The 72,089-nt window shown below is 37.9% G+C and overlaps 1 protein-coding gene across 2 annotated transcripts; it reads left to right on the top strand.

The window, feature by feature from the left end:
- The first annotated feature begins 12,946 nt into the window (after positions 1-12,946).
- Wdr11 (WD repeat domain 11) lies at positions 12,947-66,248 on the top strand. Of its 2 annotated transcripts, XM_027930276.2 has the most exons (29): positions 12,947-13,145; positions 14,123-14,234; positions 19,479-19,632; positions 20,665-20,838; positions 23,092-23,278; positions 25,563-25,728; positions 26,298-26,412; positions 27,629-27,824; positions 28,121-28,224; positions 31,498-31,674; positions 34,217-34,301; positions 39,956-40,062; positions 42,303-42,378; positions 46,020-46,128; positions 48,010-48,134; positions 48,843-48,990; positions 52,620-52,726; positions 53,123-53,237; positions 53,613-53,784; positions 56,587-56,695; positions 57,594-57,656; positions 58,969-59,034; positions 59,934-60,111; positions 60,828-60,923; positions 61,414-61,579; positions 62,409-62,506; positions 62,935-63,080; positions 63,956-64,035; positions 65,284-66,248. In XM_027930276.2, exons 1-29 carry the CDS (start codon positions 13,060-13,062, stop codon positions 65,439-65,441), a joined length of 3,675 nt encoding a protein of 1,224 aa, XP_027786077.2. In that variant the 5' UTR covers positions 12,947-13,059; the 3' UTR covers positions 65,442-66,248. The 2 variants fall into 2 exon arrangements, with proteins under 2 accessions (XP_027786077.2, XP_071466946.1); XM_071610845.1 differs by lacking the exon at positions 65,284-66,248 and having other exon boundaries at positions 25,539-25,728; positions 63,956-65,006.
- Positions 66,249-72,089: the final 5,841 nt, after the last annotated feature.

Raw genomic sequence — 72,089 nt, 5'->3', positions numbered from 1 at the left:
TTGGAACAGGCCTTTTTTTCTAGATTTATGCTTTCTTTCTCTGCCCATCATGCTTTCAACAGCACCAATCTCTGCCATGTACACCATGGCAGCCCACACAACATTACTTCTGTTCCAGAAACTTCCTTCATGTTGAAGTGCCCTGGGTGGAACTGGTCTTAATTAGGAGCCCACTGTGCCATTCACAGTGCTGGGTTTTGCTAGATTAGAGAAGTTGAAGCTGGATGTTGTGTTAGGTTGAACCACAGGAAAATGATATTAAACCATTTTGGTCCATAAAAATGGTACTTTCATATGATCAACCCAGCTCATGACCAAGCACAAGCCCATCAGATGCTTCTGCCTCACGCTGAACCTTGGAGGACTGAGGCAGGCAAAAGGTTTTCTCATGGTAGCAGGTGTGGAGTAGGGTCTTGCAGCAGGAAGGGGATGTCTTTGAGGAGCGCAGTCAGCACCAGCTAAAGTCAAGCCTGGGAGCAGTGGCCCTGCAGCTGTCCTGAAAGCAGATTCCTGCTGCAGTCTTAATAACACTGCACATGTGTGTGGGTGTGTGTGTGCGCGCACACACACACACACACACTCACGCACACATTCACGCACACCCCACTTTCATTCCCATCCAAACCTAGTGTCTTCCCACTGAGCAGATGAGTTTCAAAGGCTCTTGGAATAAACTCCTCTTCTGATTAAGCTAATCAGAGTAAGGTTCTGTTGTTGATATTTCAAAGCATTAATAAATATCCCATCTTTGGCCACTGATTTACAATAGTTTTCAAATAATGTGTTTATCAGTTTCCAGAGAGAACAACAGTTCACCTGTGAAATAACCCAGGCCAGCAGTGGGCGGCAAGGTGGAGGAAGGGCAGATGTCAGATTTTGATTCATTCCACTTAGTTGTTTTTCGGATTTTGAAAAAATTTCTTGTATTTTTTTTTAAATAATTTTGTTTTTCAAATTTATAATATGCAGCTAAGTGTAGTACTATAAATACTTTTAATGTTTCCATTGCAATAATTCCTTTTTTGTCTCTAAATATTATTTGTGGCCTTTCTCATTTTTAAAATATTTGCCAGAGAGTAAAATATTTATAGTTGTTGTTTTCAAAAGAAGTTTTTGATGTATTAATTACACTCTTTTCTTATCTGCAACTTCTCTTTTGCCTTCATTATATTCTTCTAGTATTCTTCTACTTGGCAGGAGGCATTGTTTCTTTACTAACACTCTAAATAAATAAACTCTAAATTTGGTGATTGTCTCTCCTTTTTCATAGCATTAAAATCATTAAGTGAATTGATCTGGTCAAGTTCAACAAGCATGTACTTAAGGGTCTGCTACGTGACAGGTACAGAGCTAGAGAGAGGACGGCCAATATCAATAAGACAGGAACATGTGTCCCAAGAGATCTAGAAAAGGATCAGGCTCATGAAAACATATTTTAAAATAATATAAACATAAAAGTTGTCATTGGGTGGAATTAATAATAATTTTTATCTTTTAATTACTTTTTTTGTATTTACCAATATTTTGGTGATAGATTTTTAAATTTATCAATGTTTCATTTATAAGACTTGCTAGTTATATAATCAGAAGAACTCAGAAAATATAGAAGGAAGTCTGACAATATGAAAAATAGTGGCATTTAACCATGAATATGGAGATTTTAGAAAGCCCTTCCAGAAATTCTTGCTTGGGTTGGAGGAAGAATCAAAGAAAGTTAGAGAATGTTCTAGACAGAGCAAGCAGCATCAACAAAGGCCCAGTGATGGGAGAAAAGAAGCACCATCCTGCCTGAGCATGGGCTCCAGAAGCCTGCTTGCCTCCATGTCTGCCTGCTTCACTGCTGTGCCCTGCCCAGCACCGATGGGCACCTGGACTGCAGGTGAGGCTACAGTGGTACCTGATCCAATAGGTACTCTGCAAACTTATGTGACATGGAATGACGGTGGATGAGGTGAGGGGGAGGAGAGGCACTGTTCTCAGGAAAGATCACCACTTGATCTGGGAGACCCTTGAGAGTCCCTGTGTGGTTATCAGAGATAAAAGAAAACTTGTAGTGGAACTTCCTGTTTTAGAAGAATAGGTACCATTCAGGGGTGGACAATTTCCCCACAGTTTAAAAATTGATGTGGCATAATTATCACTATTTTGAATCACTGAAGTTCATAGTCCATTACCTATTACCTCCTGTTGTAGATTAACGAGCCCTGTTGCAGATCCTGTGGTACCAATATACCGCTGATGTGAACATTTTACCATGTTAAGACTACTCTTATGGGCTAAGTAAACCAGAGGACCAGTGGATTCCTCAATCATAGACTCCATAAATGTCTTTAATAATGGTTGCTCTATTGGCTTGGTCTGTTCTGACTCTCAGTAGTAACTCACATCTTCCACTTCCAGAGCCCCCAGAGAGTGCCCAGGGAGGAAAGTCAAGGCTTAAAATGAGAACATTTTAATATCACTGTCATGTTACTGTGTGGCAAGTTATGGTACCAACTAAAACATTTTATATGTACATATATTGTATTTGTGATTTGTCTTTGTGATTTTAACACACACACATAAAATATACAATATGAATATATAAAATATATGGTATATATAACCATGTATACCATATAAAATTGCAAATATCAATGTGCATTTAATATACTGCTTCTCAATAAATGGCATTGTCATTCAGCTCACTGAGTTTTATAGGACGTCCTTTTCTACAATTATGCAAGAATTCTTGTGGTTTTCCCTTTTAAAAATATAAGTGAAATGTAATCCTGATTCCCACAGGGAATTAATTTTTATAACCACTACATTCTGCCATAAATGAGAAAGATTAATTACTGTTTTCTTCTCTACTTTCTATTGAAACCCTCCATGCTAATGAAGCAAATGTGAGGAACTTGGCACTTGCAGAGTCAGGTATAACTTCCCTGATTAACTCAGCTGGGAACCTCTGGGCACTGCACTTCACCCTCAAAAGAGCATCCTTTAAAGGTTGAAGCCAAACTCTCAGTAATTGACTTGTTGGACAGCCACCTGGCTAGGTATGTCATGAGGCAGATACCTGGGTTTGGTGGCTCTGTGGGGCTGCTTGGACCAGTCACTCTGCTACTGAGCTAAGAGATTGTATCAAGGCACTAGTGAAGGCAAGGTGGGCCTGGGGAGCCCAGGCTTGCTGCAGGGCCCACCATGTTGAACATGGATTCTGCAAGTGAGAGCCCCCTGCAGGGGTGCCTGAGAACAGTCCAGACAGGAACAGCAACAGGAAAGGAAGTAATGTCCCCAGAGCAGAGCAACTGACTCTGCTCCTGGGCCTTCAGGAAGAGTTCTTTTCTTTAGCTTCTGTGACTGATCCTTGGCGTAGAGTCAGATGCACTATCCCAAATATAGAACACTGTGTTGTCAAATTATTGGGAATTCAAGCAATGGAAGACATGCTGAATCAAATGTCAGTGCATTTTTCCATTAAAAATGTGAATTCCTGTATTTCAAAAAATATATATAAAAATAAAAGGCAGATGATAAGAGGAAAACTGCAAATAATTACATCAGATTATTGAAAGAAGACAGTGAAAATATTTCTTTATACTATAATCTCAATTTAATAAAATAATACATATATACATTTTTAAGGAAATCATTTAAAAAAACAATTTTTGTGTATTTATGCTTCTCTGAAATGTCCATGTTTTCACAATAAGTATTTATTGATTCTTTAATTTAGAAAATTTTAATTGTAAAATAGTTATACTCACTTCAGAAAATTATCTTAAGAAAATAATAAAATTAAACCAACTATAAGCATAACATTAGCTACATATATAGCTCTATTTTTATTATTTGAAAAATTGAAAAAAAACCCTTAAATTTTAGTTAATAGCAGAATAGCTAAATATTTCTTGCATAGCTACATCCACTCTACCAAATATTATCAAATATTCCAAAGATAACTGTGATGACTGCACAAAAATTATAAATATGATTATGAAAGAATGTTGAAACAATTAACAAGGTATGTGCATATTATACAGCCATGTAAAAATATCTTATTTTTGATAAGAACTGGGAAAATATATGTAAATTTAACAATAAAATATTAACAAATGAAGATTATGGATACATTTTTCTCTTTTAAATACATTATTGGGGGCTGGGGCTGGGGCTCAGTGGTAGAGCTCTTGCCCAGTATGTGTGAGGCACTGGGTTTGATCCTCAGCACCACATTAAAATAAATAAGTAAAATAAAGGTATTGTGTCCATCTACAACTAAAAGTAAAAAAAAAAAAATCATTGGGGTTGGGGATGTAGCTCAGGGGTAGAGTACTTGCCTAGCATGTGCAGGGCCCCCTGGGTTGAATCCCCAGCACCATGTGTATGTGCGCTAATGCACACATGTACACACACACACACACACACACAAAGTTATGTTATTCTTCATGTTTGAAGAGTGAGATGAGATCGTCAGCATAGGTCAGGGTATCCTGAGTCCCAGCAGTGTCCAGTGCTGGCCTTAAGGACCCTTCCTTCAATCTGCCCATACTCAAGACTGATGATGGGGCAGACGTTGAATGATAAAAATTAGTCTCACCTTGAGTAGACACACAAGGTGCTCAAGATTCAAAGAAGCAGAGTAAATTCCCATTTTTTTCTCATCATCACAATTGGAGGAGCCCGTGAAAGACCAGACAACGCTATGAAATCCTTTCACCCGTTACAGAGTCTCACAGCTTATTTCTACCGAGGCTCAGCTTGGTAAGAAGGAGAAATCAATAGAACTACTTCTGCCCCAGAAATCATGAGCATACACTAAACACAGCCTTGTTAGTTTAATATAATGTATGAAATGTTATTCCAAGAGCACAATGTTAAGATATTATTTATTTGGATTAATAAAATTGTGATGAAGAAATTAAGTAAGTTCTCTTATTTTCCTTTAAGAACAGCCAATAGCTGGGAAACACATATACTGAAAGGACGTAAGTGGCCCTAGGAATGAGGCATGCGGTATCCTCCCTCAGCCTGAAGGAGCCAGGCTCAATCCTTAGTAGAGGGAGGAGGGCTCAGTCCTTGGAACAGGGAACAGGACTCAGTCCTTGTTACAGGGGTCAGGGATCAGTCCTTGCTCCAGGGAGCAGGCCACAGAAGCATAATGACCTAGAGTTCAGAACTGGGCTCTATCCTCATAACTACAGGAAAAACACAGACGGAGCACTTGCCCCTGTCTATTGCATACATGACCTCCTTCGAACCACTCAACAATTTTACCAGGTGGTTTATGATCAGCCTCATTGCTCAGATGAAAAAACTGAGGCTCAGCAAAGCTATGTTACTTTTCCAACGTCACACAGCAAGTGTGTGCCCCTGGGCCTGGTACCCGAGTCACCTGGCTCCCATCCTGTGTTCTCTCTGACATATATTGGAGATTGAACCCAGGGGTGTTCTATCACTGAGCTACATCCCTAACCCTTTTTATTTTTGAGACAGGGTGTCACTAAGTTGCACCGACTGGTCTTAAACTTGGGATCAGCCTCCCGAATTGCTGGGATTGCAGGTCTGCACCACCATGCATGTGATATTTCTATCCCCTAAACTTGCCCAGAGCCACAGAGTACAAGGTGGCAGGGCCAAGGCAGGCCTGCTGTCTGCCTGCCTGCAGAGTCCCCCCTATCTGTAGAACCACTCAGCTACCTCTGCTGTGCCGGGGGTGCAGGAGGAGCACACCCCTCAGAAGGCCCACTCAGTTCAAGTCCATTTCAACATGACTGCTTCCTGGAAACATTCTTCAGTCTAATAACCCTCAATTACCATGTCACACAGAGGAGTGACTAATCCATTGTTCTGTAATTATTACACATAATATGTAAAGACATAAAAAGAGATGGATAACGAGTGTAGCCAAATAATAAATCAGATTGATGACCGTCTACAATCAAGTGAGGAGTGGGAGGAGGATGTTTAAAGACAAATATGAGGAAAGATAAGTCCGTGCAGATCTGGCTGTGAGTCAGTGCTCCCTTGCCCAGCTGGCTTGGCCTTCCACGTTTACCAGGTGATGTCCCTTTAAAACCTTTTGGCTGTAAATGTGTGTTTTCCACATCCCCATGTCATCCCCCATGAGAACTCTTGTTTACTCCTGAAGCTCACAGGGAAGCAGCTCTCTATCCTAGACAGAGCACTGGCTTTGGCCTGGGGAGGCCTAGCCCAGGTTTGTCTTTGTATCTCGTGGGCGATGTGTAGGCCTGGGCAAGGTGCTGAGACTCCCTAAGGCTCAGTTCCTTCATCTAGACAACAGCATTGGTGACAAAGTAGAGCTGTGTTAAAATCCAAATGCTTTTGCTTGAATAATGAGGAATCGACCCATTGAGAACACAATGTTACAAGGGAATTAATCTGACAAAGTCTATAAAGGCCTTGGAGCATGCCGGGGTTGGAGTCAGGGGAGTGTGAGGCGTCCCACAGCAGGAGAAGGTGCTGAGTGCAGGCAAGGCCTGGAGGGACGCTCAGGGTGCTGGTCGAGCTGACGAATCTCCTTCATGTGCTCATTGGCCATTTGGGTATTTTAGGTAAACACTATCTATTCAGGTCCTTTGCTCATTTTTTAAATTGGCTTATCTGTCCTTTCATCGTGGAGGCACAGTGCTCTTTGTTTTTTCTGAATTTGAGTTCCTTTGAATGTGAGTCAGCATCGGGCTGAAAGGTATACCAGTGGCAACCCCTCTCCTCTCACGTTGTCCCCTACAACCAGCAGCTGGCAGCCCCCAGCAGCATGTGCTGAAGTCAGCAGCATGTGACTGGCAGGGTAACCGTCCCTGCCCATGGCTCTTGTGGGGCACTGTGGCTGACAGCTCACACAGCTTTGTCCTTGTCTGTGTGAGGGCAGCCTGGCCTTTTGGGAAGGGTGAGGTTATTCCCTCTGAGCCAACATCAGCCATGAACTCCCAAATGTACCCAGTGTATTCACTGTTAGGACCTGAGAGCCCCTGGTTTAAAGCGTCCTGCAGTGGTTTCAGCTTCTTGAAGACTCACCAGCAAATTCAATTCCATTTATACCCAAATCCTTATTAATTCTACTCTTACAAGCCACGCCTAACGAGAAAACTTCTTTCTTCAAATTCAAAGTGGTATAGCTTAGAGGGGCCAGTGCTCTCATTGAAAATAGGAGGCCTAGATTTATGCCCCAGTTCTGTCAGTAAACAATAATAAGATACAGTAGGAGACTCTGAGCTGTGGTGAGGTCTTTGATTATACTATCTAACTTCATGGTGTGAATTATCCAGGGATAGTTACTCTCCTGCTATCCCAATATTAGAAGAAGAAAAAGACATAACAAGGTCAAGTAGTCTGCCCTAAGTCACAGTGAATGCCTTTCTATTACAAATGTCATCAACTATGACTCCCCAGAAGATATCTGGACAAGTATGACGTTCACATGAATTTTCACATGTGCAGGCATTGAGCATGGCTAGCAAGGGTGACAGCAATGCAGTCACCCGCCAACCTGTCATTACCAGTAAGACAAATTAAAACAAGAATACAAATAAAAGATACACAAATAGTAAAATGTGATTAAAGAACAAAAATCCACACATTTTCCCTTTGACTTATTCCTGGGAGTGTATATGGTTCTTATATACAAAATCATATTCCTTTTGGCATCCTTAATCAGGTCAAAACCAGACCAGTGCTTCCTTTCTTACTATTGGAAGTAAGACTTTGACCTCTGACTTCATTGGAAATATCTGCTTAGCCATGTGACTCAAAGTCCATGCTGCCACCTACAGAATGGGAACACTTTCTTTGTAAATCAGATATCTGAAAAGGAGCTTAAATCTAGAATATGCAAAGAAATTTTATAACCTTGTAGTGAAAAGAAAGATAAACCACTTTAAAAGGAGCAAAGAACCTGACTAGATATCTTTACAAAAAAGATTTGCAAATGGTCAATAAGCACATTCAACCTCCTCAGACATGGAGAAATGCAAATTGAAGCCACAGAGAGAACCTCTTCACACCCAATAATGTATTAATCAGCTTTCCCTCACAGTGATCAATACTTGACACTGTCAGCATATAAAGGGAAAGGCTTACTTTGGCCTCATTTGGGGGGTTTCATCCTTGACTGCTTGGTGCCTGGCTCCTGGGTGGTGGTGAGGAGCACTTCATGGCTGCAGAGCATAGAAAAGTCTTTCCCTGATGGCTGGAACCAGAGAGAGAGGAAGAGGCCAAGGGCACAGTCCCTGGGGACCTGAAGCCGCCCACTGGGCCCCACCTCCCATAGATAGGTTCCACCACCTCCAACAATGCCACTGGATGGGGACCCAGCCTTACCAGCTGGGCCTTTGAGAGACATTCACACAAAGCAAGGTGTCACTGGAGATGTTCCTAGAGAAGGGTCTAAGGAGTTCCCAGAGGAGAGGGGGAGCTCAGCTTAGGACTCCCCAGGTTCCTGGCACACATGACGGAAAGACTTCCTGCATGAGCCAGACACAGGCATAAATAGAGGTTCACTTAGGAGGTAGAAAAACATTCAAGGGAGCATATGGGCTCCCTTGAGAGTGAGAAACAGCCCTGACTTGGGCTGGGAGTCCAATATTTTTTTTCAAGATTTAAAAAATTTGTTCTGATTACTTATACGTGGCAGTAGAATACACTTGGATACATCATACATAGATAGAGCATAACTTCTCATTCTTGTGGTGTACATGATGTAGAATTACACTGGTCGTTAGTCAGATATCCACATAGGGTAATAATGTCTGATTCATTCTACTCTCCTCCCTACCCCCATACCCCCTCCCCTCCCTTTACTCCTCTCTGCCTAATCCAAAGTATCTCTATTTTTCCCTCACCCCACTCCCTATTGTGAATTAGCATCCGGATATCAGAGAAAACATTCAGTCTTTGATTTTTGGGATTGGCTTTTTTTTTTTTTTTGCTTAGCATGATATTCTCTAGCTCCATCCATTTACTGGCAAATGCCATAATTTCATTTTTCTTTAAGGCTGAGTAGTATTCCACATTTTCTTTATCCAATCATCTGTTGAAGGACTCTTGGGTTGGTTCCATAGCTTGGCTATTGTGAATTGAGTTGCTATAAATATTGATGTGGCTGTGTTACTGTATATGCTGATGTTAAGTCCTTTGGGTGTATGCCAAGAAGTGGGATAACTGGGTCAAATGGTGATTCCAATCTAAGTTTTTTGCGGAATCTCCATACTGGTTTCCAGAGTAGTTGCACCAATTTGCAGTCCCACCAACAATGTATGAGTGTTCCTTTTCCCCCACATCCTCGCCAACATTTACTGTTGCTTTTATTCTTGATAATTGCCATTCTGACTGGAGTGAGATGAAATCTTGGAGTAGTTTTGATTTCTCTAATTGCTAGAGATGTTGAACATTTTTTCATTTATTTGTTTATCAGTTTTATATCTTCTGAGAAGTGTCTGTTCTGTTCCTTAGCCCATTATATTGATTGGGTTATTTTGTTGTTGTTGTTGAGTTTTTTGAGTTCTTTGTATATCCTGGAGATTAATACTCTGTGTGAGGTGCATATGGTAAAGATTTTCTCCCTTTCTGTAGGCTTTCTTTTCACATTACTGATTGTTTCCTTTGCTGAGAAGAATTTTTTTAGTTTGAATCCATGCCATTTATTGATTCTTGATTTTACTTCTTGCGCTTTAGGAGTTTTGTTAAGGAAGTCAGTTCCTAAGCCAACATGATGAAGATTTGGGACTACTTTTTCTTCTATTAGGTGCAGGGTCTCTGTTCTAGTGCCTAAGTCCACTTTGAGTTGAGTTTTGTGCCAGGTGAGAGATAAGGTTTTATTTTCACTTTGTTACATATGGATTTCCAGTTTTCCCAGTGCCATTTTTGAAGAGCCTATCTTTTCTCCAGTGAATGTTTTTGGCACTTTTGTCTACTGTGAGATAACTGTATTTATTTGGGTTTTTCTTTGTGTCTTCTGTTCTGTATCATTGGTCTACAAGTCTGTTTTGGTGCCAGTACTGTGCCGTTTTTGTTACTATAGCTCTGTAGTATAGTTTAAGGCCTGGTATTGTGATGCCTCCTGCTTCACTTTTCTTGCTAAGGATTGCTTTTGATATTATGGGTCTCTTATTTTTCCAAATGACCTTCCTGATTGCTTTTTCTATTTCTATGAAGAATGTCATTGGAATTTTAATAGGAATCTGTATAATGCTTTCCCAATCTTTATAGAAGATCTGTACTGGAGGATGGAGCTGCACAATTTTGAGCCAGTTTTCTCTGCACTTGTATTTTTTCTTCATTTTATAAGGGCATAGGCCAAGGTTGTGTTGCTTAAGATATACAACTGTGCTTTCTGCATCTCAATGTCTCAATGAACCTTTCCTTTAAGATTAAATATTTCTCTCTCTGTATCCTAAATCCCTATCTCAATGGCAACTAAGATAGCTATGATAATAAAAACTGAAAAAAAAACAAGTTTCAGTGAGTATAGGGAGAAACTGGAATCCTCACACATCACTGATAAAAGTGTTAAATGGCAGAGCTTCTTTGGCAAACAGTCTGGCAGTTCCTCAAGAAGTTAAACATAGCATTACTAGACAAACCATCAATGTTACTCTGTATATGCTCAAGAGAAATGAAAACATTGGTTTACAAAAAATGCAAAGACTGTTTGTGGCAATATTGCAGTATTCAGAATAGTCAAAAAGGAGAAAACTTTTTCTTGTGGGGGGGAGGGAGTTCTGGGTACCTGTTGCTCACCTTCATCTGTGAGCTCCTGCCTACTCCTGATTGTCACCTCATGCCTGTTTGACCTAATACTTAATGGGCATTTGGAGCTCCTGAACCATCTAACATTTATAGAGGACCAACTGTATGTCAGGAAGGGTACGAGGCATTGCAAAGGAAAGAAGGTTGGGATTTGGTTCCTTTCTAAAAGAAGTTCTAATTTTACTAGGGTATATTTATTTCCTTATATTATGGTTACCTAAAAATGTGTTGGTCTCCCCTATGAGACAGAAGTTTCTGCAGGTAACAATAGCGTTGGATATAAATACTGAAATAGCATGGAAGAACAACATAGAAAAATGACTTTTCAGAGGTCACTACACACAACTCCACTCACATTACATTGGCCAGAATTGAGTCTCATGGCTTGGTCTAGTTATAAGGGAAGAAGGAAATTGTACTCTATGCACATCTTGGTGGCCCCAAAAGAACCAGTGGAGAAGAATATGGGACAAGGGAAAAAAGGGGAATCAGCAACAGCAACTAGTTGCAAGAGGGAAACTAAGAGCCAAAATGTTCCTACTGCTTTCTTGGAGGTGACCTTCGGGAAAGCTGTTTTTCAAGAGTGATAAGGTGGACATTCAAATTTCTGTTGATGTATTGATGGGAAAAAAGCATCTGAAAATATCATTCCTGGTGTTAAAGAAATATGAAAGTTTTCATAATCAAAATGGAGTCCCCTTGAGTAAAATTAACAGAAAAAAAAGGAAGGAGGGAAGGAGAGAGGAAGAAAGGAAGGAAGGAAACAGAGCTTGATATTTAGGAAGAAAGATTTTTATGTGCAGTTGCCTGATAACAACCATTATAGTGCTCCCCTACTCCACCAAAGAGTCATTAGCTTCTCTAAAGACCCTTAGCAAAATTGTTTTAGCAACAGGATATCAGCAGAAATTTCTGCAGAGTGTTCAACATGGATTGAATCTTCCTCTTTCTTGTAAATGCCAAGTTTGTAAACAAAACACATGAACCTCTGTCTAGCCTACGAATATGGGTCAAAGAGAAATTGTTATGAACCTACCCACTGACAGGTAACCACTCCACTGAGAATAAAATTTAAAGAATTTCCAGACTCTGGGATCCAGAGATTTTTAGGCATTAACCCCTCTTGTCTGCTGCAGCTTAATAAACCTGCTTCCCGAAAATTCCTCGGGTGTCCAGTCTCATCTGTCCTACATTATTGCTATCACAAAAGACTCTGCCAGAATTACAAGTTTGCACAGAGGCATTGCAACCTTTTACAAAAGCACTTCTACAAGGACATCTGCCCAGCAACTGCCTGTTCAATCTCAGACTGAGGCCACCCTTGTTATTAATCATTGTGGCCAAGGATTGTTATTTGACAATACCTGATGTAATCCTCCTCATTTTTGCCTCAACCTCTTTGAATATGCCTGTAGTTTACTATGGCAAGCATATTCCTATTGCATTGGTCTGCTATTCCCAAATAAACACCTGGGAAGACAGAGTCTGTTATTGCTTTTATTTAGGTTTAAAGTGGAAAGAAATCATTTCACTAAGTGTTACTGTAGAGTAAACCAAGTGCTGACTACAGAGAAGGGAAGGATTGGTTATAATTGGAAAAGCAGCAGAGTAGAAAGTGCAAGATGAAAGCCAGCCCAGCAAACAGGCAAGGGGGTCCTTGCACCCCAAGCATAGCACACCCACTTTTCCTCAAGTACAAAGGGAGTATTCCCAAAACTCATATGGAGTGTTCTCTGCATTTGGTAATCATCTGCTTTGGGGGCACTTATTAATTTCACTCTCTCCATCTCATTCAATTAATGGCCATTCGTTTGTTCTCTGTAAACTCCAAGAGAGGGAGGCTGCGTCTTCATCAGCACACCAGACACCTCAAGCGGGGCCAGGCGCCGGTCGTTGTCCTAAACGAACCGACTTAAGGCAGAAAGGCGAATTGGCACATGTGTGTCTTGTTTTTCAGGTTTCTAGCAATGTTTTCCCCAAACCTGGAGGAAACAGATATGACACTTCTTGCAAACACAGCCACAGAAGTTACAAAACCCGGGACCACTGGGGCCGCAGGACTCTGGAGAAGGCGGAACCCAGAGGCGGGGAACCTGAGTTCAGCAGAAACTGGAAGCGGCGGAACCCAGAGGCGGGGAACCTGAGTTCAGCAGAAACTGGAAGCGGCGGAACCTGTAGATGGTGGGACCTTGGGGCCGGCGGAACCTGATGGCGGCGCCGAAGGGCTCCCCGGACTCTTGAACGGAAGGGCAGCCTCGGCCGCTTCCGGGTTGCGGGCCGGCTGGGGAGCCCGGGTTAGCCGCCGCGATGCTGCCCTACACCGTGAACTTCAAGGTGTCGGCGCGCACCCTCACCGGGGCCCTCAACGCCCACAACAAGGCGGCGGTGGACTGGTGAGGGCGGTGGGCTTCCGGGCTGCCGGGAGCGGCCAGAGTCTGAGGGGAAGGGGAGAGAACAGGGGCTTCCCTCCCTGGTGTCGGCCTCGCGCAGAAGGGCGGCCGTCCCACTGCTGCGTTCGATTTTCCTCGAGATGATGAATTTTGTTGTCCCGATGGTGGCAGGTGCCCCATGTGGGGAACCCCTGCAGATGCATTTGCCCTCCTGCCCCGGTGTCCCCGGCCCTGCCTACGCGCTCCGTGCTGGACCCTCCCTTCCCCTTCCTCCCCGGATCCAGGCTTCTCTTCCCCAGCCCGCCGCCCGCCTTCCCTTCCCGGCTCCCGTCCACCTGTCTCGCTCTCTCTCTGTGTCTTCCTTCTCTTGCATTCATTCAACGACGTGCCGGACTCTGCTAGGCACCTGTGCATTCCCTGCCTTTTCGCACCTTTCTCTTTTCTGGTTCAGCTCGCCCCTGTTACCTTTTGTCTTTTCACTGTGAAGTAACAGCAGCTCCGAAACTAATAATAAAACGGATGTGAAGCAAAATTCTGAAGCTGTGGCGCTGGGATTGTTGTCAAAAGGACTGAAACTCCTGACTTGTGTCTTTTTTTATGGGGTTGTAAGATCTAGGACTCGTCGTAGATACATATCCCAGGCACATGGTCGATACTCAACATTGAAAACAGATTTAAAAGAATAAGACAAAGCATAGGCCTACAAAGACACACAAGTTGCTTTATACATGTTCATCGCTGTATAAACGTAGCCTTAGAATCCTTTTTAACCAAATTAAAAATGAATTGCAACAAGCATTTGTAAACTTAGCTAGACCTTTTATTTAAATGGATACTGTTACATACAAGCCTTTGGGTTTAAGTGATAATTTTATTAATGGTGGTACTTGTGTACCTTTATCATTTATTTAGGATTAGCAGCAGAGAAGTTGAATCTTGCTTTGTTGCATACTTGAGTTTTAATGTTGCTCTTTTGCCAGGGGCTGGCAAGGTTTAATTGCTTATGGATGTCATTCGCTGGTGGTAGTGATTGATTCCAGTACTGCCCAAACTCTTCAAGTTTTAGAAAAACATAAAGCCGATGTTGTTAAGGTAAGTCAAATCTCACTTTGACCCCATAACATTCTGTATAGTGTGAAGTTTAATATATCACTAGGTTCTCATTAAATCATAGGTATACATGTTGAATACTCTTAAATATAATGATCTATTTAGGGTAACCCAGCATAATGTCAATCTAGGATGAGTTATTAAAGTACTTAAGTCATTTTAAAGCTATGCGGGAATACCATTTCTGCCATTTATCAGGCCACTCATTCCATTGATTAGTTTTGGGTGCTTTGTGTGCACTGAGGACACACAGAAAGGTCTTAGGCAATTCATTATCTTGTGAGGAGAATTCAGAGCATGGTAGGACTCCCTTAACATGCTGTGGGAAGAAAAAGGAGGAACCGCTCAGCTAGTTGTAGGGGTTTGGGGATGGGTCACAGACGTCTTTCCAGTTGAGGGACTGGTAAAAAGTATTTAGCCAAGTGAGAAGTCTGGGGAGTAGTATTTCAGGGAAAGGAAACACGTGTAGAGCTAACTAGTGTGCTGCAAAGATGGTCAAAAGACTGCTCCACTTATAGAAGTGCTGAAAGAGGAGGCAGCCCAAGAGATTCAACTGTGTGTCTTGAGAATTTTATAATGTTAGGAAGGAGTTTGATTTTTTTTTAAATAGGAGATTGATATAACTGCATTTGTATTTTAGAAAAACTCACTTTGGCAGCTGTGGAAGATCTGTTGGAGAAAGACAGGACTGGAGGCAGTGAAATCATTTAGTAGACTGAGTAATTTTGGCAAGAAATTCTAAGATGCTAAAATAAGAATGAGACAAAAATAGAGTCATCTTTAGGAGCTGTGTGATAGGCAAACTGGATAACTTGTATAATGATCAATGTAAGGAATAGTCTCTGACTCCAAGGTTTCTATTTGAATAACTGAGTAACAGTATGACCAGTAATAATGGGTATGTGTGAAGTCAATGAGTTTTAAGTTTTCAACATGAAAAGTTTGAGATACCTATGATGTATTTTTTTTTTTTTTAAATATTTATTTCTTAGTTTTTCGGTGGACACAATATCTTTATTTTTATGTGGTGCTGAGGATTGAACCCAGCACTGCACGCATGCCAGGCGAGCACACTACCGCTTGAGCCACATCCCCAGCCCCTATGATGTGTTTTTTATAGTGAGGTAAAGTTTAGGAGAGAATTCAGGGTTGGGGATAGAGATTTGAGGTCTTCTTCATAACAACTTTATTGAGATAGACTATAGAATTCACCCGTTTAAAGTATACAGTTTTATGGTTTTTAGTATATTCACCATTATTTAGCCATCACCAGTCAATTTCATCACCTCAAAAAGAAACCCTGTACACATTTGCCTCATTCCCCTTGTTAGGCAACCACTAATCTATTTTCTGTCTCAGGAGGTTTGCCTGCTCTGTATATTTCATATAAATGGAATCATACTGTATGTGGCTTTTTATGCCTGTCTTCTTTTACTTAACATAATGTTTTAAAAGTTCGTCTGCTATAGCATGTATCACTACTCCATTTCTTTTTATTGCTGAACAATATTCCACTGGAAGGATATATCACATTTATTTATTGAACATTTGGATGTTTCCCAGTTTGGGCTATTATGAATCACATAACTACAACCATTCCTGGACTAGTTTTTATATTTGATCTGTTTTCATTTCTCTTGGGTATATATCTGTAGTAGCATTACTAACTCATTTGGTAACTCTGTGTTTAATTTTTTGAGGAGCTACTAGACTGTTTCCAAATTTTACTTTCTGTTTAGCAGTATGTGAAGATTTAGATTTCTCCAAATTACCCCAATCCTTATTCTCTGTCCTTTTGATTATAATCATCCAAGTGGGTGTGAAGTGGTTCTCATTATAGTTTGGATTTGCATTTCCCTGGTAGCTAATGATGTTGAGAATCTTTTCATGAACTTGTTGGCCACTTGTGTGTCTTCATAGTAAAACTGTTCCTTCAGATCCTTTGCCCATTTAAAAACTGTATTATCTTTTTATTATTAAGCTGTAAGTTTTCTTTATGTATTTTAGATGTAAGTCCCTTATAACATATATATTATTTGCAAATATTTTCTCTCATTTTTTAGGTTTTCTTTACTTTCATTCGGTACGTCTTCCCTTTCAAGAGCAAAAGTTTTTCATTTTGATATGGTGCAATTTATCTTTTTTTTTTCTTTTTTCTTTTGTTGCTTGTGCTTTTGGTGCCATCTCCAAGAAACCATTGCTTTTTCCAGTGTCAATAAGATTTACAATTTTGTTTTCTTCTAAGAGTTTTACTGTATTAACTCTTACGTGCAGGTCCTTGATCCATTTTGAGTTAATTTTCATACATGGTATGAGGTGGGGGAAAATATTATTGATTTTTGTATATTTACCTATGCCTCTGCAATCTTGCAAAACTCACACATTAGAGCTAGTAATTTAGGGGTGTGTTTTTTTAAATAGACAATCGCGTTATCTGAAAATGAAGACAATTTAATTTAATCATTGATAGTCTGTATTTCTTCAGGTTTTTTTTTTTTTTCCTTGCCGTCAGAACCAGAGAATCCATGTGGTAGGAGGATACTCTTGTGTTGTTTCTGAGCTTGAGAGGAAAGTATTTAGTCTTTCATTATTGAGTCCGATGTAAGGTACAGAAGTTTTTTTAAAGAAAAATATATTTACCTTCCTTTTTTCTTTATCTTTCTTTCTTTTTTTTTTTTTTTTTTTCGTTTCTGGAGCTTTTATTTCTTTATGTAGATTCAGGTTTCAGTCTGGTGTTATATTCCCTTTACCTGAAGAATGTACTTTAAGTTCTGGAAGTGCATATCTTTCTTGATTCTCTCAGCCTTTATTTGTCTGAGAAAGTGTTTTACCTTTGTTTTTAAAAGGATATTTTTAAAGGATATAAAATGCTGGCTTGGCAATTTTGTTTTCTAGTAGTACTAAAAATATCACTCTACTATGCTCTCCTTACTTAATTTCAGATGAGAAATTCTTGCCTTGGTTTCTCTCTCTCTCTCTCTCTCTCTCTCTCTCTCTCTCTTACCTTCAAGGTTTTCTCTTTATCCTTGGTTTTCAGCAGCTTGTCTATGATGTGTCTAGGTGATTTTTAAAGTGGTATATCAGTTGGAGCTTGCATAATAGGATTCAATACCATACACATGTGTATACATGTATATGCATACATATACCAACAATCATTTTGTTATTAAAGGTAGTTATAGGTAGTTATATTCTCTAGAGTCATTGCAAACACTGAATTGGTGAATACTGAAACATTGTTTACTCCCAGCAATTGGGTTGTGTGAACTTCTGGTCACAACATTTTCATCAGCTCAATAGTATATAACCTTATTTTATATGTGTTTCTATTTAAGGACATTTAATGTATATTGTTGACTCATTAATATTGAATTCATAGCCTATAGCATATCGCTGAGCAAAGCTATCTCACTCATATATTTTTCTGTAAGGCATATCACAACTTTTTTGCCCTTAAGAACAGAACAGTACTATACTTGGGAGCTGTTTTAAACAATGAAGTCACCAACAAAAAGCCCCAAAATGTGAAAATGTGATATTTCAAGAGATGTGAAATGGTCCCTTTTTTTGTGCTTTGAGAGCTGAAGCAAGAATACATTGTTTGCCCTCAACTGGGAACACACGTGTGTGTCTGACTAAATTTTTATGTTCTGTTCTTATCTGCAAATGCATAGCACATACTAGCTTTGAGGTTACAAACAAATATTACTGAGTAGGCAAATTCACATTTGTGGAATCTGCAAATAATTAGGATTGACTATATACATCCATACACAGAATGTATAAACACATACACACATACATTTAAATATATAGACATATCTAAATGAACACATACAAAAAATACGCATAGCATGCACATTTTACTAGAAAGATTTTTGCCTCAGAAGATTTATAACAGTAAAACTTTAAAGATTATTAAAATAATTGGAAAACTTGATTTCATCTTTTTCATAAATACTTAATTTGTTAGCTTACTTTCCTACTTTATCATTATCTGTGGATGTGCTTATATATATGTGCACGTGTATATGTGTTTATATGTGTACAATTAGAGATTTTCTGATGCTTCAATTTATATATTTTGGGTGGTGGGGTACTGGGGATTGAACTAATGGGTAGTCAACCACTGAGCCATATCCCGAGCCCTATTTTGTATTATATTTAGAGACAGGGTCTCACTGAGTTGCTTAGCACCTAGCTTTGGCTGAGGCTGGCTTTGAATTCTGAATCCTCCTGCTTCAGCCTCCTGAGATGCTGGGATTTAAATTCATCTATAAACACACACTGAATACCAACTTTGAGTACTGTACTGATGCTCTACTGGTCTGGTACTAGAAATATGAACAAGGCCTACAGGATGTACCCCTGGGAGCTGGGTTGGTGATAAATTAAAAAAAAAAAAAAATTATAATTACACATGGTATAATAAAGTGCTTTGAAGAAAACAAACAGGATGCTAAGATAGAAAAAACAAGTGGTAGTAACCACAGAAGAGTGACCGGGGAGTGGCCAGGGAATGTCTCAGGTCATGGTAAGGATTATAGGACTTGTCTCTTATTCTGTATTAATTATCCAAGAATTTAATCAGATTTGTCCTGGAGTTGTGAATTTTATTTTTAAAATTCTATTCTTACTTGTCCTTTAATGTTGTTGGAGGTATGAAGCATAAATTTCTTTTTATAGAAAAACTTACATTTTTATGAAGGTGATAGAACCAGAGTTTTTTGTTTGCTTTGGTTTTTCCTTTGCTTCCCTGTGGAGGCTTTGTTTGTCTCTAATTGTCTCCTTTTAATTAGGAGAACAAAATATAGAAAAACATTCTTCTTAGCAATTCATGATTTTATATGTTTTGTTAAACTAGATTTTAGGGAAACTAGTTCCAAGGTATTCTGAGGTTTTAAAAGCAAAGTATTCTGGAGAATTTTTGTTGTTTTGTTTTATTTTGATTTTAACCTGAGTTTCCCAAAATATTAAGGCTATGCATCATTTTTCACATTTTCAAGGCAGGGGCATTTTGATAAAAAATATTTGCAATGCAACATTTGAAAAATGCCATGTATAATAAAAATATCAAATTTCAAAATGCAAACCAGTTTCCTTTTATTCATGCTAAAGATTTTTGTAATACAAATATAGTATGGGTTCTGGTTTATGTGTTGTAAAATGATGTTTAGTTTTATCCAATGCAGGTATTTACTTGATCTGATTTCTTCTTGATACTAGGTTAAATGGGCCAGGGAAAATTACCACCATAACATTGGCTCACCATATTGCTTGCGCTTAGCTTCTGCTGATGTCAGTGGGAAGATCATTGTTTGGGATGTGGCAGCAGGAGTAGCTCAGTGTGAGATCCAGGAGCATGCCAGACCTATCCAGGGTGAGGAAAATGTGCTCTCCTCAGAGCTTATATTGATGTACTTACTTAGAATATTTTCTTGCCCCCTCCCCTCCACCTCTCATTTAATATCATTGTTTGCTGATTAACTCTTGGAGATTTTTAGCCTGCTCTACTGATCTGAATTCTGGGCTTATTTTCTCAAATCTCAATTGATTCATGCTTTGGTAAAACCCTTAATTTCAATTTTAGCCTCATTCAAGCATGATAAGAAAATTAAGCTGCTACCATCTTGAAATCTATATTATAAGTAAACTTGGTTGAACTGCTCTTATGAATTAGCTATCAATGTTTAATAGAGTTGAACAACATTTTATTTTCATTTTCTTAGATTGTTTAACTTTTTCTTTGTTATTAATCCAAAACCAATGAAATATTCTTTAGGTATATATCTTTGAGAACCTAATTTTTAAATTGTCATTTAAAAATTTAAAATTTTTAAATGACAATTTAAAATTTTTTTGAGTATTTTCTATTTGCTAGGTATTAAACTACATCTTTAGTCTGTTTATCATCTTGAAAAATCATGAAAAACTTCAGAGTCTCCAGGAAAGCATTGGGGAGTGTGGCATCTTGATTGTGGCTAAGAGAGTTTCATATGTTGATTTTATAGTTTTGTTTTTGGTTTGTTCTTTTTGTGATACTGGGGATCAAACCAAGGGCCTTACATATGCCAGGCAAAGGCTCTACCACTGAGGTATATACCCTAACTCCTAATTTTATGTTTAAAGGAGGATTAATTGTGTTGAATTTTCTTGAAAGTGGGATATTTTAGATTACTTGGAATTTTAACCAAACATCTCATTCTTACATGAAATAAAGTTTTCTCCTGCAGATTTTTCTTATGTTACTCACTTAAAACCAATACAGTTGGTAAGCATGCATATGTCACATTTGGCAGTGTGTTAAGATTTTAGGGATTGTACCTACTAAACTAAATTTCAATGTCAAGTTATCCACCTCTTTTGAAATGGAAGTTTTTTGAATTTTGCCTTATTTATCTGGTCTTTACAGACGTTCAGTGGTTGTGGAATCAAGATGCTTCCCGAGATTTGTTGCTTGCTATCCACCCGCCAAATTACATTGTGCTCTGGAATGCAGATACTGGCACAAAACTGTGGAAGAAAAGCTATGCAGATAACATTCTCTCTTTTTCTTTTGACCCCTTTGATCCCTCACATTTAACTTGTGAGTATTGGTTTCTTGTGGAAAATGAATTAAATGAAGTACTAACAATATAATTAATGCTATATCCCCTGCAATATATATATATATATGTACACATACATCTGTAATGTTAAGATGACTGAGCAAAGTGGAGAAGCACATCTCATCCATATATCTGCAGGTCCTGATTCATGTACTAAATCATTACTTCTTATCATTTGCACCTATTTTAATAGTTAAAAATATGAGCCAGCAATCCACACCTTCACTATGTTGAATTTGTGAATAATATTGGACTAGCTAGGGACAGAGTGTTACTGTGATACTCTAATTCAGATTTAATTGAATTAGATTTTTTTAGGAATATTTAAAAACCTTGAATCAAGGATTTCATTTACCCTGTGGCCAAATTAAGTTCCTACTTTTTAAAAAGATTATCCTAGGGCTGGGGCTGTAGCTCAGTGGCAGAACACTTGCCTAGCATGTGTGAGGCACTGGGTTCGATCCTCAGCACCACATAAAAATAAACAAATAAAATAAAGGCATTATGTCCATCTACAACTACAAAAAAATTTTTAAAAAATGAGATTATCCTAATTCATGCCATGTGTTCTGAGTGCCCTAAACAGATGCATGTAAAAAATGGAATAAGCCCAAAGGAATCTTTTCTTGCAGAGGCATTTTTTTGTCACTATTTGATGTTTTATAGATCAGATGAGATTTTAGATATTTTTATAGATAAATTATTTAGAAGATACTCATTGTTCAGTTACTCAACAATATTTCTTCAGCTATTGACACCAATATGAAGGTTCTTGCTTTTGTAGAGTTAGCATTCTAGTTTGAGCCAGATCATAAACTGTGAACATAGTGAGTTAAGTTCTAGTCTGTTAAAAGGTGATAAGTGATATAAAGAATGTGAATAGGATGAAGGGGATGAAGAGGGATAGGGTATCTGGTGGTCAAGTTGTGATAGATATAATGGTTAAAGTAGGCTTCATTCTAATAATGATCAGAAACTTGAAACTTGAAGGAGGTAAGGGAATTAGCTGTTTTTCCTGGATTTGAATGACTCAATTCTGACTCTGGTCCGTCAACATTTATTAAATGTGTATGTGTGATAGTGAAATGAAGGAGTCAGAGAAAGGCAGATAAGTGGAAGTTGAAATGGGACACATGGCTAAAAAGTAACCACAGTATGGACTGTTCAAGGCTTTGTGTGTATGAATATTTATATGAACTTGTGCATGCATACATTCACTCACTCAGCAGTTTGCTGATATAAATGCAGTGCTGCAAGAACACAACAGAAGACTAGTGCAGCACAGGGAGGGAAGGCATCACAAAAGCAGAGAAGCCAGTGAGACTTTCAAAGATGATTCTGGAACCTGGAAATGAGACAAGGTGTTAGCCCAGATTGGTTGCATCAGCTCTACGTCTCTGTGATTTTTCTGGTGAAAATATTTCAAAATGCCACTTGCCCTAACACTTTTTTATTTACTTCACTGTGCTAGGGTTTTCATAACTTGTATGCTCTCTTGATCTCTGTGCCTGCAGCAGCCTTAGATTTCCAAGACTCAGGGTGGATGAGGTTGTCCTGCCCATATATCCCAGTATTGGTCAGCTCCAGTTAGGAGGTAGATTCTCTTTATAGTCGTAAAAAGGCATAGTTTATATTGCCAAATGTTGTGTTAAACTATTTTTGTTTCATGGACATTTAGTAATCTTCTGTTGGGACTTTTGTCATTTTTAAATATAAAGGGAAACAGTCTTTATTCATCCTAAGGTACAGTCTGATGTTCAAGAAGACTGAGTAGCTCATGAGAATCCTACAAAATTTAGTATCATTCAATCAAATATTTGAACTTAGCTAATTGTGATATGCAGAATATCTTACATATGGGGTATTTTTCTTCTTGTGTATCTTATATTCTGGAAAGTGTTTGGATTTTGAAGTTACAGAGTTTTTAATGAAATTCTGTGCACAGAATTTATCAGGAAGAACAAACATTTGTTCTTTCTGCCAACACTCTTCTGCTGTCTCTTTAATATATAAACATAATTCAGAATGCTGAGCTTGGAAGACTCTGATGAATTGTAATGGATTACTTGTTTCTTTTCAACTTGGAGAAAATTCTCATCATGTTATGACCATAACATTGCATGTTCTATATTGTTAAAATTATCATTGTCTTTCTCTCATGTTGTATTGGAATAAAATTCTGTGCTCAATTTGACTAAACTTTAATAAGACTTTTGCTTCTTTTAATATAGTACTCACCAGTGAGGGTATTGTATTCATCTCCGACTTCTCTCCATCCAAGCCTCCCTCCGGACCTGGGAAAAAAGTGTACATCTCCAGCCCACACTCTAGCCCAGCTCATAACAAGCTGGCTGCAGCCACAGGAGCCAAGAAGGCTCTTAATAAAGTAAAAATTTTAATCACTCAAGAGAAACCTAGGTAAGTTAAAAGTGTAAGCCTAACAGCATTCATCAGTTTGTCAGATATCAAAGCATTCTTTTGGAGTTGTGCTAAGGTAGATATTCTTCTTCATCTCACTTCACTTCCTAGTTTCAAGTTTATTAGAGGAAAAAAAAATATTCTGCCTTTTCCCATAGGAGGAGATCCAACATTTTAGCATGGTCTCTCTGCATCCTCCAGCCATGCTAAACTCCCCCACTGAATTTTACAGATTAAAATTTTTCACTCCTGATTTTTACTTCTGAAAATATGAAATGATTCTGAAGTTGTGCTTATTGAATACATGAAGAATTGGGAAACAAAAGCTGAATTTTATTTTAGTATGCTTTCCTGACTTTGCTGTGCCTCTCATTAGCCAATAAAATATAAGTGTTTTTCTTATGTAGTTGAAGATTTTTCCCATACTGATTAAGAGCTAAGTTCTGGGGGAATCCATAACTGTGACTCAGAACAGATTCCTTAGTCTTACTCAGATTTCAATCTATAAAATAGGGTTTTAAAGTAGTTCCTAGGATTGTTATAGAAATTAAAAGATATGATAATGTTAATAGAGTACTTCATGTTGTGGTTGATACTTTGTAAGCTTTCATTTAGAAAATGTGAGCTGTTATGGTTTAAGAAACTATACCTGAGCTGGGTGCAATGGCACCTGTCTGTAATCCCAGCTGCTCTGGAGGCTGAGGCAGGAGGATCGTGAGTTCAAAGCCAGCCTCAGCAACTTAGCAAAACCCTAGCAACTTAGCAAGACCCTGTCTCTAAATAAAATACAAAAAGGGCTGGGGATGTGGCTTAGTGCTTAAATGCTCCTGAGTTCAATCCCTAATACAGGACACAAACAAACAAAAAACCCAACAACAAAAACTGTTCCTATATAAAATTTTAAGTAACTACTTTTATGTATTAGTTTTATTTTTCCTGTTTTGGCAAGATTTTTTGGCATTCATTTTTAAGATATAGCCTTTATCTTTAATATGCTAAAGTTATGCTATCTAGACTTTGTGGGTAAAAAAAATATAGTAAAAATATAAATTTCACTACAAATACATTCTAAATTTGTGGATAAATGTTTTTATGTTATTAAACCATAGGCTGGTTAAATTGCTTATTTGTGATCCATTTTGTGCCAAAATGAATTGAGTATCCCGTAAGTATCTTATGAGAACTTTCCACTATTCATGGATTCCCTATCATGTGCAAATAACTATTTGGCAGGCAAATGATTTTATAAGTTGTGATTTAATCTCTTATGTGAATTACATGTACATTTTGAGCACTTTTTATCCTTCAACTGGAACTGACCTAGGTGCTTTTACTTTCGTTACTTTATATAATCTTAGTCCCAGGTGGTAGCTCTGTTCCCATCACATAGAGAAAGAAAACTTACTCAGGCCCATCCATGGCAGTTAGGAATTTATTGCACTACAAATCTCTCTCCCTTTCTAGTCCTCTAAAGTAACAATTTGAAATTTCTAAACCTTTCAATAAAATTATCATGTAAATATATTTCTGTTGAAATATAGTTAAAGGTTATGATTAAATATATGCAACAGTCACAAATTACTAGAATGATTTTTTAGGACTAACACTTTTTTACAATCCTCATAGTTTCATCTCTTATTTACACAGAAGAAAATGCTGGGATATAATGAATGAAATACCCAAATTTGTTCCAAAACAGATTTAAGGCAGTGTAAAAGTGAGTGAGATGGCCTGGGGATATAGTTCACTTGCTTACCATGCGTGGAGCCCTGGGTGTTATCACCAGCACTGCCAAAAAAAAAAAAGAAAAAAAGCTAAGAAAGGCAGAGTAGGGCAGAGATGACCTGCTGTAGGTTATACAGATAGTCCAATAACTCTTGGTGCAGTGATGCTAATTACCCTAAAAGTTAATGTTTTAATCCCAAGTCTTGCTTTCATCAGTCTCTTGCTTCTAATTGCAAAGTAAAAACAAAACTATTTTATGAATTCCAGTATAATATTACCACTTTTCATCTTATTGTGGATAAAATGCTGTTCTGTTTTACTTAAGTCATTCAAAAATTTAGAAATACTTATGTCCACTTAGCCTGTTGGATTCCAGCACTAAGTAGAGATCTAAGTTTTGGATGCTAACCACATTGGTAATTTCAAGAAATAATTGTACATTCTTATTGACTATTTTTACATAGTAAGTACAAAATTAAATCTTTCTTAATCTTTTTTGAAGTGAATCAAGTCTTGATACTAACCTTGATATCAGTTCATCTCTTGATACTTTTTTCAGTGCTGAATTTGTAACTCTCAATGATTGCCTCCAGCTGGCATATCTTCCTTCAAAAAGGAACCACATGTTGCTGCTCTACCCTCGAGAGATTTTAATCCTTGACCTCGAGGTGAATCAAACAGTGGGCGTGATTGCAATAGAACGGACAGGAGTTCCCTTTTTGCAGGTATCCAACGGTTTGTAAATTACACCCCCAGAAATTTCTAGAGATGGTATTTAGAGAAAGACTATAATCTTCCAAGTCATTAGTACCACTTTCTTTTTTCTGTTTATTAAAAAATAAATGGCAATGTTTTGTATTCCTTATTTTTCTGCACTTCTAATTGGTTTGATTTATCCTAAAAATTCTTCTGACCTCTCCTGAGATATTTACTGAGCTATTTACGTCACATACACATGGATGAAGTCAGATTTTTTTTTTAGAATTATAAATTGAATTTTTTAAGTGTTCATTTTTAAATTTTAGGTATTATGTATTTTTTAAAATTTTTTTTTTAGTTGTAGTTGGACACAATACCTTTATTTTATTTATTTTTATGTGGTGCTGAGAATTGAACCCAGCGTCTCGCACGTGCTAGGCGAGCGCTCTACCGCTGAGCTACAACCCCAGCCCCTGTGTATGTATGTTTGTTTCTTTTTTTGCCCATATTCTCTAAATGTGATTTTGAGTTTCACAGTATCTATGCTTCACTTAGCTATTGTGTTTTTACAAATAAATATGTCATCTATTTAAAGGTAATACCCTGCTTTCAGCGTGATGGTTTATTTTGCCTTCATGAAAATGGATGTATAACCTTACGTGTTCGAAGATCTTACAGTAGCGTTTTTACCACTTCAGGTGATGAACCAGGTGAGTTTAAACCTCACAACAATGTTAATTATATTTTTCTTCAAAATTATAAAGCCTAGCTGGGCACAGTGGCACATGTCTGTAATCCCAGAGGCTCAGGAGGCTGAGACAAGAGGATCATAAGTTCAAAGCCAGCTTCAGCTAAAGCGAGGCACTAAGCAACTCAGAGAGGCCCTGGCTCTAAATAAAATTCAAAATAGGGCTGGGGATGTGGCTCAGTGGTCGAGTGCCCCTGAGTTTAATCTCCAGTAACCACCCCCCCCTCGCCAAAAATAATTATAAAGCCTCACCTGGTAATTGCCGGCCAATGCACATAGTGTTGATGATAATACTTGCCTTGGCAGTGGTTACAGCATAAGGCATAAAAAAGTTTTCAGCCCAGGATCAGTCTCTCAGTGTTTTAACAGTGTTCCTTCTATGAATGGTAAAGAGACTGATATCTTGTAATTCTTTCTTCTTGATGGTATCCGTGGACCATGTAGACAATATCTTTAGTGAGTCTTCAGTCTAAGTGCAGCCTCATGCATCTTTAGTATTACATTCTTTGACTTTTCTGCTTTAGGAGCTTCCATTGTAAAGTGACAGGTTAACGTGTCTCCAGGGCACTCAGTTGTCAGGTCAGTCTTGTCTTGGAGTGTAGAAGTAATATTTTTGTGAAGTGATGTATGACATGAAGATGAAAGTACTTCTTATATCTTTCAAAAATTCCTGGTATTTTCAGACTTATAGACCCCTGCAAATTATGATGTTCTATAGTGCATTGCTTATTATTTAATCATATGTTACTGTTGACATATGATTCTGAACATTTCCTTTATTTTAAAATATTTTAAAACAAAGTATCTTGTTAATTTATAGATTAAACTTTTGTGCAGACACTAAGCAAATTATCTTTATATTCTGAGGAAATTAGTAGTAATTGTAAAAAGTGAAGCTGTACTCAACAGTTTGCACTAGTGAAGGAATGACATTCTTTTTTTTAATATTCATTTCTAAGCTTTAGGTGGATACAATATCTTTATTTACATTTATTTGGTGCCGAGGATTGAACCTGGTGCCTTGTGCATGCTAGGTGAGCACTCTACCACTGAGCCACAACCCCAGCCCCAGGAATGACAGAATTACATTCTTTTAGTTGGAGTTTTATTTAAGTGGAAATAAACAGTAGTGCATTTGGTATGTTTCTGACATTTAAAATAATCAATCTTATGTTAAGATCCAGATCCTGTTCAGGAGCTTACCTATGATTTACGAAGCCAGTGCGATGCAATCAGGGTGACAAAAACTGTCCGTCCCTTCAGTATGGTGTGCTGTCCTGTCAATGAGAATGCAGCTGCCCTCATAGTGAGTGACGGCAGGGTCATGATATGGGAGCTCAAGTCTGCTGTGTGCAGTCGAAATTCACGGAGCAGGTAAATGAATCACTGGGATTGTGTTTTGTGTCTTTTATTTTCTGTTTTCTTTCTTTAAAAAAAGGATCATCTAAAAGTAGAAGGGCCAGTTTTCTATTAAAAAATATTTTAAGGAGATAATTAAGACTTTAGATTATTAGGGAAGCATGTATACCTGGTAAAGCTGTTTCACCTATGAATGAGATAATACTACAATAAAAGTAAAATATCATGAGCTGGAATTAATACTTTGAGTTCCTAATATGTAATCATGGTTTTATATATGTAAAAACCATCTAATTATTATGTCTTTGCAGTAGTTCTGGTGTATCGCCTTTGTATTCACCAGTGTCTTTCTGTGGAATTCCTGTAGGAGTGCTACAGAATAAACTCCCTGACCTTTCCCTAGATAACATGATTGGTAAGCTGCTTCTTTTTTTTTTTTTTAACATTCATGTTAGGTATTATTTTTGAAGGGCAAAATTAATAGTCATAGATTTGCAATTATTATAAAGTCAAAGATAATACTTGAGAAAACTAAAATGTAGAATCATTCTTTCCTAAATTAACCAGAAGGGTATAAAATATTAGGATAAAAGTGCCTGAAGTAGCATGGATAGGCATTATAGTTGTGGATACTAGAATGTTGTCATTCCTTAGAGACTAATCTAAAATGAAAGAAATCACTGAATTCTGGATTCTGCTCTTAGATGTGGGCCTTCTCTCCCTTCTCTGCCATTCCCTGATTCAAAATTCAGCTGAAGTATTGCTTTTTGGGGGGTGTGGGGGGTATGAGGGATTGAACTTAGGGGCACTTGACTACTGAGCCACATCCCCAGTCCTATTTTGTATTTTATTTAGAGACAGGGTCTCATTAAGTTGTTTAGCACCTCGCTTTTCTGAGGCTGGCTTTGAATTCATGATCCTCCTGCCTCAGCCTTCCAAGCTGTTGGGATTACAGGCATGTGCCACTTCGCCTAGGTCAAGCCTGATATAAATGTCTTTTTTTTTTTTTTTGTGGCCCCCTAATAGTTAATAACTGTATTGTAATTGTGGCCTTACTTCTATTTTCTCTAGTAAATTATAAGGGTTTGATTGAATTTTGTGTACTCCAGCACTCCATGCAGGGCCTTGGGTATTCTAGATGTGCAGTTAGTTAAAGAATAAAGTAACTCAGCATTGTTAGGAAAAAAAATCACTTTAACTCTTACACATTAATTTTCATATTCTTATGTTAGGAATCCTTACTTTAAACAGGTATTTATAGATAAAATATTCAGTTACTTAATTATTATAGGACTAGTACATACTAAAGAAGAATGAGGATTTGTGATTTCAAATATATATGTAACCTGAATTTATAAGATTTTGTAAATAGGCCAAGTAATTTTCATATCTATATCTTTTAAAATTGTGGATGTGGTTTACAAAAGCTTTTCTGTCATTATTTGTTCTTCCATAATGCAATTGTGAATGCATATTATTTAGTACTTTTTTTTGCTTAAATGCAATGGATAGGTGCTATACTACAATGAGCATTGCTTTATTAATCATGTTAATCAAATGGCATTTATTGAGTGCTTAAATATTACCTTAAATGCTGTGCTACATACTCTACATATTACCTCACCACGACCCTGCAAAGTGGGTGATATTAGCCCCATTTTATGGGTGAGAACTGAGGCCCAGAAATTAAAAAACTTGCCCCATACCAAATACCAGTTGGTGGAAGAGCCAGAATGTGAACACAGTCCTCCTGACTTTGGAGCCTGCTCCTAAGCAGTGGCTTCCATTTCTGGCTGCTCTACTATGTAGGGCAAGACCCTGAAGTATCAGGGCCTTGGTTTCGATGTCTTGCAGTTGTAGAACTCTTTGCTCAATGGCACTTTCATAGTTAAAATTCTTCCTATTCACCATCCAGAAACAAATTCATATGAAGAAGTTTGGACACATTTTGCATGTTTTGCAGATTTCATTTTATCAGTAACATGATATTCTGAGTTAATTGACCTTGTCTGTTTTAAATATAAAATACTAAAGGGGAAAGAATTGTAAACACACATGAACAGAAATAATCAGTAATATGAAGCCCATAGGAGGTTGAAGTTTTATGCTGTTTAGGTATATAAGTGATATAAACAACAGTGTTTAAGAAACAAAAGGATACAGATTATATAGCAGTTCTTGACAATGTAGTTGATTTAAAAGTGTTAAAGCTTTGTCACTTGAAAACATTTTAATTAAAACTTTTAATTAAATTTTTAATTTGAAATTCACTGTGTACTTAGTGATAATTGGAAGCAATTCAGTTAAATACAGAGGCTGATTTATATTCATTGGATAAAGGCTGCTGCTTATTAAGGCTTAATCTGCCCTACGTTGTGAATTGCCTCTTATGAAAAATACTTGAAAAATGTGGCAGTTCCCAGGAGTCCACTCTTAAGCTAATAGTGTTGGTATTTGCAGGACCTACCTGTTGAACTTCCCTTTCCTTAATGTACCATCCATTGTTACCAAATGGATGGTACATTAAGGAAAGGGAAGCAGAGAGATTGTGTTCAATTGTATGACGAATTCTAAGGGATCATTTTAGTTTGATTAAGTTTGTGGTTATTTTTTCTCTATATTTTATAGGTTTAAAATAGCATTATTACTAACATAACATTATGCCTCAAAGGACTATATTCATGGTTCCATCCCCCACTTGTAGTAATTATTTATATTTTTCCATTATAGAATACATGTTTGTGTGTATGTATGTATATATATATATTCACTCACACATATTCTTTGTGTGTGTGTGTGTGTGTGTGTGTGTGTTACTGGGTATTGAACCCAGGGGTGTTGGACCACTGAGCCACATCCCCAGCCCTATTTTGTATTTTGTTAGAGACAGGGTCTCACTGAGTTGCTTAGGGTCTTGCTAAGTTGCTGAGGCTGGCTTTAAACTCTCGATCCTCCTGCCTCAGCCTCCCAAGCCACTAGGATTACAGGTGTGCACCACCATGCCCAGCTTACACGTATCTTTTTGTTTTTGGCAAGTTAATTCCAATATTCAATAGTGATTTATAGGAAGGAAATTTGTATGCCTTTTTTAGTGAACAGTTTTAATTTTATTGTAATCTTTATATTCACATTGTGTTAGAGTGGTTTTTATTGGAGTCATTTTGATTTGAGACTTGATAACCTAAATACAACATGTCTCTAAAAATAATGCTACTTAACACTTAACTGTTAACAATGACAGTCTGTATACTACATATATTATTTATTAATATGTATTTTATGTTTTAGGTCTTTACATAGAAATTAATTATAAGGCTTAAATTTTATAAATACATTGACACATTAAAGTTTCTCATTAGAAATCATAAATTAGTTCTTTGAACATGCTTTTTGTGATCATCAGTTTTATATATACTTTACAAAGCATTGCAGATTGAAAAGTAATCTTTTGGAAAGACAGTAACATAGGAATGTTTTCCAGCACACCATGCTATGGAAAGTGTTGTCTAACCCAGTTTCTCTTGATTTGTTCTGAAGTCTCTGTTTAGTGCCCTCATGCCAGGAACTGTGGCTGAAACTTGTTCCTTAGAAGACTTTAGTTTCTGAATAATAGGTAGTAGTACTCTAGAGGAATCTAAGGTCAGCATGCTTTATAATTAATAATTTTCTATTTTTAATGACAAATCAGGGCAAAGTGCAATTGCTGGAGAAGAACAGCCCAAAGGCTCCATTTTACAGGAAGTGCATCTCAAATTCCTGCTAACAGGACTGCTTTCAGGACTGCCCTCCCCACAGTTTGCCATTCGTATGTGCCCACCACTGACCACAAAAAACATCAAGATGTATCAGCCATTGCTTGCTGTTGGTGAGTATTTGACCTTCTCTTTTTAAAACTTATTTGATAGGATGTTTTGGCTCCTGATTTCTAGAAAATCCTATATCCTGTTTGAGGATGCTTTAAAAAAAAAAAAAAAGGATGGGCTTAGTAAATTGTGGAAGTACTCATCTTGAAGCATATTTCTTATATATTCTATCCTTTTCCTTTAAGTGTCTTTTTGTTTGTTTTGAGGGTACTGCGGATTGAACTCAGGGACACTTGACCCCTGAGCCACATCCCCAGCCCTTTTTTGTATTTTATTTAGAGACAGGGTCTCACTGAATTGCTTAGCGCCTCACTAAGTTGCTAGGCTGGCTTTGAACTCACGATCTTTCTGCCTCAGCCTCCCACACCACTGGAATTACAGGCATACACCACCATGCCCGGCAAAGTGTCTTATTTTTAATCCAGTGAAACTCATCACCTGATGCTGTTGAAGTGTCAGGGGGAGGGCCTGGCATGATGGTGAATCGAAGGCCCTTGTCTTTCTTGGTCTGCCTCCAGCTGTCTGTGCTTAACATTTGTAGAAGGTCTTCGTTAAGTAATAATATAGTCAGAGTTAATAATTTTGTGGCAGTGTTCTTGATGTGTTAAGAATTATGTGTTCTTTATTGTTTAAAGAGATTATGGTCCCTGTAACTAAGATTTGCTTTTTGGTTTGAAATTACATATGCTTATTTTATAGATAAAAAAATTTGCCTGGGCTTCAACTTGCTATTATATTAATTTCATAATAATAAAATGAACCTGATTTCCTCTACAGCAAAAACCAGAAATTAGCTTATTCTTAAGTATGTAAGGTTAAATTACATTTATTCTAAAATTGAAAAAGAGAGTACATTCAAAATAGTGAACATTTCCTCTTAAGATGCTATTGGTTGGCTTCTGGCTTTCTCCTCAAGTCTACAAACATGTTATTTGTGACATGTTTGTTATTGTTTTTCTTCTTTCCTAAATAAAAACTTATTTTGTGACCAGCATATCTCAGGTTACTAGGTAAGTAAGTATTAATAACTTCTTTGGGTATTCTAATTTTTCTCTGGCTATCTTCTGAAAGCAATTTAAATTTGAAGATTGAATAGTCTCTACATGTGTTCAGATTTATAAAAATGCAGATAAGTTTAATTTTTGCTTTATAAACTATTGATTCATATTTAATGTTTTATAGAAATTTTAATTAAGATTTGGCAGTGTATGTTGTAAGTGCCTGTATATACGATGTTCGTGTACCTAGTGAATGTCACTACCTAATTACAATGACATTGGGATTTTTTGTCAATTTCTTGGGGAAAATTACTTCTTGTTATAGCTATATAATAAGAAATATGTCAAGGTCTGAGATTTCCATTGTCAAATAAGCTGTACTATACTAGCACATAATGAATATCATTTTAAAGAAATTTAGGATAATAGCAAAAAATATAAAATAAGTATCTAAAGTATTCCAGTGTCACTAGGGAAAATATGTGCAGCTGATTCTTCTTTGGTGCCCCTGAAATACTAGATCGTAGTCTTCACAGATCAAGACTTGCAGAATGTAGAAATCATTTGACTGTTATGAAGATTATTCAGCTACTTTCTCAGTACCAGAAGATACCTGAGAGAATAGATGATCAGTGTGTACAACCTTGAAATGTATTTTTCTAGAATAGTTATCTAGAATACTACTGGAGCTTTATTCACAAATAATCTAAAATTGGAATTGGCCTAGCATTTTTACTTACATTCTTTTGCTTTGTATAAATCCATTAGTCCTTTTCTCAGGTATATCCATGTCTTTTCTGTTTAAACTTTAGACATATTGCCTGAGGCCACAAAATGTTTCATTACAGTGATAACAGAAATACTGGTTAACCAAGTTAATATTAGTTACCAGGTAATTAGTTTGTTTAAGTGTGGTGCTAAGTGCTTTACATATTTTCTCATTTATAGCACGTAGATTTTCTATTATTTCTATTTTAAAGAGGCAAAAACAGATTCAGTTTTGTGCAAGTAACTTACTTAGGTGTCCAAAGCCAGAGCATGAACCCAAGCTTCCTTCACTATAGAAACCACAGTTTAACTACCATATTTTACTACCTTGTCATGATTTACTTGATATGTCAAATAAGATTAAACACTGTAAAGAAAAATAGGAAAAACTGGATAGTGAGCTCAGCTAGGTTCTAGCTACAATAACATTCTGAATCTCAAGAAGCATGAACTCCCATGTGTAGAAAGCTTAGGAAAGTGCTTCTTCAAATCGCTGTGTATATTGATTGAGGTTTTAAAATTTTTCTGTGCAAACCTATCCCTCGAGTTAAGTAAGTTTTCAGAGCATCTGATATTAGGCCATTTTTGATGAGAAGACAGAGAAATGCATTGTAGTTTAGCATGTAGTTTGGGTTTCTTTCATAAAAGATAAGTGTTGGAAAATGATTAAAATTTTGAGAGAAGACTTTTATTGGAACTTTGAATTCCCACTAAGTTAATACTCTCCTGTTACATCTTTTTAATTTTCTTTTTATTTGCTGTTATGTCACTTTAATAGGTACAAGTAACGGTTCCATCCTGGTATATCATCTCACTAGTGGTCTGCTGCACAAGGAGCTAAGCATCCACTCATGTGAAGTCAAGTGAGTAAGTCACTGTGACATTGCGATCTAAAACATGTTCTGTTGAGATCAGAAAATGTTCTGATTCAATGAATCTGCAGTGGTGATTATTTCACTGAAAAGTCTAAATAGTAAGTATTAATGTTCAGCTAATGGCTGTGCTAATCAAGGATGAGTACTAATTGCTTTCTTTGTAAAGGACATAAGCAGTAGAACCTATTTTTCTTTTATTGCTGCATCTTATTTATTTCTCCTAAGTCCAGGTTATTTTCTCAATAGAAATCACCATGTTGCCTTATTTAGGCTTATTTAGTGTATTTTTCAGTTTGGTGACGATCTGTCAGTAGGACTACTCATGACACATTTGAATAAAGGCATTTTAGCTGTTGATTAACCTTATTTCTTTGTTTAAAATATCATCAGAAAAGGTCCCAAATGTCTTGGATTTACTCTTTGATTTTTGAGATGTGATCTGTGGGAGTGTTGTGTGCACAAAGATATCTAGAAAAGGCTAAGTTGACAGAAGTCTACCTTTTGCTTTCTGCTGTAAAGTGCACACCTACCTGCTTGATAGCATTATTCCGCTGAGTGCAAGACTACTTTCCTTTTTCGCTCTAACAGTGATAGATTGCAAAGTTGCACACATACATAATATAAATTTCCAGTATATTTTTGATCTTTAATGAAGGCATAAGAAAGGTCATCTTGTATCTTCTGTATATTACATAATTGTAAGCCTCATGTACAGATTTTTAACCTTTAGTGAATTCTCTGTTCTGAGTAAATGCAATTTCTGGATGGAGAGAGGTTAACCCTTTGAGTATCACAGCTTCTGATTATAATGAAAAGGGTTACTGCTTTGTTTTGTTGTGTAGACCAAATCACTATATATTGCCATCTTAGGCTGTGTCCTTCCTGATACACTTACCTGGAGTAGTGGTGTCTTCAAAAGCATTGAACTTCAGGGCTACAGCAACATGGGCACATTTGGTCTCTTTCAGGCTGTTGATCTTCTTCTGTTTTAAGGACTGCAGTATGTGATTGTACTTCTTTCGGTAGTCTCTGCTGCCACTGCTTTTATCTTTTCTCTTTCTCCTTGTCAATGTTTCTGCTCTTCACATATTTTTTTTACCCTCGTCTTTCATCTATAGTAATTTTTTTTTATGGTTAACTCCAACCAATCTGAATTTTCTGTTTAACCAGTGCTCTTTCAAAGGGTTATGTTAATTATTGATACTTTTGCATGTATCATTTCACTGAATACCCACTACAGCCCTAGTGGGTAGGCACTATTGTATTTCCACTTGAGAAGGGAAAAACCGCAAATTACAGAGTAATCTGTGAAAGAGATAAATGGAATTCATTCTAGGCTTTTTGAACTTCAGAGCCTGGGCCCTTTATATATACTTAACAGTACATGAGCTAAATCTCCTGTTCAGAAATGCCATACTAGAAGGAACCATGTTGGCAGTAAAATAAAAATGGGCCAAGATTCATGCCAAGCATTTTCTGCTTGCTTCTGGAAAATCATACTCACTGTCATTTTGTTTCTGAATACCAAAACCTTTGGCAGCTCTCAGTGAAGTGTTGGTGTTAAGTGATCTGTGAACTTGGATTGATCAGGTTGTAGATGTCACTATGTATACTACTTATACACATGCTGTGATAACATTTCTGATTGAGTAATACTGCAGTTGTTTATAGTGTTAGATGGATACTGAACAACTCTAAGGGATATGCTGCTTATACAGATTAGTGTTGTGGATGATGATATTCAGATGCTCAAGTTTTTATATGAATTTTCCCTCTTAATTGTCATTTCAAAGTTAATCTATTTTATATTTAGAGATGCTGCCCAAGAGGATGCTAAAATCCTTCTGTCTTTGTGTTTTAATTAATGCAATTTTAATGTTACAAGTAAAAGCTATTATGAAGACTTCACAGATGTGTTATAAAAAATTCTGAACTGATTAGCAATAAACCCAATAAATGCTAGGTTTTTATGTGCAAATTAAAGCTAACTTTTAGAAAGTTGTTTTTCTACCTTGTAAATGAATCTTGGGTATACATGTGGCCAGGGACTGTGTAACTGCAGATGGTTGTGTGTATGTGCTTTAAAACTGTGATCTTTTAACCAGAATGCTTTATAAACATCTATTGAGCCAAAGGCTTTGATGCTTATAATTCATTGGAGAAAACCTAAAAGTGAACAAGATGAAGTGGTACATGTTAATTTTCTTAGATTATTAGTTTGTGTTTGTGTATACTAGGCTATTTAAAATAATATTGCCCAGTACTGTTTTGGGTGTCAAAAATTATTAACAGTAGTTTTTATAGATATCAGAACACTGATTGACTTTGATTAAATTGAGTGATTTGTAGAAAGTAAGGTGATCTCCATTCTTGTCTATAAATTTGCAGAAGAATCTTAGTACTTTTAGGCATTTCAAAAGTGTGCTTCTGACTACCACCATGTTGAGCAGTAGTCTATGTAGCAGCCCCAGTAAATGGTCAGTGTGCTTGGCTTAGCTTAGGGACCTATAGGAGTCAGATCCACAGATACCTGCTAATAAGTTCAAAGGTTACACTTGTTCAGTGGCTAGGAGTTCTTAAAGTCCTAGATTGGAGAGTGAGCTGCTGTTCTTGGTCTTTTACAGACCTTAGTGTGTATTTAAACCAAGATAGCAGTGTTCTAATCCCAAGGGCAGTGTGAGCTCAGCTTCCTTTGACAAAATTATTCATTCCTTTGAGAAATAATCCCCTTCTTATCCACTTTGAAGTCCATCTTGATTTTTTTATTCTCTTCTGTAGTTATTGGATATATCAGCTTCCACCATAATCTGTTCAAAGGCAATAGGCTTCTGCTAGATTACAGTTGGCCCATCTTGGATCTGTACATCCTACACACTGGGATGTAACTTGATGCTTTGACTATATCCCTTGTGGCTTTCAAACTTACGCATTTTTTTGTTTGTTTGTTTTTTGCTTTTTCCCAACCTTCTTCTCCCTGATCATCTTTTCTCTGATCTTTTTTTCCCTAACCTCCTCCTCCACTAATCTCATTTTCTCTGAATCATCTCTATAAAAAGCCCCCTGTTCCTGCTGATGGGCAGAATCACAGCCTTTGGAACAGGAGTCCCCTGTGTTTCTCCTTTGCTAGCAAAGCAATAAGCCTCCTTTTTCCTTTTTCTCAAAACTCCGTCCTTGTTATTGGATTGGCATCAGGGACAAGGACCAAGCTTTGGGCAACAAGAACTTATAGCACTAATAAACACAAGAAAGAGTGCTAGGCTTTTCTTGGACATCATTCATTAAGTCTAACAGAATCCCCAGTGCCTGTCACATGCCTGGAGAGTCATGATACCTCCCTTCACAGAATGCAGTCTAGCACACTGTTCCTCAGCCACTCACACTTGTTTCCTCAGTGGCTCAGGCTTAGGTCAAAACCCTATTTGCCCTTTGGGTGTCAGCTTTAATGGTCTTCCAGGAAGCCCTGCCTGCCCTGAGACCAAGTCATGGGTGACTCTTAAAACAGCCCCTGTTGAGCTCCACAGCAATGTCTCTCACAACAGGTAACGCAGAACGTACATGTATGGGGTCTCTTTGTTGTTAGAATGTAAGCTCCAGAAGGACAGCACAAGTCACTAACTTGGTTCTTAACAGATAAATTTTTAAAAATCATGAATGAGGAATGGGAGGATAGAGTTACTAGTGTCTAGAGATAGTGGCTTCACTGTACTGGAGGTAGTTCACACTGTTAGGGACAAGGCTTGGAGGGTGGGTCTTAGGGATTTTGTGGTCAAATAGATCTGATTAAAGCTACTAGACTTAAAGAGAGTGGAATAACTCCAAATTGACTCCTTTTCTTTTGTTCATGCTACGTAGAAAAATTAATGAGTATTGTTACCTGTGGGAGAAAAGAAAGAAGAAACAGGAGACAAAGGAACTTTTCTAGTGAATAATTAATGAAATTATATGGTGTTCATTGTGGGTGTGATTTGAGTTCAGTACATGGAGAGACCTGATGAAGAAAATGGGGCTTGAGTTAGCTCTTGAAATAAGAGTAGTAATTATGAAGGTGGTGATTGCCAGTGCATGGAGCATGGGTTATGTGCCAGTCCTTCTGTTTTCACTTACTATTATTATTTCTACATAATAAGCGGGGAAACAGAGATGCAGAGAAATCACAGTGAATAAGTGCTATAGCCGGTACTTAACTATAGCAGCATCTGTAGAGGGAAGGAGAGTGGTCATTTTAGGTACAAAAATTCCATCAATGGGCTGGGGATATAGTTCAGTTGGTAGAGTGCTTGCCTCATACGCACAAGATTCTGGGTTCAGTTGTCCAAGAACTCAGTTTTAAGTTCTGTTTCAACACAATTTTACATTTAAAAAAACCTAGATAACAAAAACTGTCACCTCCTATTGGAAATATTTGTTTTAGTTCTCTTTGGATTATGTTTGTTCCTCTGCTAAAAGACAAGAATGCAGGTACATTCATAGGGATTAGTGAGTCAGATTACTCTAGTAAAGTAGCAGATAAGATGCATATGATTGGAGTTTACTTAGGGAGGATGAGGTAGAAAGCCACAGAGAGGAGTTTGGACCTGATGCAGGAAGCCATTATACCTCCTTGGGAAAATGAGCAAGAAAAGTAAAGCAATATTCATACTAAATCTAGCAATTGCATTAAAATCAGTTTAGAAATAGATAGACTAGATCAGGGTTTGTTAAATGTGTTCTGTAAAGGGACAGATAATAAATATTTTAGGCTTATGATGTTTAGGTCATAAAACCTCTATCACAACTACTCAGCTCTGTCTTTGTATTTTGAGAGCAGCCATTGACAATATCTTGTTTTTGAAAACACTGTCCCTAAGTACCAATGAGCAGTTGCATATAGAACCAAATTTAGATTTCACTCCCAGCCAGCTTTCACTGCATAGAAGCAACATAGAGCCTTTTTCTCAGGACTCTGAGGAATCCTCTTGTTCCATGGCACCTTTTCTTTTCCCCCTCTGTGTTGTGTTGGTGTACACTGTCTAGTTTTGTTAGCAGGAAGGAATGTGTTGTCACTTATTGTCAAGTCCCACATTCACAAGACCCCCAGGGCTTTGGATTTATCAGTTGCTGTTGTGTCAGCATGTCTTTCTTTTTGAGACTTTGCCTTATGCTTTTCTCTAATTGATATACTATTTGAAATTTTCATCTACTTCCATATGAAATTGCTCAGTTCATAGTCTTTGCTTTAAGAATTTCTGTTTAACTAAGATTTTGATAAAATTTATAAAATTCCTAAATGTACTCAACTTTAAGCGTTCTACTCAGAATATTCCTGTAGCACTTTTTTTTTAAGCAATTGAAACTCTTGGAAATTCCTGTGATATGACTCCCTAGCCAAATTTTAATAATCCTCTTAATGATAGCATGACTTCTGATGATTATCATGTTACTATATCCATAGATAAAGTTTAAATTAGAAATAATTTTGTGTCAGAAACATATGATAATAAGTTCTGAATTAAAGTATTTTTAATACTGAAAGTATTTTTAATATTAAAACACTAGTAGTTTTTAATTGAAATTTATAGTAAAATTAGATATTAGGAAAACCTTATTTTTCAAATAAACTTTCCAAACAAAAACTGTATTAAATTAATCTTTGTTATTTCTAGGGGTATTGAATGGACAAGTTTGACAGGTTTTCTTTCTTTTGCTACCTCAACACCAAACAATATGGGATTAGTGAGAAATGAACTTCAGCTGGTTGACCTTCCAACAGGTTTGTATGTTTAGACTGTTAAAAGATTCACCATTGTTTGTCATATTTGTCAAAGATGCTGCTATTTATAGAACATGTTCCAGAATATTTTCTTTCACTTAGGAGTTTTTTCTTACATTCTGGGTTTATATATTCATTCTTTTGTTTTGTAATAATTGCCCCAGAAAAATCTCATCATTGTTTTTAGGGAAATATTGTTAACACAAATACATGATAAAATGGAATAACATTAGCCTAAACAGACAGATTCGTTAAAAAAATATGATACTCAGTCCAGTTGAAGTATTTTGTTATATAAAACTAAAATATTAATTTTAAAATAACTGTTTATAGTTACACTTTTAGCTTCTCTGCTTTGAGTTTGGGCCTTTAGTTGACTCAGAAGGCTGAAGCAGAAGGATTGCAAGTTGGAGGCCAGCCTTAGCATCATAGCCAGACCCTCAGCAACTTACCAAGACCCTGTCTCAAAATAAAAAAATAAAAAGGATTGGGGATGTAGCTCAGTGGTAAAGTGCCCCTGACTTCAAGTCCCTGTCTCCCTCCCCCTGCAAAAAAAATTTGGGCCTTTGTAGGAAACTCCTTTAAAAACTTATAGATTAAGAATAGTTTTCATTTTTAAAAATTATTTGTTCTTTTTAGATATACATGATAGTAGAGTGTATTTAGACATATATACACAAAGTATAAATTATTCTAATTAGGATCCCATTCTTGTGGTTGTACATGATGTGTAGTTTCACTGGTTGTGTATTTGTATATGAACATAGGAGAATTATGTCTGATTCATTCTGCTGTCTTTCCTATTCTCATCCCCCCTCCCTTCCCTTCATTCTCCTTTGTCTAATCCAGTGAACTTCTCTTCTTCCCATCCCCCCAAAATAGTTTTTAAATGTTAAAATATAGTCTTGATAGTCTCTGGCTGACTGAAAGGAAAGCTCAGTGGGTAGTTTGAAGACTTCATAATAGAAAACATTCCAGTAAATGTAACTTATTCAAAATTATTTAAAACAATCCAGTGAGTTTCAAAATAAAGCAATTGAAAATTGCTTTGATAGGATTGATAGTTTCATCATGTTATAACATGGGCTGTGATTTTGAATAGGTTTTTTTAAACAAATGTTTCTTTAAAATAATGTAATAAAATTAATATAGATGATTTTAAGTAATAAGGACACATATATGTAATAAGTCACATGCATGATTGCTTTTGTATATTCTCAATATATATTTCCAAGTTCTCAAAGATATAGTTGTTCTTAACTCAAAGAATTAGCCCCACCTTTTTCAGTGTAGTCTCAAAATTAATTAATGACTGTTGTTACCTGTGGGAGTGACCTTCAGCCCCAGCTTCCTGATTGCCATTGCCCTGGCCCTGGCCCTCTCTCCAGTAATGTAGTAACTAAAAATTTACCTTTTGAGGAATGAATGCCAAGAGTAATAGTTACTGACTTCCTCCAGTGGGCATTGGAGTTTCCAGCCTGTAGTTTCCTCTGAGGAAGACAGCAGACCAGCAGAGTCAGAGACGGACAGGTTTGTGGGGTACAAAAATAGCATAGTAAGATTCTATGAGATTGACTGCCTTTAGCAGAGAAGCATTCAGCATCTTTTAATTCATTACATTCTCTTTTATTCAAGGTAACCAAAATCTAAGAAATGATATTAAAATGTTTATTCAGACATGAATTAAAATTGGTGTACTTTTTATTCATAGAGAAACATTTTCTTTCTTCTAGCAGTTAACTAATTATACAGCATACATAAGCACTGTAATTATAGTTCCCTGACTTCCATGTATAGAGATGTTTTGGTGGCAACATGTTCAAAATACTTTATTTTGCATATGGGACAAGAAATAGTCAATACTTGTTCCAAGAGACTTTTTTCTACTACTTAGTATTTGGAAACCTGGAAGATTTTATAGGACTTTAAATATATATGTAGTTTTTGTAGTAGACAATTGCTTTATTATAGATGCCTTGAAATTTTAGAAAATGATATTTAATAAACTTTTAAAACAAATGAAAATGTCTTTTTATAAAATAGATATTTAAATATAAGTGATAGGTCATTGTATATTGAGACTATTTTTTGAATTTAATTATTAGAAACATCTTAGAAGTAAATGGAAGAATGAACAGGAGGAGACAGGATAGCACTGATCAGATGACATCATTATAGCTTCTTATTTCTTACATGTTTTTGGTGCTTTTTCACATTTTCTTTAATGTTTGCAATTAAAGGAAGGAGCATTGCTTTTCGTGGTGAACGAGGGAGTGATGAATCGCCCATTGAAATGATTAAAGTATCTCATTTGAAGTAAGTATCAACCTGAAGAAATCTATGGTGTTATCTAATGAAATCTTATAGATTTGTTAAAAGATTTTTAAGAAAGTGGGAATATACTAAACTACATATGAAATATCTTGGTTATTATAAATGGTGATGTGCACCCACATCAAAGAAAATATTTTGGCCATCAAATTAAGTTGCTATCACTTTAAATTCCCCACTTCTAAAAAAGAGAAGTAATTTGGGGAAATCTTAACATGTCATTAGATTAATAAAACCAGTGGCCTACTTTTGATCTGTGGTAGTTGGGTTGATATAAATGTGCTTTACCCATTAAAAAAACTATTCTTTTAATCTTGTGAAATTCTTGTGTACTTCCACTAAGCATGGGGTTATTGAGTGAAAGAACTCATTTTCTTTATAATTTAGACCCATTTATTTTCAGAAATTTTTTGTTCCAAGAGAAAATACATGTAAAAAGATATTAAAAATAGAAACTGAATGAAAGTCAGTCAAAAAAACAAAGAAAGAAAGAGTAAGCGTCCTAATAGTTTTCTAAGTTATTTTAGCTTTTTTAGGATCTGTGTATTTCCATGTAAATTTTAGGGTCAGTTTATCAGTTTTACCAAAAAAGCTTTCTATGATTTTGATTGAGATTGCATTGAATCCGTATATCAGAGTAGGAAGAATGGACATCTTGACACGTTTTGCAATTCATGAACCTGATATCTCTCTCCACATATTTAAGTTGACTTTAATTTTAGTAATATTTTGAAGTTTTTAGTGTGTAAGTCTTCATGTAATAATTTTTATTTCTCTTTGATGCTATTATAAATGGAATTTTTTACTTCTTTTAATTTCAATTTTCAATTACTCATTATTTGTATACTGAAATAATTTCAGATATTGTCCTAGTATCTGTGACCATGCTGACCTTATTTATTAGTTCTGGTAGCATTTTTGTTTGTCCTTTAGGGTTTCCTACATAAATAATTTTGTTATTTGCTAATAATGACACTTTTTTTGGTGGGGGGGATGGTACTGGGATTGAATCCAGGGATGCTTAACCACTGAGCCACATCCCCAGCCCTTTTTGTATTTTATTTAGGACTAGGTCTGGCTAAGTTGCTTAGAGCCTCACTAAGTTGCTGAGGCTGGCTTTGAATTTGCAGTCTTCCTGCCTCAGCCTCCCAAGCCTTTGGAATTATAGGCGTGCAGTGCTTCACCTGGCAAGACACTTTTACATATTTCTTTCCAGTCTGTAAGCCTTTTATTTCTTGCTTCATCACACTGATGACGGCTTCCAGTAAATGTTGAATAGAAGTGGTGAGAGAGCCGACATATTTGCTGTGTTCCAGGATCTTAAATCCTGGAAATTTTGATATAAGCATTTAATGCTATGTAAGAAATATTTTTTTCTATAACCTATAATTTTTTGAATTGTTGTGTAATATTTTAACATTTCCATGGAGTATTCATAGGTGTATTTTTAAACTTTGAACTATTTGGGTGTTTTTCCTAGATACATCTTTTTGTTGTTTTCTAGTTTCCACTGTGGCCATAGAACATGTTTCATTTTATCTCAGTTTTTTAAATTTAATGTGATTTGTTTAATGACCCAAAATGTTAGTTAGTATATGTTCCATATGCAAACTTGGAAAGGTATATTCTGCTGTTGATTAGAGTATTCCATGTCTTGTCTAGTTGGTTGATACTGTTATTCAAGTCTCCTATATTCTTACTAATTTCTACCTGCTTATTCTATGAAGGACTGAGATTGTTGACATTTCTAACTTTAGTATTGTATTTATTTTTCTTGTGAAGAATTCCTTGCGTTGGCTATTTTGAAGCTATTATTAGGTACATACATGTTTATATCCTTTGACTTGTTGATTTCTTTATTATTATGAATATCTCATCCTCAGTACTATTATTTATTTGGAAATAAGTCTGATTTGAGTGCTGTTAGTATCACCACTCCAGCTTTCTCTTGGTTAGTGTTTTGTAGTTTTCCATCTTTACACTTGTAATCTACCCTTGTCTTTATATTTGAAGTTTGTTTCTTAATAGATAGCATGTAATTGGGGCTTGTTTTTCTATTTGGCCTGACGGTCTCAGCCTTCTCATTTTAGTATTTAAATAATTTATACATAGTGTAATTATCAATATGGCTTGTGTTTAAATCTACCATATTGCTAGTTATTTTATATTTTCTATTTTTTCATTTTAAATGAATTAGTAAAGGTTTTTTAGTTTATTTAGTTTAATCTTTAATACATAAAACATCATTTGGTCTAATGTGCATAAACAAAAGTCCTTTAAAGGTACCCAATAATTTTTAAGAGTGCAAAGGAGCTCCAAGACTAAAATTGTTGAGAGTTGCTTGTACTGATAGGATTCCAATTTCTTCTGTTTTCACTCTCATTCTAAACATTTGGCTAAATTCATACGCCTAAAACACTGATCACAGTTCCCCTGCTTCAAAACATTCAGGTTTTGAAGTTCCCTGCTTCAGAACACATAGATTAACTGTGTCAAGAATAGGGGAGCATCCTTTTTTAACCTAGCTGGCATTTAAGGTCTCTAATAGTGTGAACCAAAATTCACATTTCAATCTTCTTTTTTTTGATTTTTCCCATATACTCTGCATTTAAGGTGCATGTTTCCCAGTACACACTGCCTTTCCTGTTGTCATTTGTCACATCTGTAACTCTATCTAGAAGGCCATTTCCCTGTTGTCAGAATTAATTTCCTCTTTTGCAGTGGATCTTCTTAGCGGGTATCTCATTGTTTAACATTAGTATTTTATAGACATGCTGTTATGTTAGACATAATAAGCAGTGTACTGTATTTACATAGTCCATTGAGGTGTCTAATGTTCTTATCTCTTTAGTCCTTCTAGCATTTTGTGAGGTGAATTTTACTCTATATTTAAAATTGTGTTAATAATTGGTATTATGGTTGGTATTATTAACACAATTTTAAAGATAGAGTAAAATTCAAAAAGGTTATGTGGCTTGCCTGAAGCCCTATAATTATCAAGTTGCAGACATGATACCGAGTGGAAGATTCTGAGTCCTTTGATGTGCTGGGTACGGGGATCTTCCTACTTTGTCCCATTTCCTTGATGTTAGCCATCATTTATGTATAATGGTTCAGTTTCTTGCAGTGGTTACTGAGATATCAGTTCACCTTTGTGGAATTGCTTTCACCGATTTCCTTCTGTACTTCCAGGCTTGAAAGACTGAACGAAGTGGCTTTATTTGTTGCATACTTAACTGTGGTGGGATGATAGAAACTTAATATACTTTTAATTGTTATCGCAACCTGTGTACTAATTCATTGACGTAGGTGGTAGTATTCCCATGGCAGATGTGAGAATTAGAGCTTTAGAAGAGTTATTGAGAACCCAGCCACGCCTTCTTCTGAGGTAATCTACCTCCCTAATGTGAGGAGGGTGTATGTAACTCCCAAAGGTCGTTTCAGAGCTTCACCTCCTTATAGCTATTAATCATGGGGGCTGACTTGGTTTAAGTTGATATGCTTCAAATGTGTCATCTGAGCTTTCTGATTTATTTAACTTTTAATTTGTACTAATTCATGAAGAAATTCTTGCAAAAGGAGCTTATTTAGTAATTTTGTTCATTTTTATATTTGGTTCATTTTAGGCAGTATTTGGCAGTTGTATTCAAAGATAAACCACTGGAATTATGGGATGTTAGGACTTGTACCCTTCTTAGGGAAATGTCCAAAAATTTTCCTGCAATAACTGCTTTGGTAAGTTATAGTTTAAACACTAGTTAATTTAGGTATCTAAATATGTGGTATATTTTGTTTTCTTTAGCTTAAATTGCCATCATTACTGCCAAGTGTTTTTCTTGTTAAAAATTTTTGAGGGAAGATTATCTCATTAATTAGAGATAACTGTTTATTTTCTAGGATGGGTTAATTTAATATTAGATTAGTGCAATTCCAGTTGGATATTTTGAGGAACCTGATAAGCAGAAGAAATGGCTATTATCCTTGAAAAACGAGGAGTAAATGTGGGAGCATGGGGCCCACACTCTCTGATATTAAAACGTATGATAAAACTTATGGAAGTAAAATCAGTGTTGTACTGACACAAGAACAGGAAATGGACCAACCTAACAAAGAGCCCAGAAACAGACCTGTGTGACTACTCAATTGCTGAATGTGCAGTGAAACAGCACCAAAGCAGAGGATGGGCAGACTGTAGGAAACTGTTGGGGAAAGTGGCTTACCTGAGGAAGAAAACTAAAGCTATGTACAAGAGGGGTCTCCACAAGATTAAAGACCTGTGTGTAAAAAAGGAAGGCTATAAAATTAATAAAACTAAGTACAAAAGAATATTTTTGTGAACAGGGGCAAGAGAGTACATTAGAAGTCCAGACTAAAAAAAAAGAACTAATGAATTTGACTTCATCCCAATTAATGCTGTTTGATTAAGGGTACCGTTGTCAAATAAGAAATGTTCCTGTGTCTAAAGTTAACTAGGAACTCCTACAAATCAACAATGAAGAAACAGGAATCCCATTGGAAAAATGGACAGAGTGTGACCATTTAATATATGACAGAGAAACCCAAAAGGCCAACAAGCATGTAAAAATGTTCAAGCTCCTTCGACATGGCACTGCACGCCTGTAAACCCAGTGACTTGAGAATCTGAGACAGGAAAATTGCAAGTTTGAGGCCGTCCTCAGCAACTTATCGACCTATTTTAAAATATAAAGGACTGGGGGTGTGCTCAGTGGTATGGACCCTGTGGGCTCATTCCTCAGTGCTGTTGAAAAGAAAAGAAAAATCAAAGAAAAGAAAAATAAAACTCATTGTTTTTCAGAGATGCACAAAGGGAAATAACCACGATATACCTTTTAGACTAACAAAAATTGGAAAAGCAGATAGCGTGAACTGTGGGTGAGATGCAACGGTAGGAATCCTTGAGCACTGAGCATCCGGGTCAGAAATGAACTTTTATAAGTATTTTGACTGCAGTGTCATTTGTCATGATGGGAATTTGGAGGCAATCTGGTGTCCTTTGCTGAGAGAACAGGCAGATTAAATGTTGGTGAATGCCTGTGGAGTGTTATCTACTATGCAGAACCAATAGGGAGATGACATAAAATATGTTAAGAATAATGAAAAGAGGAAGAAATAATGCTGTATAGCAGTACTACTTATGTAAACTAGAAATGCAATTATGTAAAATAACTACTCTTTAGGAACTTTTACAAATGAGAAGATATTGGATTAAAAGCATTGGAATTGGCGGGTATATAAAAGAATCAACAAGAGGAACAGTGCCAGGCCTGATAATGGGCCCTGATTCCAGGAGCATGATTCTTACCCTGAGCAGGTGAAGGGTAGGCTTGGGAGTTGAGGAGTAGGAGATGCCACAATTGAATTCATTTTTTTCATTTTGTAAAAGAGAAAGCATCAAAATGGTCGTTAAGTTTTCTACCTTATGCTCTGATTAAAATACATTCATTTGGCCTTCCTATAAAAAGGTATAATCTGAAGAACAATTCACATGCAGCAATAGTAAGTGGTACTGGCCAGTGGGGAGTGTGCCATATTCTGGAAGGATGCTTTGGCAGAGGAGACCTGGCACTTCTGGGTTTGTCTGTGTTTGCTTCACAGGAGTGGTCACCATCTCACAACCTGAAGAGCCTGAAGAAGAAACAGCTTGCTACCCGAGAGGCCATGGCCCGCCAGACTGTTGTCTCAGACACAGAGCTGAGTATCGTGGAGTCCTCAGTGATCAGGTACATTTTGCCATTTCCTTCCAATATCATTTATACTGTCAGTATTGTGACTGTGAAGTTGACAAGTGTCATCTAAAGGCATCTGCTGTAGTAGGTTAGACTTTGTTTTTTTAACATACTTGGTTTCATATTTCAGTATATAACCAAAATCTGAAAAGTTAATTTTATTTTTGTATTACTTAGTGCATTCAGTAACATGCAGTACTATTCACCCATCTATCTTTTAGTGAATATGTTCATTTTGTGCCCTTCTGCTCCTTTCACTTCAGTTTCCAAAATTCAGATGAATGTAGTGTAAACATAGAGATAGCTCATGTTATTCTGTACACCACAGAAAATGCTTTGGAAATCCTAAATTTTTATATCATCCCTATCCACACCATTTTAAAAACAAAAAGCTTCAGAGACTGTGAGAGGTCAGTGGAACACCACTCTTCTGTTGATTGAGTTGAGTAGCAAAAAAAAAAAAAAAAGTTTCTGTTACATTTATAATACTATTTTCCCCCATACTGGATAAACTTTCTCCCATGATATAACTATTTAGAAGTGATTTTATATTTTTACTTTATTAGCTGAGCAAGATTTATTTTAGACTTTTTAAATGGTTTTGGACCTCTTGTTAATGCATCTGGATTGTGGGCAAGTTAGTTAATGATGAGTGTCACTATAAGGGAAAAAAAAAAAATCTTATTTTTCTCTATCACAAAGCTTGTTGCAGGAGGCAGAAAGTAAATCTGAACTCAGCCAGAACATCTCTGCTCGGGAGCATTTTGTATTTACCGATAATGATGGCCAAGTTTATCATCTCACTGTTGAAGGAAACTCTGTGAAAGATAGTGCTCGGATTCCACCAGATGTGAGTCTAACCCTTGATTAAATCTCCATCACAGTTCTTATCAAAGATTTTGTGATCCATAGTCAGTGAAGGCATAGTTAAATTGGAAGGCTTCCTCAAAAAAACTTCATATAAATAAATTTTACTGTTCAAGAAGACATTATAACTGATTAAAATTGCACTATACTGCTAGAGAAAAACATTGTAACTGTTTGATGAAATATTTGCCATGTACTACTCATTATTATCCCCATAATAATTGGTGTGTAATTATCTCCATTTTATCTGTAATGAAACTGAAAGAGAATAAGTAACTTTTCTCAAGGTTACCTGGCTTATTTATATGGCAGAACCGTGTTTGAAACTCAGGTCTAACTTAATCATCTGTTTATTTCCATTTCAGGAATTTCTCTGACAGATTTGACTTATAGAGTCTAGCATTATTTATGGAGAATAGTAATCAGAATTCTAAGTGTAATAGTATTAGTATTTACATCTATATCTATACATATACATCCCCCCCACACCTTTTTTTGGCCTTATGGAATCCTCTAACTAAGATTTATTGTTAACATTCATCTAACAGGTTGTTTTTAACAGATGAATTTTAAAAATGCTTTTGTTAACTAATAACTACTAGAATGGTTAAATGGAGGAATGAGAAGATTTTTTAAATCTCCATTTACTTAAAGTTTTTTAAAAAAGTAAAAAATTCATTTACTTAAAGTTGCCTTCTAAAATTGGGATGTTCTGGTGAAAGGCCAATCCCCTCATCATCAGGCTCACAGTCTTCTGAAATTACAGTCAAGATGTTGGCCAGGGCTGCAGTTATTTCAAATACAGGGGGGCCAACAAATCCACTTCCAGGATGGCTCATTTAATGGCTATTACAAATTGCTGGCTGTTGGTGAGAGGCCTTCATTCTTCCTCCTGGGACCCTCTCTGTCAGGCTCCTTGAGTCTCTTCATGGTATGTCAGCTGGCTTCTGCTGGAGTGATCCAGCAGAAAGCAAGAGGGAAGTCACACTATCATTTCCATTGTAGTATGCAATTTATTCTCAAATCAACCCTTTTCCTGTAGAAGCGACTACCAAGGGCCATGTGTACCAAAAGGCAGAATCAGTGGGGACCTCCTAGGAGATGGCTCCAATCTTCCATATTAACAATTGTAGAAGAATTGATTATTTTTTCTAAAACAAACAAACAAAATAACCTTTATGACTTCTAAATTGAAGCTAACATTCAAGAGTGCTTTTCAAAATGTAATTTGATCTTTATTATTGTATAGAACAAATCACACCTGAAACCTAGTGGTACCTAATATTGCCAAACATATTCAGGATTTTGGAAGGATAAAATAATACAAAAGTGGAAGCTTGTTTGGTAATTATAATAGTAAAGAACTTTAAATGAAAAACTATTGTTAGAATTGAGCCATAGAGTTTCAGCATAATGGAGTCATCCTTTGGAAAGTCCCAGTTTACTCTCTTAGCACTCTATATGGCTCCTCCTCTGGAACCCCAAAGAAAGCACCATCTGAGCTCTTCCAGTGCCATGCAATAACAGCCCAGTCTCTCTGTTTTCTAATTATTGCACATTGAGAGTAAAATGTAGAAACTCTTGAGTAATTTTTGAAATGCCGTTCCCCAGCCCATGCCCTAGAGAAATTTTAAGTATTTCGATATTAGACATGTGAGTATTCCATTTTATAAGTGCTTTTTTCAGAATTGTCATTGCACCTCAGAGTTTTTAGAATCCCATCTCTTCGTAGAGGCCTGAGTAAGGATATAGCAAGTCTTTGTTCTGCCAGCAAGATAAAACTCCCTGAAGGAATGACCAGCTTCATGAGAATGCAGCCTTCAATGAAATTAGTAAATATTTTAGAGCACATTGCTTTTAGGGAAAGGAAATTGACATCTATATAGTATGTGAGAAATTTATCAATAACAAATTTTTATTTGTTATTTTTACATTCTGAAATTGTTTTCCAGTGACTGATATAGAATGTAGGCTGAGATTTGGTTTGTTTTAATCCAATATTTATTTTAATATGCTCTCAAATGTAAAGTATTTGACATTCATTTTGAGTTGAAACTCTTCCTCTGGATTTTGACCCTAGAACTGTGGAGTATATAAAATGGCAAAAGGAAGGAGAAAGCTTGACATATTTTAAATAATGTGTATGTGGAGAATTCTGTAATTGTGCTTATTAAGAAAGCTGGAACAGACAGTGAATGTCTCTGTCTTATACCAGTTTTACCTGTGATCACTGAATGTCCCATTTCACACATAGGCAGCATAGCAGTATCAAGTAGTGTGCTCTCCTTAGGTTTGGGATTATTTAGCACCACAATGCAGGTATTCAGCCCTTCTTCTCCAAGCTCCTCTGTACCTCCATGTGGTTGTGTCCCATCTGCACTCAGATAGAAAGGTCTGGACAGTCCCTGCAGTTGTATTAGTACATCACCATGAACTCAAAGCTGGTGACAATGATTTCTTGTGTGTGTGTGTGTGTGTGTGTGTGTGTGTGTGTGTGTGTGTGTTGCTGGGGATGGAACCCAGGGCTTTGATTTTGCAAAGGAAGCACTGTACCAACAGAGCTATATCCCCAGCCCGAGTGACAATGATTTCTAGGATAATTTGAACTGTAATGTTCTACTTTTTTAAAGTTAAAGGCAAATTCTTAAATGGTATGTTAGTTTGGTCAAGAAAATAGAAATAAGGTTTGAGAGCATTGTATTTATATACAAAATTTCATTTAATTAATATAAATAAATTTCTTATTGAGTTCATTATAATATTAATTTTAAGCCATCTTCTCCTTTATTTCTTGACTGCCACAAGGATTTATGCAATATTTGGTGTAGGTGGCAGTGTCAGTTAATAGTCAATTTGTCAAACATCATTTCCTATTCCTAACCATTGGACATCATGTGAATTCTTATATTTTACTATAAATGCAAAACCAAGACTTAATTTAATAAATAGAGAAGCAGTTAAATAGTAATAGTATTTAATAGCTAACATATATCAAGTCTTTATAGTGTGGCAGACATGGTTTAAGGCCTTTACCTTTATAAATTTATTAACACTGAGGAACATCTTCTAAAGTTTCATGAGCTTACTCTACTCTGTTAGTGATAAATCCCAGACACAGAAAGGTTAAATAAATGTGCCCCAAGTCCATGCCAGTTTCAGTGGGTAAAGCTGAGAGTCTAGTCCAGGCTGGCTGAGTCCAGCACTCAGGCTGCCAAGCTGTCTGCAGTACCACCTCTGCACATCTGTGGGAACTGAGTCCTCTTCTTCCCAGTTGAATTTATTACAGTTGTGTTTCATTCTTATAATTAAATTGCTATTTGTAACTTCTTTGCAGAAATTCGAGATAATATCAGTAAAGTTCTGGTTCTTCTTTTTCAATAGAAAAATCAATGCATAGTTAGTATGAAATTAATGATGTTTTCCTTGGGATGAATTTATTTGTCCTTTTGCAGTGAGAAATAAGTTAAAATCAGTTCTCTGGAAAGATTTTCCTTTACTTTCTTCATATAGCTTGCTTTCTTCCAAGGTATTTCTCCCTCAAAAGGCATCCCTTCTCTATTGATTTACCCAGAAAACTTATTTATGTGTGTTTTCATTGCTGTTGTTTTCTAGGGAAGTATGGGTAGTATTACCTGCATTGCTTGGAAAGGAGATACATTAGTGCTTGGAGACATGGATGGAAATTTAAATTTTTGGGATTTGAAAGGCAGAGTATCCAGGTATGAGCCAAGAATGAAATCTTTGTTTAAAAAAAAGAAAGAAAAGAAATGGTAATAAGTAACCTCTTGGTATAGTCTCATTGAAGTCCTGTGACTTACAAACAGGACCAATAAACATGGCCAAGTGAAGCTTCAAGCCTTGGGTCCCTTATCACCTGAACTTGGGAAGAAGGGCTTTGAGCCAAGCTCTGGATCATTCACAGTAAACACTTACCTGCAAATGGTCTAGGCAAAAGCAGCTGTTGATGGGCAGGCTTTCCTGTCAAATGCAGACCCCATCCCAGAACGTAAAGTTGTTCTCCTGTTATCAGAAACAGAGCTAGAAAGAGACATTGGACAGTTCCTGGAGACTAGATTTTCTCTTAATTGTATTGGTTTTTTTTGGCTTGTCTTTAGGGGAATACCAACACATCGGAGTTGGGTGAGGAAGATTCGTTTTGCTCCTGGCAAAGGAAACCAAAAATTAATAGCAATGTACAATGATGGTGCTGAAGTGTGGGATACTAAAGAGGTAGGCAACCCCATGAGGGTAAAACATAAATGAGGCTACCAGTCACAGGGGCTGGTTTTGTTTTTCCTCTTCTCCTGATTTAGAGAGGAAAAACTGTGTAATAGGTGTGTCAAGCATCTCCTAACTGATTAGTTTCTTCTTTTAATATTTTACTTGTGCAGTATTTGTTTTAAAGGTGACAGCTTCACAGGTCTTCCATTGCATTTGAAACCTTTAAAAGATAGGCTGCATGTGGAAGATAGGCCAGGAGAGGCTGCTGAGTTCTGCCCTTGCTTGGGGCCTAGCCACACTGCACTGTCTTCCTTGATAGTTTAATCCAGAATAATAAAGGTTTTCTTTTCTGTCTGATAGTGATGACAACTTTCACCCTTGCAGGTTCAGATGGTGAGCAGTTTAAGAAGTGGAAGAAATGTGACCTTTCGGATATTGGACGTAGACTGGTGCACATCAGATAAAGTGATCTTGGCGTCTGATGATGGCTGCATCCGAGTCCTAGAGATGTCTATGAAGTCTACATGTTTTAGAATGGATGAACAGGAGTTAACTGGTATGGAATTCTCATGAAAGGATGCTCTGAAACCAGTAGTTTTGCCACAAGCTATTTTCATCTAGAGAAAGAGCTGCTGTTTTTTCATTTCAGTCTCATTTTTCAGAAGTCTTGAGTATGAGAAAATAAATGAACTTTAATCTTGAGAGTTTATGACTGCTGAGATGTGTGCTCATGGTAACTGCAGGTGCCAGTCATTCCCAACTTGGGTTTCCTAAGTGTCCCTTTCTGACCCATTTCTGTGTGGTTTGTTAACAAGATCAAGTATCTCTACATTCATCATGACTTACTCAGAATTTAAAAGAACTCATCAGAGGAGATGAATCTAGATGAATCTAGTGATAAGACTGCTGGCTTCTTAATTGAGAGATTAAAAGTCAGCTTTTGGGCTGGGGATGTGGCTCAAGCGGTAGCGCGCTTGCCTGGCATGCGTGCGGCCCGGGTTCAATCCTCAGCACCACATACAAACAAAGATGTGTCCGCCGAGAACTAAAAAATAAATATTAAAAAAAAAAAAAGTCAGCTTTTGTCTTAGGAAGTGCAGTGTTCATCTTTGGAAGATACTTGTGGAAGGAAATAGTTCCTGTGATCCTACCTGGAGCAGAGCAGGAACTTTCTGCATTGGGTATTCTCTTAGCATACCTTTGGTACATACTCCAGACTCTATTTTTGTAGAAAAGTGCTTGAGAAACTCATTTAGTCTTTAGTAAGTCAACTCTGAGAAATGTCTGTGCCTTTGCAGAGTCTATATTTGGTACTTTTGGATTAGTAAGGTTTTAAAAACCTGCCCTTTCTCATTATGTTCAAACTGGAGGCACTGCCAAGATACTGCTGATATTGGTTGGGCTGCCTTTAACTTACCTAATTACTAATGAGGTATTTGTATCTCTTAGCACTTGGTGTTCATAATTCAGTGAGTATTTTGCATTTATTGCAAAATAAATTGTTATATTAATTCAGAGGACAAATTTCAGTGGAGATACTTGAGCTCTATTTGGATTTTATAAAATTTTCCACTAAAAAAAATAACTATGGATCCAAACATGGCTAAAAGTTATCTAATGACTAAATCAGTTTTAATTTAGGTGAGATAAACTGTAGTCATTTCTTTCATAATGCTAGCCATTTTTTAAATGCTCAGTAGCCATACATGACTATTGGCTGTTGAATTGGGTAGCACAGTCTGAAGTCTATTGGCAACATAATTGATAAATTTGGGTAATGTAAAGTAATTATGTGTACTCAACATGGAGGGGTCGGTCATGAGGCTGAGTTGTAAAAAGCCAGTGGCCATTCCCAGTTTTCCAAGGAATCTCTGTACTGCTTTCCATATTGACTACACCAATTTGCAGTCCCACCAGCAGTGTATGAATGTACCTTTTACCCCACATCCTCGCCAACACTTATTGTTGTTTGTCTTCATAATAGCTGCCATTCTGACAGGAGTGAGATGAAATCTTAGAATAGTTTTGATTTGCGTCTCTCTAATTGCTAGAGATGATGAACATTTTTTCATATATTTGTTGATGGATTGTTTATCCTCTTCTGAGAAGTGTCTGTTCAGGTCCTTGGCCCTTTTATTGATTGGGTTATTTGTTTTTTTGGTGTTTAGTTTTTTGAGTTCTTTATATACCCTAGAGATTAGTGCTCTATCTGATGTGTGAGGAGTAAAAAATTTGCTCCCAAGATGTAGGCTCCTTATTCACCTCACAGACTGTTTCTTTTGCTGAGAAGAAACTTTTTAGTTTGAATCCATCCCATTTATTGATTCTTGATTTTAATTCTTGCTCTATAGGAGTCCTATTAAGGAAGTTGGGGCATAATCCAACATGATGAAGATTGGGCCTACTTTTTCTTTTATTAGACACAGTGTCTCTGGTTTAATTCCTAGGTCCTTGATCCACTTTGAGTTTTGCACATGTTAAAGATAGGGGTTTAATATCATTTTGTTGCATATGGATTTCCAGTTTTCCCAGCACCATTTGTTGAAGACAACTTGGAAAACTGGGAATGGAACCACCATTTGACCCAGCTATCCCTCTCCTCAGTCTATACCCAAAGGACTTAAAAACAGCATACTACAGGACACAGCCACATCAATGTTTATAACAGCACAATTCACAATAACTAAACTGTGGAACCAATCTAGATGCCCTTCAGTAGATGAATGGATAAAAAAAATATGGCATACATACACAATGGAATATTACTCAATAATAAAAGAGAATAAAATCATGGCATTTGCAGATAAATAGGTGGAGTTGGAGAAGATGATGCTAAGTGAAGTTAGCCAATCCCAAAAGAACAAATGCTGAATGTTTTCTCTGATATAAGGAGACTGATTCATAGTTGGGTAGGGAGGGGGACCATGGGAGGAATAGACAGCCTAACTCTAGATAGGGCAGAAGGGTAGGAGGGTAATGGAGAGGGCAGGGGGTTAGCAGTCATAGTGGAATGTGGTGGACAGCATTATCCAAAGTACATGTATGAAGACAAGAATCGGTGTGAATATACTATATATACAACCAGAGATATGAAAAATTGTGCTCTATATGTGTAATATGAATTATAATGTATTCTGTTGTCAGTTATTAAAAAAAGAAATTAAAAAAAGAAAAAACAAAAAACAAAAAAAGCCAGTGGCCAAGTAAATATAATTATTTTAATATTTTAAAATCACGACCATTGTTGGTATCTGTTTGGTCATTATACTAAGTCTATGATTCAAGCAGTACCAAAGTTTAATACCTTATTTTACTTAAAAAGAATTTTTCTTTCTTTCTTTCTTTTTTTTTGGTCTAGAGCCTGTGTGGTGCCCGTATCTCCTTATTCCAAGGGCCTCCCTTGCCCTGAAAGCCTTCTTACTACACCAGCCTTGGAATGGATGGTATTCTTTGGACATTTCTCATGTGTAAGTTTTTTCATTTTTATTTTTCTTTCATAATATACTTGGAGGTTGAAGGACACCCATGAAAATCAGCCATGGTATACACTCCAGAGCTCAGAAGAAATGGAGTCTTAAAGTTAATCAAAAAGAAGGCAGAGACACTAATCATCTCCAGTCTGCCTTTTGTGTCTGTCTCTGTGGGGCCTTGTGAAAGTGTGGGTCAGTGTGAAGCTGGGAATACATAGGTTGCTCTCAGGTGGCTGGATGGTCACCCTGCGGTCTGAATGTGGGCTTGCCATAATGATGAAAAAGTGAGTGCGGAGAGGACCAATGGAGGATGGGGGATTTGAGGCCAATTCTTTTAAAAGTAGCATCAGTGGGCCTGCTTCAGAGGTCTGTTTAGTCTAACATCTATCTACCTAATAGTTAAAAAAAAAAAAAAGTCACAGGAACTATTATTAATTAAATCTACAAATGTGACTGAACTTCTGCCATATGAAGCAGATAGATTGGCATTGGGTGAGGGTTTTTTTAAAAATATAATGGAATGTGTGTTCTCAAGAACTATCTACTTAGGGAAACAAATGGCCACTCTGTAAGGCAGAAAGAGCAAATTTCTTTATTTATTATAGTTCTTCATTAAAATGAATTTTTTTTTAACCTGAAAGTTTTTAGAGCCAGCTGATAAATTTTCCAAGAGACTCTCTTTATGCATTTCTATAACTCAGTAAGATAAAAACAGATATTAAAGATGATTTATGGGTCCTGTGTACATTGTTGCTATGTTAATTTATAGCTGGGTTTTTAACTAGGCTCTACAAAGAGGTTTTTTTCCTATATTAAAACAACTTTCTGTCTGGTAAAGAAAAAAGTGGTTGTAAATGGAGAGAAAATGAACTTACTCAAAATCTTTTCTATATAGTGATTATCCAGAAAATGAAGAAATAAAGACTCTCCTTCAAGAACAGTTGAATTCATTGTCTAAGTAAGTGCTGTGAGTTTTATTAGAAGACAAAGAATATGAGTAAGAAAAACAAATTAGTTGAGGCTTTTTAAAATTTAAATAATTTGTGTTTTTAAAAATGGCCCAAGAAGAGACCATTCTTGTTTTGTAAGAGAAGGACCTGTTTAATAATTACAGGGACAGAGCATTTGTTTTCACCAAGTTCTCAACTACCAGACTGCTTGGGCCTCAGCTCAGGGCAGGTCTAGGATCTGTGTTTAACATCCTTATGTTTTGCCACCCTCTACCACAAACCCCTGTGAAGCCCTGTGCTAGGAGATGCACACAGGTGACTCTTAAGACTACTTCCCTCATTTAAACTGAGTCCCGTATCTGGTACTATGTGTGCATAGGTCTGGCTGAGAAATTAATATGTTCCCAGAGCCAAGGGTATGTACTGGGAATAATAGAGCAAAGGAAATAAAAAACCGTGGGTCCACATGGAGTTCTTGGTAAAGTGTAAAATATTTTTGCAAACTACATTGCCACAGTAATTATAATATTTAACAAATTAAGGATCCTAGAATGTTCTGTTGATGGAAAATTCAAAATAATTATTTTATTGTTTTCTGTATCCAAAAATTAAATAAGTGGGAAACTGTAAAGAATACTTTCCCTCTGACTTATGAATATTCCAAATTTATCTATTTTAGAAACATAAATTCATAGAAATGCTAGCTGTTTTTTTCTTAAATATTTTACTTTTAGAATAGTTTCAAAATAAATTCTGAATGCTGTCTTCTCTAAAGTATGTACTCTTCCTCATGATTAGCAAAATAATCAATGAAAATCTGATTCCAGTTGCTGGCAACTGTTCATAGTTTCTGAAACTCCCATGGAATTGTTGCATGCCTTCAGGGCTGAGCTGGAGCACCATCTCCTGCTGGGGGATAGATGCTGGTGCTCCAGGCCTAGGTCCTCTCAGCCCCCTCACCTTTTGAAATCTCCGTATTGAGGCAAAGTGACTTTGCTTTCATACGTTCTAAATACATCCATTGGGTGGAATTTTTACATCTCAAGAACATATTGCCTGTAATCCTAGTGGCTTGGGAGGCAGAGGCAGGAGGATCACGAGTTCAAAGCCAGCCTCAGCAAAAGGTGCTAAGCAACTCAGTGAGACCCTGTCTCTAAATAAAATATAATATAGGGCTGGGGATGTAGCTCAGTGGCCGAGTGTCCCTGAGTTCAATCCCTGGTACCTGCCCCCTAATCCCAAAAAAGTGTATTGATTTATCTGGTTTCATTTTTTTTTATTCAAAATTTTTGCTTTACCTCTCTGGATTCCTACCTACAGTGACATAAAGAAACTCTTGCTTGATCCAGAATTCACTCTCCTGCAGAGGTGCCTCCTTGTTTCAAGGTAACACTCTGAAGTATTCTGTGTAAGAGACAGAGAATTTCAAGTTAATTCATTTAACTTTATCTTAGCTTATGTAAAAGCTACAGCCAAATTCTCATATTTTAGAAAAATATGTGAGTTCTGCCTCTGGATTTGACTGTTAATTTTAAAAACAGTAGTAGTACAAGTATGGGGAAAATCGAATTACATTTAAACATGAGATCTAGGCCCTTCTAAATTGAAATGACTTTTTCCTATACACAGCTTTAAAATATGTGTTTTAAAATATCAGATACAGGCTGGATGAGATGGCTCAGCCTACAGTCCCAGCCATTTGGGAGGCTGAAGCAGGAGGAATGCAAGTTTTAAGACCAGCCTCAGCAACTTAGTAAGATCTCAAAAAATAAAAAGCACTGGGAATGTAGCTCAGTGGTAAAGCACTCCTAGGTTCAGTCCCCAGTACCAAAATTATAATAAAATATCAGGTACAAACAGAATGTGTTTAAATATACCAACAAATTGTGTTCAGAAGCACTAACTTGTACTTTATCACTATAGAGTTGTCACTTACAAAAGAAAAAAGAAAAAAAAAGACCTTTCCCTCCATGCTCCACAGAGTATATAGCCAGCTGTCCCAGAGAAACAACTTCCCACTGTAGTCCACATTGTCTGCTAATGGCAAACCAGATGGACAGTTGGTCTGCACATAGAACAGAGAGATGTTGGGGTCCACAGGTGCCCTGTGCAGTCAGGCCCCTGTATTTTGTTGGAAACCCAGTAGCAGAGCTGGAGAACTTGATACGTCATCCCTGTCCCCTTCCTAGGCTCTACTGCAGTGTCCTGATGGATTTGGAAATGATAGCGTTCGCAGGCCTAGGCTTGCTGTGTGAGCCATAATTAACCTTGGTTTCACTCCTCAGGCTTTATGGTGACGAATCAGAGCTGCACTTTTGGACAGTGGCAGCCCACTACCTGCACAGCCTGTCCCAGGCTAAGTCAGGGAGTACAGTGGTGACCAAGGAAGCCATTCCTCGGGACAAATTGAGCAACCCACTGGATATATGCTATGATATCCTTTGTGAAAATGCCTATTTTCAGGTATTATACTTTTTAAAAAAGTATTTAACCTATTTATTTAACTATTTAAAGCTTTTATCTTGATTATTTGTTTCTTTCTAAATATCTCGGACAACTTTAAAACTAAGTTAAATCTCTCTCCTACAGAGAGATGGCCTTAATTTTTCAGCTCTGACAAACTCATATGTGTCTCTGGAAAAAAAAAAAAAAAGACAAAAAAACTAAGTTAAAGTTCATATTATAGAAATAAGTCCTTTGGCAAAATCAGGACTTGCAAAGCTTACAAACACTGAGTTTTTAATAAACATTAAAATTTTACTATCAATGTTAATTTTTTTATTTGTCTGAAATATTTCAACTTAGAAGATTCATTTCCCTACAAGTAACAAGTCGTTTATTCATAGTTTAACTTTACGATTCAAAATGTATAAAGATAGCTTCATAATTTTGTTGCCTTCTATCAGAATACTTCAGTACATGCAGGGTTTTTTCATCCAGTTCTATCCAAGTGCCAGTGGCTGTAAGCAGCAGACATGCATACAAAGGATAGTACATTTCGACATTTTTGCTTTCCAAATTCTTACTAAATTGATGAATTTTGGTAAAGTTAATTATCTAGCAATCTCACCAGTTAAACTGACTTTTCTTAAAATAATCTTTTCAAGTATAGTAAAATTGAAATAACTCTAAAGTTTTTTATAATCCATCTCAACTTTTTTGTTTTTCTCGTACTTTAGAAATTTCAACTAGAAAGGGTTAATCTACAGGAAGTAAAGCGGTCAACTTATGATCACACCAGGAAATGTACAGACCAGCTACTGCTCCTGGGTCAAGTATGTCAGTTTTTATAACTCTTTACATGCTTCATGAATTTTCTAATTGATTAGTATTTCAGACTGTCGTGTGTGTGTGTGTGTGTGTGTGTGTGTGTGTGTGTGTGTCCCTTTCCCAATAAATTTTGGCTTTCTTTAAAAATAAAACAAGTAGCATTGTGAGAAAGCACAAATGTGGTTAGGCAGCTTGTGCTTTTGGCTTCCTTGATTGAGGGTGAAGCCCAGCTCCGATGCATTGTTTGTCATTTCTGCATCGACCAGCAAGGAGCTGAAAGCACCTGATATCCCACTGTTTTTATATTTACTTTAGAGAAGCAGTGTGGCTCTTCTATTTAAGTTTCGCTTATGTAAACAAAACATTCAGGAGCATTTTTTGAAAATAATGTATTCCTTAAGCTATAGACTTTAGTGTTCCACATTATGAATTTTAAAAGGCTATACTGGAGGAAGATATTCTTAATTATAATTAGAAAACTGTTTCTCTTATTAGACAGATAGAGCGGTACAGTTGCTTTTGGAAACAAGTGCAGATAACCAGCATTATTATTGTGACTCACTGAAAGCCTGTTTGGTCACCACTGTCACCTCATCAGGTCCCTCTCAGAGCACCATTAAGCTGGTGGCAACCAACATGATTGCCAATGGCAAGTTGGCAGGTAAGGTACACTTTGTGGTGGCATCTGTCAGTGCTCAGGAAGGTCAGACCCATGCTCAGCTAAGTGCTTTGTTACTGAGGACATGTCTTTCCTGTGTATGCTGAAGGAAAGAAGTTATTGCTAGCTATTTGTCAGGTGGCTGTAACTTATTCATCTAAGCCAGAACTTGTTTTCAGAGTGAAAGGGGCACTATTAATAATTGTAAAAATAAGAGAGATAAGCCAGACAGTCCCAGACACACTAAATCTAGTGTGTGTGATCAAGCTTGTTAGTGAGATGGGCTTTACCTATTTTTTCTCTGGGCAGTATTTGTGTTTATTACTCTGGTTACTTGAGTGGTAATCTTGTAGAACTCTATTAAAATTTAAGTCAAGAATGTCTCCATTAGTTCCAGGTGGAGTACCCCTTTTCCAAAATGCTTGAGACCAGAAATATTTCAGATTTTCTATTTTTTTTTTTTTTCAAATTTGCAATTTTTGTGTAGAAATAATGAGATGTCTTAGGAATGGGATTCAAGTCTAAATAGAAAATTCATTTATGTTTCCTATATAGCTTATACACATAGCCTGAAGGCCATCTTATATAATTTTTTTGATAATTTTAATGCATTAAACAAAGTTTCATGGTATGGAATTTTCCATGTGTGACATTATGTCAGTGCGCAAAAAGGTTCCTATTTTGGAGCATTTTGGATTTCAGATTTTCAGATTTGTATCCTCAGCCTGTGTAAGATGCTCAAGACTAGATGGAAGCAGATGGCAGCTGATTTTACTCTTTAATGATGTGTCCAGAAGGTTGCTATTGAGAGGGCTGCTCTTCTGTCTTCTAGAGGGCGTTCAGTTGCTCTGCCTGATAGACAAAGCTGCGGACGCCTGCCGCTACCTGCAGACGTATGGCGAGTGGAATAGGGCAGCGTGGCTTGCAAAGGTAGGTGATTCCAGAGGAGCATTTGAAGTAGAAAGCTCTGTCTTCACTTCTCACTCATGATTTGGAAGCGTTTTATGCCTGCAAACTTGCTTTATAAATATTTTTCTTAAAATTCTTATTCTCCCTCTGTTTTTTGTAAGTTGCATCTCTTCTTATTAATAGAGCTTGTATTGGTAACAAATAAGTGAAAGAAACTGACTCTTCTCTCTGCTAGAGTCTGACCCAGCCTGCAGTCCAGGGGTACTGTCAGGACCCTTGGTCCCACAGGTGCAGGTCACTGTCACTGGCTGCCATTTGTGGTAAGCAGCCACCTGGGGCATTGTTTTGGTAAAGCAAAGGCTAGTGTTTACTTCATAGGAACAGATCTCGCTTTGATGTAATTATTTTAATGCAGGATGTTTCTGTTTCTAATGTGGGCATCTTTCCAGGTCCGTTTGAATTCTGAAGAATGTGCTGATGTTCTGAAGCGGTGGGTGGACCACCTTTGTTCCCCACAAGTCAATCAGAAGTCAAAGGCCCTCCTGGTCCTGCTCTCTCTGGGCTGCTTTTCCAGTGTGGCAGAGACACTTCACAGGTACATCTCAAGTGCCCCTGGCTCTCTGGACTGCCCTGATTGATCAGTCACACTTCCTTGAGGCTTGGTGGATGGATATAGTAGTGAAAGAAGTATCCAATTTAGGTTTATTTTTTTTTTAAACCTGAAGGGGAATTGAACCATCTGTATTCATAATTCATTTGGTCTAGAAACTATGATATTTTACTACCAATATATTAGCCAACACTAACAGGCACTTATTTAAAATGAATATATCCTTCTCCCAGGTGGGCGCAGTGGCACAAGCCTGTAATCCCAGCCATTCGGTAGGATGAGGCAAGAGGATCACAAGTTCAGGGTCAGCCTGTTAACTTACAAGACCTTGTGTCAAATAAAATAAAAAGACCTGGGAATATAGCTCAGTGGTAGAGTGCTTGTTTAGTATGTTAAAAAAAAAAAAAAATTGAATATAAAGAAATCTTGAGAGAATCAGGAAGGATTCCTCTTTAAGCAGAACAGTTGAAGGGAAGCCCGTAGAGTGGTAAAAAGGGGTTACAGCAAGGTGTCCCTTCTGACCTTTTCAAGGAAGGGAACCCATTGCTTCTGACGGAATATTTGCTTATTGAAAACTAAAAGAGGCGAATATGACAAAAGATTATTTGTTCAGTCCATACAGTGAGGACATAGTCTTTTGTCATGCCTTGGTAGATTACTGTGATTTAAAGTGTTTGACAAAGTTCATAAGCATTTGAAGCAAAGCTTGGGTTGAGGACTTGTGTATTCTCTCTTCTTCCCTTTTTGAACTGGGCCTGGGTGCTGGGAACGTGTGTACAAACCTTCATATAGAAACATACCCCTAGGTGGTTCTGCCTCTAGGCCGCAAAGGCTCACGCCTGTTCTGTTGTATTGGACAGCATGCGGTACTTCGACAGAGCCGCGTTGTTCGTGGAAGCGTGTCTCGAGTATGGTGCGTTGGAAATCAATGAGGACACAGATATCCTTTATGAGGGTGTTGATGCTGAGGGGGAAGAAGTGACATGAGTGGGGCTTGGAATTTCTCTAGTCAAACTGCCTGGGCAGAAATGATATTATATTGAAAAAGATCCATGTTTTGACTCACCAAAGCCAGGTGGGAGAGATGGGAGGAGGAAGAATTGGAGCGAGGGTCACTGTACCACTGGCTTTGGCCCTGGCTCGATGGAGGGGACACTGAGAGGACTGCACAGGAGGAGCCCAATTCCATAATGTTTGTTTGTATTTCAAAGGAAGCTGAAGAAATAATTTAAGAAAGGCATAAGGACCTGGTACTATAAAATAGTATTCTTAAATAAATTTTGTGTATTTATCTGGAAAGTATATACTGAAAAATAAAAAAAAGAAAGATTCCCACTGCACCCATGATGACAGTCTGATATGGAACAAAACAGAACACTTCAGAGAAATGTGTCTCAAAGGCAGGCCATGTGGGCCACCCACAATCAAGAACATAATATTTCTTCTAGATGCCTCTTGAGTCACATATTTTTCTTTGAACAGAATAGGCTTAAGGATACAGCTTCCAATCCCTTGTGTTTGCATAGCCCTACTTTTCTCATTGCACTTTTACTTGAATTTTTACATTTGGCCTTATTTCCATATGTCAGGTATTTAGTTCTGTGCACATATATATTTTTTTAAACTAAAACTAAACCAAATTTTTTGAAAACTAAAAACTAAAGCAAAAGCTTACTCAAGGACATGTAGCTTGTTACTGGTGAAATTGACTTTGGTTCAAAGTACTGCTTTGAGACATCAAAACTCAGCATACCAGTGCTGTCTAAAAGTCCAGCACCATGATGTAGAGGCTGGGGAAGTGAATATCTGCCCCACGCCCCATGCCCCGCCCCCCCAAGCTGCTGGCCTCTCAGACTTTAACACAGAGCAGGGGTGTCTGGGAGGTTCTCTTCTCTCATCTTTCTTTTTCTAGTTTTCACTTGGGTGTAGGTGGTGGGAGACTCTGGAAAGATGTTGCTTGATCCTCAGGAAGGAGAAGCGTCCACTCAGCTGGCAAAGAGTGCAGTGATGTTACAGATTGAGACATCACCTCTCCCTGCACAGAGCTGCCTGCACTCGTGCTGTGCTGCCCACCCACCGTGGGTGTCAGGTCCCCCTAGGGTAGGGCTGGCCCTTCTCCTGCCCCTGGGATCCTGTGTGGAGCATCAGTCCCACTCTTTCTGCTCTTCTTTCCTTAACTGTGGCTTACAGAAACTCACTACTGCTATATATGCAGATTATGCTCGAAGCTTGAAGAACCTTGGATTTAAACAGGGTGCACTTCTTTTTGCTTCAAAAGCTGGAGCAGCTGGCAAAGATTTATTGAGTGAGCTTGAATCCCCCAAGGAGGAACTAATCGAGGAGTGACAGGTTATGTGCCAGGGAAGCTGAGGGTGGAAGTAGGCTGGGAGGAGAGCTGACCAGGCTATGGCCACGGTCATGGCTGAAGCCCAGGCCAGTGAGGAAGGCAGGCCCCTGTGAGCTCTCCCACCGTGTAAGGTCGTGTATGCGCAGAAGTCTGTGGGCTGTCATGTTAAGAACAAGTTCTCTATCCTATACTGAGCTTCAAAAAATGCGAACACTTCAGAGTTTGAAGGTGTGTATCATTTTCTACTTCTGGATAGAGAGCTTTAAGATTCCTGGAAATACTTTTAATTTTTTTTTTAAACTTAAAATTCAAAAGACTGAATCACTTTTCTCATTTACTGAAGTACAAAGATGTTTGAAAAATTAGTAAAGAAGTTTGTGAGACTGAGTCTCGAATATGTGCTGTGCCTGTGTTTATACACAATCATTCCAGATGAAAACATGGCAGAGGTATTTAAAGATAGCTTACCAAAGCATTTTTTTTTTTTTTCTTACCTTGAAAATACAGTTGATTCTTTGGTTTAGGCAGTTGCTGACATTTGTAATTTTAGGCTCATATTCTCCTGGGGAGGTTTTAAACTTTATGTTTAGTTTCAGTATGTGGGGTCTTTGATATTTTGAATTTCAACCTCTTCTATGATACATTACAGTAACCTTATTTTTTACATCTCTCTTTGTACTTTAATTTTCTGTGTATGTGTTCTTCTAATGGCTGAAATATATAAGTTGTAACAATTATAAATTATTGCTGAGAATTTAAATGTCTGTAACTTACAATAATGATAAATAAAAAGGACATTCCACTCAGGGCTTGTGTTTTTCGAGTTTTGTTTTGTTTTTATTTTGAGACGGAGTCTCACTAAGTTGCCCAGGCAGGCTGGTCTTTCAATGATTCTCCTGCCTCAACCTCTCCAGTAGCTGGGATTATGGATGTGTGCCAGGCCCTTATGTTCTCTGAATGGTGTGTGAAGCCTGGTGCTGTGCTGGCTGCTCAGGAGTTGTCCAGCTGCCCAGCCTCCAGGGTCAGCATTGAGAGGACTGATACCCATACCTGGGCACGTCTGCCTCTGAGTTCCTGGTGGGGACCCACTGTCATTTCCATCTTTCCCCTCCTGGACCTTCCAGGTGGCACATGGACTCACCCACCAGGATGTATGATTTTTAGATAGGGTCATAGCTTCTCTCTACCCTTGGGAATCAACCACTCTGACCCCCAGTGGTAGGAGACAGCTGCGTGGAGAGGAAGGCCTGCCAGGAGGGAGTCCTTGCTCCCAGACTAAGTGCTTCAGCTGAAGCACTCAGGACTCACTCCTTGGTCCTGTACCTGGCTTCCTCCACTGTTCTTTCTTTGCTTAGGCAGGTTACATTAGAATTTCTAAAGGTTGTGGGCAAGCACAGCTCTCTTCATATTGTGTATTATTTAAGGTGATTGTTCGGATATATTTTTATTATTCAACCATTGTCTCAGCTCATGCTGCTGAAGCCAGACCACAGACTGGGTGGCTTAAACAACAGACCTTTATTTCTCACAATTTTGGAGACTGGAAGTTCAAGATCAAGGAAGGTGCCAGCAGACTCAGTTGTCCTCACTTGGCCTTCTCTTTTTGCATGCACATGAAGAGAGCAAGATCTCTCCACCTTCCCTTTCTTGTAAGAGCACTAATCCCAGCTGCCAAGTGAACCTTCAGCTCCTAATCTAAACCTGATCACTTCTCATACCTTCACTTTGAAGAGTGGATCCAGGCATTCAGCCCATAACCACCAACCAACTGAAGAATCAGAATGTGAACTTAGTAAGCAGAGAGGAAAAGGAAGATGTTTTATTCCTGAGCAGTATATTTTGAAAATTAAATAGTCTTCAGATTGAGGCCAACAGATAAGCAGCAAAGTGTTACCTGACTATAGAAACAAAGAAGTGAGACAAAGCCCTGCTAGCAGCTGGTTCCCAGTGGGGAGACAAGGCCAGGATCCTGCATCTGTGCTACAGTGCCAGTTAGTGTAGCTGTCAGCGCTCTTGACAAGATAGACCAAGTGTGTGTTCAGATGCAATTGAAAGTCCCCTTCCAACTGGAACTCAGGAGTGCTCTCTGGAGTGCGGTCATCGAGCTGAAACTGTTATACCTATCTCTCTGAAGCTTCTCGAGTCAAGAGCTGAACAGAGCTGAACAAATCTGAGTCATTTTTCACATGCAGCCTTTCTGAGTATTGGTTTATCTTCATGAACCATCTTTAAGAACACTGTCTTACAGAGGATGCATCAACAGATGGCCTCAGAGTGAGACAGTAGCTGGAGAGGGGAATGAGAGCAAGAATGGCTTCAGGGAGCCCCCCACATTCCATGCCAGTCTTGCCTGGTGGGGCCTGGGCAACAGTCGGCAACTTCTGTGACAGGAAGGCCCGTGCTAGGCGCTCCTCCCTCCTGTCTGATCTCGGAGCCATTTCCTTCCCTTCTCTGCTGCCTTTTCCCTGCTCTGTTGCTCAAGGGCTGTTCTACCAAAGGCAGCTTACCTCTTCAGTCTTGGAGGCCTTCTCCTGGCTTTGGAAGTGGTTGCAGGACATTTCATTCTTTTTAAAGTGGTCAGCAAAGTGTCATCCATGTAAACCTTGTGTCCTTCTCACACTACCTAATTAGAAAGTCTCTCCATGACAGACACTGATCAGAAAACTCTCTGCTGCTTATTTCCTGGAGAATTCATTTTGCATGAGGACACGGCTACATTTCAGTGAATCCTGATATCTTCATTTCCAGCAACAGTACATGACTGAAGAACAGCATTAAGGTACAAACTTGTGGAGAATTCTGCCAGGCAGGAAAGGCAGACAGTTGAGAATGTTTTAGCCAATGGGGCTATTTCTCAGACCTCACTCAAAACACCTGGTGAATGAAAACTCTTTCAATTAAAATGTAAAGGCATTTTTAATGGATTCTACTTTACACAAAGTCGAGAGAGAGCCCACCTCTCTTCTGCTCAGATTTTGAGTGACTCAGCCTATCAGGCAAGACCCTGCAGACTATTTCAGGCATTTCTATTCACTATTGGGCTTGCCTGCCTAAAAAATCCAAAGAATACCACCCTTACTTTGTATTTTTTAAGGTCACTGAGAAACATGCATAAAATACAAGTGACCATCCTAAATACAAGAGAAAAAAGGATTCCTTTCCATGGGCCACGTGGCTCCTAGTTTTCCCGTCCTCTGTATTTAAAGTTAGCAAAGCCAAAGGTTGTTAAGGAAGAAGGCTGGTTTCTACTTTAGAAAGACCGGATTTGATGAAGTTGAGAATTTGAGATGAGATAAAAAGACATTTCTCAGTCATTTTCCTAAAAATGTAGCCCTGGGGTTGACCTTCTCCCTCCAGTGACAGCATTTTATAAAATGAAGCAAGACTGCTGGCTTGGGGCCAGGAAGAGGGCTGTAGGGGGTGTCTGCCGCTGTAGGTGCCCCAGCACATGATGTGCAGTCACAGCCCCACTCCCACATCTGCCTGTTTATGTAAATAAAATTTTCCTGGAACACACCCAGGCCCACCTGTTCATTGTCTATGGCTATTTTCAACAAGAGTTGAGTACTTGGCGACAGAGATCAGGTGGCCTAAAAAGTTTAGAGTGTTGCCATCTAGCCCTTGACAGAAGTTTTCTAACTCCTGCCTGAGGAGTTAGAAATTGCTTCCTTATGATGTAATCTCTGATGTCCAGCTACCCGACTGGCCACTGATCAGCATGAGGTCCCTTGTGATTTCTCTAGACTGGCTCACTAGGACCCACCTGCTGAGAAGGGTGGTGGCATGCACCCATCCCTCTGGCTCCTTCAGGGTCCAAGTCTCATGGGAGTGGCTCCAGGAAAGGACCATGCCTATACATGGGCAGGTATCTCTCTCAACTGCTGAGGGAGTCAGTATTATCACCATCTATAAATGAAGCTCAGTTAACAGTTGGCCACAGTCAAGCAGCTGGAGTGCCTGGAGGCGGTCCCAAGCTCCACTCCTTTCCCCCTTGCTTCCCATCTCTGGCAAGGGTGTTTAGAATCCTCCAAGTGGATTTGCTAGAGGCAAAAAGCAAAAACCAAGGTGTAGTGACAGTGTTAGCTAGAGTGGCTCCAATAGGTGCTGAGAGATGAGCCACTGCCATTCCCAAAGCTCAGACCCCAAGCAGCAAGCAGAGCAGCGCAGCAGCATTTGAATGAGCTAACATGGGAGTCCTGTGGGATCCTGTCCTCCTGCCTGTTTATGAATCTTTTCCCTTTGGACAATTCTAAGGTAAAAGCCATCAGTGAATGGCAGGTAAGTTCAACTCCTAGAGCTGTTTCATTATCAAAACTTGTTTAAGCAAATTTCAGTTTTATTCCAACACCCCCAAACCTGTTCTGCTATGAGACCCTCACTTAATTCCAATCTTATTCTGCCATCATTTGTAGCCAAAACACTTCAGGCAAGCTAGAATACGAAAAATCATCATGCTCTCAACCAGTGGCATGCATTACTATTGCAGAAGAGAATCTAATAGATGTCTTACTTGGGAAAAGAATCCTGGGTCAGGGAATCCTCTACTCCTGGTGACTAAGACCTCAAACAATCTTACAGAGCTGAACCAGGAAATGGAACAGAATAATCAGAAGTGAAGAATGGAAAGTTTGCAATATAAGAAAATGGAAGAAGTTCAAGAAGGAAATTGGCAAACCATAAGTTTGCAGAGGAATGTTGTGGGAGGGAAGCCTAAGAAATTATTTCTTAAGAATGATTGGGGGTAATAACTTGGATGGTTTTCCTAAAAGCTACCTGTCCAACAACATAATTCCTTCCTACAGATTTTTGCTTCCCAGTGTTTTACAGGAATGTCTGTCAATCAGAAATATAAAAATTGAGTGTCAGCCCCTTGCTTCTCTGATCTTTGCTGAGTGTAGACCAAGGAAAATACACCTTCCCTATTAGGCAGCTAGAAAGCTGCCTGGATGACAGGATCCCACAGGACTCCCATGTTAGCTCATTCAAATGCTGCTGCGCTGCTCTGCTTGCTGCTTGGGGTCTGAGCTTTGGGAATGGCAGTGGCTCATCTCTCAGCACCTATTGGAGCCACTCTAGCTAACACTGTCACTGCACCTTGGTTTTTGCTTTTTGCCTCTAGCAAATCCACTTGGAGGATTCTAAACACCCTTGCCAGAGATGGGAAGCAAGGGGGAAAGGAGTGGAGCTTGGGACCGCCTCCAGGCACTCCAGCTGCTTGACTGTGGCCAACTGTTAACTGAGCTTCATTTATAGATGGTGATAATACTGACTCCTTCAGCAGTTGAGAGACAGATACCTGCAAGATCTTCTCTCATCCTTGGCAGTTTTTCAGGGACATGTGCAATCTGTCAACTGGGCTTCTCCTGGGAAGGGGGATGAGATCTCATTGTTCCCTTTCATTCAGGACAGGGGTTCTTGCTGAAGTGTCCAGAGATGAGCAGGAACAGGGAATGGAATGAGTGGAAGTGGGAAGGAAAGAGAAGAAAGAAGCACAGATTGATTCCTGCAGCCTTTGAAATGCTCCCTCTGGGACTGATTTCTGAAAATGTTTTTGGACAGAAAGAAATCTGGATGCAGGTGGGTCACCATCTCACCCCCACTCCCTATCCTGGGGATGAATGCAGGCCTGCCCTACTGCTGAGCTACATCCACAGCCCTTTTAAATTTTTAGTTCAAGACAGGTTCTCCCTAAGTTGCTTAGCTTCTTGCAAAGTTGATGAGGTCACCTTGAACTTAATGATCCTCCTGCCTCAGCCTCCTGAGTCACTGGGGTTTACAGGTGTGTGTCACAATGCCTGGCAAGGGCAGCACTGTCTGTGTCCTTGAGGCATCTCCAGAAACTGGCTCTGTCCACTTTCAGCACTTCTTTTCCTGAAAATCCCACTGTCCAAGGTCCCTTCAAACCCCTATTCCCATTTTTAGGGACCACCAAACTCAAAGTATTTATTGAGCTCCCCACATCTTCAAAGGACCCCTCACCCTGTGGGTGGTACTCAGAGGCAGAGATGAGCAAGATGGTCAGGAATGTGCAGTACACCTGACTTGGAGGAGTTGGGAAAAGAGCACCAAAAGTAGCAAATAGGTGGTGGGAAAAGACTCAGCTACAGGTAAGAGGGAGGCGGGAGGGGAAAGCTGGGGTGGCAGAGGAGAAGCTTCCAGGCAGAATGGACTAAATGGCAAGTGGAGCAAGTGAGAGTGCTGCTTTGGGGCCAGTGTGATCTCAGCAGGCTCTGGCCAAGGAGAGCTTGGAGATGCTGCAAGGAGGCTAGGGATGGGGCCTTCCACCCCAAGTGCTGTTGCGAGGGTCCCTCTTGCCGCAGTCTGGCTGGGCACAAAATCACGAGCCACTCAAGCAGGAACAAAGTTTATTTTTTGAAACTGCCGCCAATGTCCGGTACCGCCCGGGAAGATTTTTTCCACCCACGCGGCCTCCTCTCGGACCGCCGAGAGAGCTCCTCCCCCGGAACTCCCTCCTACTGTACTTCCCCAACCAATGGGAACTCTCCAGGAGTCCCGTAGCCAGCCTAGGTGAACAGCAGGAGTCCAATATCCATATGAATGCAAATCTTAACATAATCATATCATCTCAATGGCTAGCTGGCGTCACCTTTCAACCAAAAATGCCATGCATCATATACTTGGCTCTT

The sequence above is a fragment of the Marmota flaviventris genome, chromosome 4, assembly GCF_047511675.1.
Source record: "Marmota flaviventris isolate mMarFla1 chromosome 4, mMarFla1.hap1, whole genome shotgun sequence".
Taxonomy (NCBI): domain Eukaryota; kingdom Metazoa; phylum Chordata; class Mammalia; order Rodentia; family Sciuridae; genus Marmota; species Marmota flaviventris.
Note: the sequence above shows the minus strand (reverse complement) of the source record. Positions and strands in the feature narration are given on the sequence as shown.

Bases quoted from the DNA above. Each gene is read 5' to 3' on its own strand.
- Wdr11 (XM_027930276.2), top strand. From the start codon at position 13,060: ATGCTGCCCTACACCGTGAACTTCAAGGTGTCGGCGCGCACCCTCACC. The intron at 53,238-53,612 runs GTAGGCAACCCC...TCACCCTTGCAG, and splicing joins AAGTGTGGGATACTAAAGAG to GTTCAGATGGTGAGCAGTTT. The intron at 60,924-61,413 runs GTATGTCAGTTT...TTCTCTTATTAG, and splicing joins AGCTACTGCTCCTGGGTCAA to ACAGATAGAGCGGTACAGTT.